Source organism: Castanea sativa, chromosome 1 (assembly GCF_040712315.1).
Source record: "Castanea sativa cultivar Marrone di Chiusa Pesio chromosome 1, ASM4071231v1".
Lineage (NCBI taxonomy): Eukaryota > Viridiplantae > Streptophyta > Magnoliopsida > Fagales > Fagaceae > Castanea > Castanea sativa.
Window position 1 is genome coordinate 30,711,923 of NC_134013.1, and position 72,089 is coordinate 30,784,011.

Consider the following 72,089-nt stretch of genomic DNA (forward strand, 5'->3'; position numbering starts at 1 on the left):
GTTAGGTCAAAAGTTAACGAACCTTATCATTACAAAAGGAGAGAGACATGGAACAAAAAAGAGGAACAATTTCACGTGCATATGGATTACGAAAGTCTAGTCATATATATACATGTAGTCAAAGAAGGAGAGATTGCCTCTCTCCCTTTTTATATAGTAGGGCTCATTAATTGCCTCTCCGGTCCTTTTATTTGGCTTTGAGAAAAAGGCACCACCAAAATTGCAACTTGTGGTTCTTTTAAGAAACTCTATGAATATCGGGAAGATATACAATTGAATTCCATACCTTTTACTTATCTAGACTTTAAAACATTTCATTCTTTCTATAAAGAAGATAAGTGAACTTTAATTGCTAATAAGAGAACATATCACAATTGTTTATCACTTATTTCATGACAAAAAGTAGAAAGCTTGTTTGCATCCTAGAACAGTACAAACTAAGTTGTAGAACTAATTACTAAAACACCATATACATATATGGTGTTTTAGTAGGGGTTTTTAATTATGTGACAATGAAGCAAGTTGATGTTGTCACATGTCTTTATGTGAGACGCAAAAGATCACGATAGATTTGGCATTTTTATGATAACATATATATAAAGACACAGTGTTACACCCACTTGCGTCTTCTTAGTACAAGAATACTTGTTCTTCATACATATAATATAAATTAATTCAAACTAATACTATTATTATAGAAATTAATGAGAGGCTACTCAAGCGATAGAAACTATTATGATCCATATAGACAGAATTGTCAAGCAAGTCTCTCTCTTACCATTCCTTTGTCTTTTTTTTTTATCAACAAAAAGTAACCATTATGAATAAATCTATGTAATAGATTTATCCTAGTTTAAGATATTGTGGGAAAAGCTTAAATGGGTGCAGACGGCAAAGGAACATTTTTTTTTTTTTTGGGTTAAAATTAGTGTCATCTATATATCTAAATTTGGGGTCCCTTTTAAGTCAATCGATCTATGAGTTTTAAAACTTGTAATTTACACCCTCAATTATTCTAATGAGGTCAATGTATCCTTACCACTTTGCTACATTTCAGGCTAGCCTATCTAAAAATAATGTGTTTTTTTTATAATCTTTTCGATTTAATTCAACATTTTTTTTTGGTAGATCTATGGTAAATTTTAATTGACACTAGTGGAATGCTCACGTTAACATTATTATAAAACTCGATTTAGAAACGATTTCACACTTAAGTAGTGTGAGGATCTAGTAAGACACTTTTAGACACACATTTCTCTCTCTCTCTCTCTCTCTCTCTCTCTCTCTCTCTCTCTCTCTCTCTCTCTCTCTCTCTCTCTCTCTCTCTCTCTCTCTCTCTCTCTTAAGCTTTAAAACTCTTTCTATTTTGCCATTTTTTACCCTCTCTTTCTCTATTTCTATTGTTAAGTATGGAACTAACTTAAGTATCAGAGTGCTTTATTTTCTTTATACAAAACCTAGGTTGTATCAACCTTCAATAGAGCTTCATTTCCCTATCAAAGAAAGTTTATTATGCAGATGCTAAACTCAGAGGTAGGTGCCGGACTCAATCCACTAAAATAGCCAGTGCCAGAATTAATATGTACAGTCATGGTACTATCCTGTTACACTCCTATTCTACCATGTCCTCCCCAAATGTTTCCACCATTGTTATTGATTCCGTTCCGTTCCGGCCGGAACGGCCGGAATTTTTCGTTCCGGTATGCAAACCGATACCGAGATACTTAACGTTCCACCTCGGGCCAAATTTCGGGCCATTCCGGTCCATTCCGGCCATTCCGGCCAATTCCGGTCAATTCCATCCGAGATGTGAATTCCGGCCGGTACTTGATTTGGCCTATGGAAAAAAAAAAAAAAAAATTTATTATTTGATGGCTAATATTATGTTATAAATTTTGTTGGCTTATCAGTTATTAATTATTATGAGCTTATGTAATGAGTAATGACTTGTTATAAATTTTCTTATTATTTGATATTGTATTGAAGTTTAAGACATAAGAGTTAAGACTAAATGTTTTGTATTATTTGATATTTAGTTATTGTCTTCTAAATCTTTTTATTGTGTGATATTAAATAGATGTTATATTGATGTTTAAGACTTAAGAGTTAAGACTAAATGATTTGTATTATTTGAAATTTAGTTATTAGAATTGACAATTTTATGTTTTACAAGAATATATATAATTTAATTTTTAGGAACCCGAAACACCTTAAAACGGTACGCCGAAATCGGCCGGTACCGAAATATTCCATTCCACTAGACAAACCGAAACGGGGTCCGAAACGGTATTAATAACAATGGTTTCCACCACCTAAAAATAGTAATTTAGAATTTTTTTTTTTTTTTTTTCTTCCCCCCAAGACCACCAATTTGTGCTTAACTTTTCATTTGGTAGACACAAGCTAGAGCAAGTGCACGTGGGTCTCTCATCCCATGTCCAAGGCATCAAAACACCAGCTGTTTTAGCCCAATGAAGCCTTAAGCCCAATCAAAGTTGCTTTTCTTTTTTAAAGCAATATAAGCACTGAACACTTGTGAGTGTTGGGCAAGCGAAACGTGGAGCAACACTCATCGATTCCCTACTTTATCCATTCCATCACACACACACAAAAGTAGGAAAAAATATCTGAATCCGCCGCTCTACTCATCTCTGCAGCTATAATATAAATCATCAAAAACCCGATATTTAACGTAACGGCCATAGCTATATGCCCGTGGCTTTCGATTTACAAGATCTTTACTTGATTATATCCCTGCCACGTGCCAAATCCTTCTCATGTCAGCTTTTTTTTTTTTGATGATTTGTGTTACCAAAATTTTCTCTTTCCGTTATCTATCTTTTGTTTTTCTTGTTGATTACTATCTATAGCAAATTATCAAATACAAATTAAATTTTGTAATATTCAATTTAAATTGATGGTATACTAGATTGAATTCTAATTCAAAAATATCTACCTTAAAAGATAGCATTAAATACTAACCAATATGATAGTTTAGTTTTGCCTCTTCCACTTAACATATACTAACCTCTAAGCACGCGCTCACGCGCATGCTCAGAGACTCTTCTATTTTTTGGGTAAAGATTAATAATTTGTATTTATTATAATTTGGGATTTCTACTTTTTCCAATGACAAAAAAAAAAAAAATATATATATATATATATATATATATATATATGGGTGTGATGAAGTAAAAAAAAACGTGGGGGTAAGTTTTGTAGATTAGAGGAGTTTTAAAACTAACAAAAGAGTGATCCTATTTTGTAGGGAGTTAGTGAATAGAAGTGAGAATTTAAATCAATGTAAAAGTAGGAATTTATTAGAAGCAGGAAGGCATTTTAACGTAGAAGTAGAAATTTATTATTTTTGTCAATTTACTATTTTAACCCCATTTTTAAGTTTTAGGTAGGGGTATTTTTTACAGTAAAAAAAGCAATAACTAACTTTCTTTTGCCAATTTACTATTTTAACCCTTTTTTTAAGTTGTTGATTAATTAATTTAGGGGTATTTTTGACAGCAAAAAAACCAATAACTAACTTTCTGAATCCTCTTAATATATACAGATAAAAAAAAGATTAGATATTCAAAATACGAGACAAATAAATCTTTAGTAACCTCCACATAAAATTTGAGTGGTGGACTCATTGATCTAGGATTTAAGATAAACTTGAAGATTCTAAGGTGGCGTTTGGTACGAGGTAATGTTTTAGGGTTCTTAAGAATGTTTAAAGATTCTCATATTTGGTTACAAATCACGCTAAGGAATCAGATGCCAGGGAAATCTGGATTCCTCTCTTAAACCCGTCTCAGTAGGAATGTTGATTCTCTTTAAAATAGGTGGGAATCTAGATTCCCAAGCTTAAAGGAAATTGTATTTTTTATAAATTGACAATTTTAACCATTTTTCATTATCATTTAAGCAATCAAGATAAAATATAAAACAAATTATTATGGATTAAACTCTTTTAAAATTATTATTAAGAATAAAAGCATTTGAGAATTTAAATAGTTATTTTTGTTCCTATAAAAAAAAAAAGAAGCTATTTTTGTATTGTTCCTGTCATTTTGAAATGTTAGACTATAATTTTAATGAATTTTTCATAATTAATAATTTATATTTGGTTTTTCATTATTTATTTAGAGGAATATTTTTTTTTTTTTTTTAAGGATTTGGTAGTTCACATTCAAATCTAAGGATATAATAGGAAAATTAAATAATTCATTTAAGATTCTTGAGAATAAACCAAACATTATCATCTCACATTCCTAGAAATCTTAAAATATTTCCAATGAAATCAAACATAAGAATAGCTACATTCTTAAGAATGTGATTCATAGGAATCACATTCCTAGGAATCTGGATGCCAAGAGAAATGTGGATTCTCCGTACCAAACACCACATAAATTTAATCCATTGCAGTATTAATTCATGAAGTTTTCAAAATGTTTAATGGGTGGTAACTGAAAATTTTCAAAGTGTATAATAAATAGTAAGCGCAATAGTTTGACCTAAGGACACCAATTCTTTTTATATATATATATATATATATATATATATATATATATATATATATATATTAAATAGTAGCAACAAAAGCTTGAAAAGCATTGTGTGTTTGGCAATAATTTTTATCTTTTAGTTATTGGTGTATTTGCTTTTATATATTTTATAAAAATCCTTATTTTATTATTTAAGTACAAACATATATTAATCAAATTTTTTTAAAAAAAAATTCAGCAAAATGTTGGGAGACTAAATTTTATCTCATTGTATGGTTTGAAGGTCTGCACAATCATTTTGATGTACATTATCAGCCTAGGTACAACTTATGGAATATTATCATCCATAGATAAGTAAACGTTAAAATTAAATGATTGATTGACCCTTTTGTCTCAAATAAAGGAAAGAAAAGAAACAAAAACCTTTCTTTATATTGCCTTCTCCCTAAAATAATTAGAAACAATAATAGAGAAGTTGGTCAATGCTAAGTGAAAATGGGCGTCGGTTATAGTAATTTTTCTTATAATGGATTCAATAATTTGATAATTCCACTTTCTCTATTACCCATTTTGTACAAGGTCTTTTTCATATTAATTTTTATTTTAAGCTAATTTATTTAACTCTTGGAATAAATTAAAGATTATATGCTTTTTTTTATGTATCATAATAATATGTTTCAAAAGTATCAATACTATTTGATTTCTCAAAAAGCCTAGCTCCCTCGTCATTTGAGAACCTTCTTTCTATGGATCTACTCATTACCTTCACCTTCTAAGCAAAAAATAAAAAATAAATAAAAAATCATTACCTTCACCTAATCGTAAAAAGATAAGAACATGGATTATGAATGAATTTAAAAGTTGTATAGAGCAAAAGCAACAAAATCTAGAGAACCAATCGAATGGATCCAATGGGTCCATTAATGATAATCATGTACTTTTCACCACTTGTATATATATAGTCATGTGCTAGAGAATTTTTTTTTTTCATTCTTTTTTTCTTTTAAGATTAACACTATAGTAATACCATACTGGGATCCAATGGGTCCCTTAACGATAATCATGTAGTTTTCACCACTTGTTCTTTAGTCATGTGTTAGATATCTTAAATGTCATACTCGGAATCTTGATAATTGGCCCAAGTGAATCACTATAAATAGACTACCACGAGGCCAAGTCTCCACAGTTCAAAACACTACTCTTTCTACTCCTTAATCAAGATTGTTACCAATAACATTAAAAATCTCATTAATGTTATTAAAAGCAAAACCAAAAAAAAAAAAAAAAAAAAAACGCACAATTAATTACAAATTTACAAGGTAGGTGCATGGAACCAAACTAGTTATTGTGCAACATCAAAACCCAGCAACCACTTTTGTACGAAATGCACAAAGTTACTATGGGTCATCCTTAATTTCTTGTAGTTGGGCTGTGTCTCAATCTCATTGATTCTTTCATTTGTGGCACTGGCAAAGAAAAAGAGTGTACTGTAGAAATAGAAATAGAAATAGTATCCTCACTCAAGCTTCACCTTCTTTACAACATGTGCACTGCCCCCAAAAAGTACCTAAATCTAAATTCATTTCCAAACATAACTTTTTTTTTGTCACAAACTTGATTATAAATGGTATAGATTAAAACAACAACAAACAAAAAAAATTTACCAATAAATAAATAAATAGCAATCAAACAAGAAAAATTGTGGTACAAAGGTTGTGCACGTACAGAAATTGTTCACGTGCATAGGGCACGTGCCATTGTGAAAAGCAACAAAACGAGAAAAAAAAAAAACACGAAGACAAACTCAGTCCGTCACCGTTGCTGTAACGGACAGTACTTTTTTATAAATAAATAATAATATAATATTATAATAATAATTAACAACTTAAACAAAATTACAAATACAAACAAAATTTAAAAACAACAAAAAAGACCGAAAACAAAAATAACAAAAAAAGTACATCCGATATCTCTCGTTCCCACCGATACAAAATTTGCCGATTTTTGGCAACACAGGAACCGCGGCATTCTAATTATATCGCCGAGACATAGTCTTTTTTCAAAGGGCCACAAGAGGATCTGACCCAAATATATCGCCGATATCTTGGAAGTAGTCATCCGCATGCCACCTCGAGTACCCGAATCCGAAATTCTCACATGAACTCATAAACATATCGCTCTCTCCGAAACCGAAATCCTCTCCAGCAAAAACATTGTCGTTCACACTCGCCTCGTCGAATAATAAATCCGGTACCGAACTCCGGAAGTCAAAAATATCGTCCGGTATCAAAGAATCAAAACACGAATACTCCGAAAAATTCTCCGATACACATGACTCCTCTCGCAAATCACCGATATCTCGGGTCTCCCTCATCAACGAATCAGCCTCTTCATTTGAAGGCGAGGGACACTGTAGTAACACAGTGGTAGGTGAGTTCTTGTTGTTGTTGTTGTGAGACTCGTCGCCGGAGTTGTAGCCGAAGCTGGTTCCGACCACCGGCTTGTGACTTTCAGGGGAGGACTTGACCGGAGGAGAAGTGAAGTTGGTGAGCGCGTCGGGTCCACGCAGCTGAATAGCCGCGTTGTCGTAAACCATAGCTGCCTCTTCCGCCGTGTCGTAGGTGCCTAACCACAGCCGTACACGGCGGAGTGGGTCTCTGATCTCAGCCGCCCATTTTCCCCATGGCCTTTGCCTCACGCCTCTGAACTTCTTCTCCGTCGTCGTCGCCGTTGTTGTTGGCGGTACCTTCGTTGCTCCTCTGACCTTAGAGGCACACTTTTTCCGTGCACTCTTTGTTCTGCTACTACACGACCGTTTCCTCCAAACGGTGTCGTTTTCGGCTTGAGGAGGAGTCGAACACGACGACTCGATAGTGATCTCGTTAACGAACCTCTTGACACGCTGGCGACCATGGTCTTCGTCGTCACTGGAGGAGTCGGTGGCGTTTCCGTCAGTAACGGAAATCCGTACGACTCTGCGTTGTTGCTGCTGTTTCATTAATTCGGTTGAAGAAGAAGTTTCGGAGATTTGAACCGGTTTGAGAAGCTTTGCGATATTGACTCGGTGCTCTGTGTATTTCACTTGAGCACTGTGGTTTTGGTAGTGGTGGTTCATGGTGGCTAAAGATTCGCTCATAAGAGCATTGAAAGCGAAAGCGTGAATGAGTGTGTGAGAGAGAGAGAGAGAGAGAGAGAGTGCGAGTGAAAAAAAGTGAGGGGTTTTGAGAATTGAGATTCTTTAGGAGAATAAAGAGAGAAATGGGTATAAAAGAAGAAAGGTGAGAGAGAGAGAGAGAGAGAGAGAACACGTTAAAGAGAAGCTTGAAACGGAGAGAAATCAAACCATTAATGGGTATTTATAATCATACTGATTCAAGAACCCCAAAAAAGGAAGAAAAAAATTAAAGGGGGTTTTATGAAAGGAAGAGAAATTTCAAGGAAAGTTGGCACAAATAAAGGAGCTTAGAAAAAGAGTGTGAGCGTGACTCTGACTGTCTTCGAGAGAGAGAGAGAGAGAGAGAGAGAGAGAGAAATGGGAAATGATATGTGAGAAAGAAAAAGAGGGGGAAATTTCTGGGAAAGTTTCAAAGCGGAAAAAAGGAAAAGAGAGTGTCACAAAATTTTTGCTTTTGCCGGAAAAGGAAAGAGAATAAATGTCGACCGAATCAAAAACTCAAAAATGAGGCTCATCTAAAGGTAAGCTAAAACCTCAAACCGGTTTTAACCGACAAATTTGCTATTTCCGGCAATCCTCAAATGTTTCTCTGAGAAAAGAAACTGTGTGTGGGAAAAGAAACTGAGAGTTTTGGAAAAGAGAGCTGTGTATATGTTGTATGTGGAAGTACTAGAAGAACAGTGGAAGCTGTTACTGAGCGATTGTTGTGAACTTTGAGAGAAAGAGAGATAAGACACGTAGAGAATTAAGCACAGTTGCGGTGGACACACAACGAAAGGACCTATTTTATAGGATCCAACCCCAACTGCCGTAATCGCTAAATCCGGTTTAATTTCCACTTTTTTTTTTTTCTTTTTTCTTTTTTAACTTTAACAACGTTAATTAAACGACAGGTCGTGTAAGTGAGATTATTTTATTTTATTTTTAGTTTTTAAGCTTATAATGACAAGAAGGCGTGGATTTGTGACACGTGGCGAAAATTGGGCCTGGCCCCGGCGAAAGAGAGAGATCCAATGAGAGCGTGGGAGAGAATGGGACATGGTGCTGAGTCAGCAGAAGATTTGTTCTCGGAGTTAGGGATGGGGATGCAGGTCACGTGACTTTAGAGACCTTTGGTTCAGTTCCTACTTTGACTGGAAAATTTTTTTAAAAAAAAAGTTATTTTAATTAAATTCATATTAATGCCCATTGAATGCCCTCCTAATTGCTCGTTAAAAACTTACGTTATTGAGCTTAATAATGAGGCTATTTTGGTAATTGTGTAGTCAAAGTGTCGTACAACCAAGTCACCCCACTTGAGTTTATAAATTTTTAATTTTACCGTTTAACCTCTCATTATTTTGTCATGTTACAGCTAAGTGTAACGTGGGAGGCAACCTTGAATTTGGCGCCAATTATATAACTGTGTGTCACTCCCTGTTTTTCTCCTTCTTTTTTTCTTTTTTTTTTTTCTTTTTTTGGGTTCTTTTTTCATTTTACTTGATGGGTAATATTTGCTGTATACAAGTTGTTCACACAGTTTTACACGCTCATTTCACAATTTTAATTTAAAATAAGATTTTTATAATAGTTTATGTGTAATTAACTTAACCTGATCTTGTTAACCATGCATCATTGTTTTACTAGTAATGCTAATATGCTAATCATACTTTCACAACAAATAATTCGTAAGTTATTACTGTTTATAATCAGAATCATTACTTACATCATTTTTTTTATTAATTAGTAATATTTTATTATTTATAATTTGTTGTAAAATTGTTGTTCAACAAAACATTATTAATGTTTGGTACACAACAACACCAAGAAGTGTTCCAATGTTCTTTTGGCGGGCTCAAACTCATTGAACTTGACAAATGTCGGAGACATATTGATGGTGTCAAGGAAAAATCCAAATTAGATTGGCAAAAAACACTAAAAACAGTAGTAAACGTTTGGAGCAGACTGAATATAAAGGTTATATGAATAGTAGTAGTAGTAGTACCAGCCACTTGATTCATGCGGAGGAGGCAGCAGCATTAAACTCGTTGACACATAATAAGGGAAGGTGATAGAGTGGGCCTACTTGTTTTTGAATAGGTCAGTCAGAACACTCAGAAAGGATAGCTCACGTGATCCTTAGTTTTAGCTTTGAGTCGGTCTTGTGAGAGGGAGTGAATGAAAAAATTTTTTTTTTTTTTTTTTTTTTAAGGGCATGAATTACTGCAACCAGTTTAATTTACCCTCACATTTCTCACCGACTAATTGGGAATTGCCTTTATAGGTCATGTTTAATGATCTATTTAATGCAGAAAATAAATACCAAATATTTAATAATATTTACAATATGATAGCTAAGAATTAAGATTCTCTACAACTTTTAGGCGGAGAAAATTTAGTTATGATCATTTAGGTCCAATTCAACATAATATTCTCAATTAAACTCGCACGTATGGTTTCATTATACAAACATTCTCGTTTTTTTCAAAAAATATTAAATTTAATGTGTTTGAATTTTATTGAAAATTCTAATACATTGTACCTAAGTACACTTATGATAGTTTGGCAAAATTTGATTCACTCGTTTCAAAATTGATAGACTTGATTTTAGAAATTATGGTAGAGTTGCTAACAAGTAATCTTATTTTTGAGGAAAATTTCTAACAAGTAATCTAAGAGAAAATTTTAAGAAATAATAAATATATAATTATATAATGTAACATTTTCAAAAGAAAAATGTATTTGTTAATAATTTAATTTTAATAAATTTAATAATTACAATAAGAGGTGAGTTTTTTACATTTCCATTAAAAATAGATAATTCATTGGATTGTACATACAAATTCTATGTGGTTGGATATTTTAGGAGTTGTTTGGTAGTGTAACTAAAACAACAGTTTTAAATGTTTAAATAACATTACACGTATTTTCACACATTTTTTCACCCACAAGTATTTTCAAAAAAATACAAACAACATTACCAAACACCTTCTTACTTTTGACTTTTGTGCATAATTTAATTTAATTTTTAAAAATTTTATAAAAAGGAAAATATGATGTACTAGAGTGTTAAATACACTTATACACTAGTAAAAAAAAAAAGTAGATACTTGCATAGCAGTGCTTACAAAAGTCACTCAGGGAAAGGTGGGTGAGACAGAAAAGTTAAGGGCTTGTGTCTAGTGAAAATTATCACTGGACATGTTAGGATTTGGACATGTGTCCAAGAGTGGACACGTGTCCACAATCCAACGTGTCCAGTGATAACTTTCACCCGCACCCGACATAGAAAGCCATCTTGAACTCTACATATTGGGTAAGAACATGCAAGTAATGAGACATACTAGTTACAACATCATATAATTTTCTGGCCTATATTACTTTATAATAAGTAAGTAGTGCAATCCCTAGTCGTTTACATTTAATGACTTGTGTCATGTTCCTTTATATCCCTAATAAAACACAGGCCATTATAGCTCAAAACCATTGAGGGTATAATTATGAAGTCTGTCATACCCGTGACCAAAATGTTTCCTACTATTATTGATGCACCAATACTCCCACTATAAGTTAGTTCAAAAACCAAGAAAAAATAAAGTAAAACAAGAAAAATTTAACTTGAAAGAAAGAAAGTGACTACACCAACATCTCATTCCCTTGAGTCCCTGACCCCATGCACAAATCACAATCAACCAGGTAAGCCATTTGGCTCGTATCATAATATACCCTAATCCTATAATTGAATGATTGTTCTCTATATGAAAACTATTAATTATAGTCATATTTAGAGGTTGATACATTTTGGTTCCTATAGTGATTTTATTGTATAAGTTTAAGTTCAACAATTTTTTTTTTTTGGGGGGGCATATTAAAAAATAATTGGTTCAATAACTAAAGGCATTTGTCATTTGCTATTTGGTTTTCTATGAGCATAGTGCCTTGATTGTGAATTAAGAGAGAGTTGCCAAAAAGGGATCAGCCATATACTTACAAAATAGGCATCCTTGATTCTCATTCTTTTGTACTTAGAAGCCTAATAGACATTAGACAAAGATAAGCAACAAAACGAAGGTCATTATGGTAATTGCAATGACAGATATTATAAGTGGGCCGAGATTTAAATATATAAATCAATTGCATGGGCTGGCCCGTATTCGGATATTTGCTAAATTGACTGGGCTGCAAATGCGATCCAGACATTTCTCGAACAACGCGGCAAGCAATCAAGCCGTATCATTTGTTTCTTTCTTTGGCTGCTTTCGTCCACTTGACCTTTAGACCAAATATTTTAGCCAAACTTTCTTTTTTTAAATAAATTTTTTTGGTATTACCTGAATCTTTATTTCTTTTTCTTTTTTCTTTTTAGAAACAATTGAATCTTTATTTCTTAAATTAAATCACAAATTTCTAGTTACCTTGACAAGTAAAAATTCTTACTACTTGAGCTTTAATACAGTTGGCATCTTAAATTTTCTTTTGAATTCAAGCCTTTTTTGGGTATATATTCCGTCATTTTTAAACGAGAAAAAGTGAATAGTAAATAAGCTCTTTTGTAGTCAACTAATTAGTCTTCAAATTAAAGATGACTTCTTAACTAGATAAGATATCAATTTTTTTTAATGATAAAGAACGTTTCTTGTTGAAAAATACCCTAAATTCAAGCCTTTTTCGGGTATGTATTCCGTCATTTTTAAATGAGTAAAAGTGACAAGTAAATAAGCTCTCTTGTCGTCAACTAATAATCCTTGGATTAAAGATGACTTCTTAACTAGCTAAGATATCAATTTTTTTTTAATGATAAAGAATGTTTCTTATTGAAAAATACCCTAAGTTCAAATCCCTTTTTTTTTATTAAAAAAAATAATCACATGTATGTTAATTATTATCATGGCCGTGATGTTTTGCTTGCCTTTATCTTCTGATTTTTAGACAAATGGCAACAGTTTAAGGCTTCCAGCTCACATGCAGTGGCTTTTGCTGTCAAAGAATTATTGGTTGGTAGTCTCTCATTATCTAAACTAATTGTCATTCTTGTTTGCCGATTTGTTCACTAATCCAAATTTGGATTATTTTTCAACAGTTAGTGCCTAAACACATATTTACTCATTTGATCAGTCAGGATAGACTAGATAGCTAAACGCCTATAAAAGAATGCAAAGATTTTATTATTATGTTATACACGTAACTATCTGTAACATTCTATCTATTCTTTATTAATATTTTTTGGTGGGGGATAAAATTTCTTTTTCAAATCCTACTTTTTGAATGAACAATTATTGATAACGGAACATAAGATAAAACTTATATACAATGCCTTAGGTGTTGTTCCTTATGTTCTCCTTATAAGATTTTGTCATGTAGCTGCTTAATTAAAAAATACACTTTTATCTCATAAAAAAAAAGGCCCATGACAGAATCTTAAGAGAGGAACTTATAGAATAGCACCTAAGTATTGTACCTAAATCTTGCTCTTAAATAAAACTGCATTTTTTTTTTTTATGAAGAGAAACAGGAGTGCTTGTGCATGTAATTAATGAACCTCAACATGTATTGTTTGCTCGGATATAATTATAGCAGGAATTAATAACAATTCAGATGTAGCGAAGCAAGAGAAAAAAAAAATTAAGCCTCAACAGGAGCATAATCGTGCAAACACCAACTCAGCTAATGTAGAAAGAATCTGATAAATTTTAGAACAGCATACATATGTAGATGCTAAGATTGTTATATTCATAAATGTTTTTTTTTTTTTAAATGTTATATTGCTGCATCATGGTATCAAAGATTCAAAATATCTGTCATTAAATTCATGTAGTTAATAGAATAATGACTAATGAGAATGAGTGTTCTATATATAAACATATATTTGTTCCAAAACATTTATACTATCAAAGTTCAATGAGAGTTCTTGAATTGAAAATATGTTCCTCACGTGAAACTTAAGATTAAAAAGTTGCCATTACTATGTTAAAAGGGTATTAATAAATAATAACACCAAGACCAATATACAATCTTGAAATTAGGGATATGTAGAGAAAAACCCAGTTTGAGCAAATAATTAACAAAGAGATCACAGTATTCAAAGGTCATAGCTTGAGAAAAGAAGGGCGTGTGGATTTGCAAAGACAAAATAAAAGCTATTAGTTTTCTCAACTTTTCCCCAATTACAACCCGTATGAAACCACAGATAAAAATACAAACAAAGAAGTACATTGGATTCGACAAATCCTTGTGAGAAGTCTTGGTCCGACCTATACAGCATATATATAAATTGATGTTTGTTTTGGCTTCTTAAACTACGCAATTTAAATCAATTTCTTATTGCAATTGTGTGGTTCTTAAACCATACATTAGAGATATAAGTCAATAATCATCATCCCCTAGATGCATTCTTTGAGCCACAAAATAGAGAGGAACCTCATTATTTTATAAATCATGGTTAGTCTGTTGGCCAAGAAGATTCACCGTATCCCTATGTTTTTATACAAGTCATTGAAGTCAATAAGCACTTGGACCTAGAAGCACTTGGTTTTTGTAATTATAATTAGACAATCATAACGTTTATGAAACATTAGAAAGCTAGAATCCCATCTCTCTTAAAATAAAAATATAATAATAAGAAGAATCGTATGAGGGAGAGAGAGAGTTATTTTGTTTATTAATTAGGCTTGCATGATCAACTTGTTCGTAGTTCAAGGAGTCTCATGCATCCTCCTCTTTTGCCAAACAATAAAAGAACCTGTAACCTTATGACCCCTTTCCGTCTCAATAAGTTAGTCTCAAATCTCCATCATAAAGCTGAAGGAAAAATATACCAAAGATCTACTGCTCAATAACTTTTTTTTTTTTAATTTTTTTTAAAAATACAAGATAGAATTTCTACTCTAGCCTAAGTGTACATGTATGTAAAGCTCCTTCCTGAAAATTTGAACCTCAACCCTTAACCCCCCACACCCTACAAGAATTTATACTTGTGGAGTGACCACTGCATCAAGGGTGCGCGGTGATCACTCAATAACTATTGACTATAATGTGTTAATACTGCCCAAAGACATGAATGTATTAAAGTTTGAATATTACAAAAAGCTTTTTTCCCTTTTTTTGACAAATAAATAGTGGGAGAGGACTACTTGTCTACCACAAAGAATATCATGACAGTTGAACTACTATCTTAAATCCCAAATACTACAAGGGCATTAAAAAGGAAAGACAAGTCAAAAGACCAAATAACAAAATCCTTCGAAAGTTATTTCAACGTACCAAAAGTTTTGTGGCTCTATAGAACCTCATTGATAATAACCCACTTATTATAAGTTGGGGTTGGATGATAATTATCAACTCAATCATCTTTTGATAGATGAGCATATATTAGATTTGAACTCTACCGTTCTCGTTGAAAATACCAAGCAATTTTAGTTGAGTTATAAAACACTTAACTTTAGCATAATCATTCTAAAGAGTATCAACTTTTTATCTACTAACCAAAGCACAAAGTCAATATCGTTTGTGGATTAATCATTAAAAATGTACGACAAAATCCTAATTTATTCTATTACTAAAACTCATGATAAATTGATAACACATTTTTATAATACTACTTCTAATTTGATCATGATTAGTCCTAAATCAAATTGTCCAATAATCATGAGACTTGGAAATTTATTTAATTATATACAAAGTGTTTATTGAGGTGTACACAAAATAATTTGAATCTAAGTAAAATCACAGGATCTCTTATCGGATTTAACATGCAATGCCCTCCAATTATTTTGCTATAAGTGCTGTCTAGCCAAAGTGCTAATGAAATATACTTTTCCGAAATTTCACGTACGATATATATTTTTAAAATATAAATACCATGGTATTCCACTGTTTTCACTCCAATAAAATAACAAATACAGATTATTGTATAACATTCTAGCGTAGTTTTATTTTTTGGAAAAATGTTATGAAAATTTACTTAACCAATTTTGGGAACACCTGGAATTATTTCTAAAGAGTAGGATTGATTTATTTTCCTATGAAATTATATTTATAATTCATTTACAAAAATACAAAACAAAGATTATGGCATATCTTACATTCTTAATCAACAAAGCTAAAAGGAATCTTGGAAAAGCTCACACTTTTATGTTTCTAAACTAATACACCAAGCTATTAAACTAATCCAGTATAATCTTCAAAGTTTTTGAGACATGGAGTTGTTTATATATAAAGATTAATAAAGAAAGGAATTTTTTAATTGTTGAATGTAAGATCATATAATAAATAAATTCTCCTCCCTAAGAAAAAAGAAAAGAGTGAAAAAGAAGTAGAGTTTATTGAAAATGTTACTACATACTGGTAAAATTCTTTAATTAATGAACGGGTGGGTGGGTGGGTGGGTTGGTTTTGTATCGAAAGCTGAAGACAGTAAGTGACCAGCAGGAACAGTTGGGCCCCACAGACACATCAGCTTTTGAACAGTCCCGTAACAATCGCCGTTCACGCTTTTCGAGTCCTATGACCGACACGTGTGCATCGTCATGTGACCGTGACGTGTCTGCCTCATGTGTTCAGTTTGATATTATCACCAAAGAAAGGGATTGTTATTGCCCGTTTGGATAAAGCTTTTTTACGTTTGCGTTTTCAAAGTTTTTTTTTTTTTTTTTCCTCTGCTGCACGCATTTTAGAGGGACAAAATTTACTGTTGAGCACTGTTAAGCGAGTCCAAATCTTCTGTCTCACTTTTCCTGTTCCACTTTATACTCTACTAATAAAAATTTACCACGTGTTCACCTAATTAATTAAATACTACTATTAATTAATCTCCTGTTAAGCACTATTGAGCCGCAACTTTTCACTATTTTCTTATGAACAGTGTACCCGTGTACTATTAATGGGTTTCACAAATTTCACTTTTCAGCAACTTTTTTATTAAAAATAGGTCTCGCAATACTATTCACCTATTTAAAAATTATTTTGCTACAATGTTTTCAGTTTTCAACATTCAACAATAAATTCTATCCAAAATTATTGTAATGGTCAAAACACAACTTCTACCCAAATTGCTCTGGCAACTGGCAACTGATAAGCGGTGAAGCAGCAGATTCACTATTTTTACTCCATTATATATGACTTGTTACGTTAATAAGTTATAGGAAAAGTTGTGGTTTTAATCATTGTTATTGATTCCGTTCCGTTCCGGCCGAAACGACCGGAATTTTTCGTTCCGGTATGCAAACCGGTACCAGGATACCCAACGTTCCACCTCGGGCCAGATTTCGGGCCATTCCGGCCAATTCCGGCCGAGATGTGAATTCCGGCCGGTACATGATTTGGCCTATGGAAAAAAAAAAAAAAAAAAAAAAAATTATTTGATGGCTAATATTATATTATAAATTTTGTTGGCTTATTAGTTATTAATTATTATGGGCTTATGTAATGAGTAATGACTTGTTATAAATCTTCTTATTATTTGATGTTGTATTGAGGTTTAAGACATAAGAGTTAAGACTAAATGTTTTGTATTATTTGATATTTAGTTATTGTCTTCTAAATCTTCTTATTGTGTGATGTTAAATAGATGTTATATTGATATTTAAAACTTAAGAGTTAAGACTAAATGATTTGTATTATTTGAAATTTAGTTATTTATTTATTAGAATTGACAATTTTATGTTTTACAAAAATATATATAATTTAATTTTTAGGAACCCGAAACACCTTAAAACGGTACGCCGAAATCGGCCGGTACCGAAATATTCCATTCCACTGGACAAACCGAAACGGGGTCTGAAACGGTATTAATAACAATGGTTTTAATATTGGGTGATGCTAACGAATACTCTTAGGGCATTGGTTAACAATTCAATTTAGAAAAGTTTTGACATCATTTTTATGGGAAATGAAAAAAACTGTCAAAATATTAAGTGTTTTATTTTCTTTTTCCATAAAAAATTTCTTTAAATGGTTTATTAACCAATACCCTAAGAGCATTCACTAGCATTTCTCTTTAATATTTGTTGTTTGTCAAAAAATTTCTAATTCTCTTGTTAAGTAAAAAAAAGTAATGTTAATAGGTGCGTTTGGAGCATTTGTTAATGAACTATTTTTATAAATTTTATATTCCATTTTATTGAAAAATATTAAAAGTTGTAAAAAAACCTTACTTTTTTCTATAAATAAAATTTAAAAAATATTTCTTAAATTAATGTCCTTAAGAGATCGTCAATTTAAATAATAATTAAAAAAAAACCATCTAAAACTTTTACACTGTGTTCGGCGAAAAGGTGGGGAGTAAAAAAAAAAAAAAAAGGAAAATGAGAGAAGAAAAGAGAGTAAAGGTGGAAAAAAAAAGAAGGAAATATGTTCCTTTACTTTCTCATTTTCTCTCAATTTGGAAGGAAAAAAAAAATGGTGGTTCTCATGAAAATTCTCTCCCTCCATTTTCCTTTTCTTTTCTTGATTTTTTTCCAACCAAAACATATGATTTTTTTTCCTTCTCTCCATATCTTCCTTTCCTTAAAATCATTATGATTCACAATAGTTGAATTAGTAAACAATTTCCTACATCGATAGGAATGATAATTGTGAAATTTTTTTTCTTAAGAGTTTCATTATTATTTTTGAAAGTAAGTTATTTGTTATTATAATAACTACTAAAATCTTATCCATTTATTTCGAAATAAATGGATTCTATTTTATCAAGCCATAAACATTTTGAAAAAAAAAAAAAGGTTGGCATCACTATTTTGATATCTACTATTTAAATAAGTGATAAGGTGGTAAATCAATCAACTTATTTCAAAACAAATAGATAAAATTCTACGAACACCATGACAGAATTAAGCCGCATTTATATTGATAACTATAGAGGATAATAAGCAATACCACCCTTATAATCAATATTAGGCCGCGTTTATTTTGACTTATAATATTTTTGACCATTAAATATATTCAAGCTAGACAAAATTACTTTGAGATGAACTCATCTTTGACATGATCTAAGCACTTTTTGAGTAATTATAAGACTACAGTTTTTCGCATTCTATTTCTCACAACTATCTTATATGGCAAACTATAATTAGATGAATGTCACTTTCACTCGCAACTTTTTTTTACCATCACTTGCAGTCAGCGGCATTGGATCATTGTGAGAAATGATGTGGTCTTAGAATTATTGAGACTTTTAATATGAATTATGAAATAGGACCTAATTTATCCCAGGTCCACCGAATTAGTAAAACTAGTCTTACAGTTCTTTTTTTGTTTCCTCCCTTTCTGTCTGGGGGAGTAGATAGTCTAGTTGCAAAATAAATGCTTGGGTGTTCTGGAAAAGTGATTTCTTAGGCCTCAAATTGAGGGTTTTAGGTGGCCAACATTGGGGGACAAAAGCATGCTGGAATGTATGTTACAACACTTTAGTGGTCTCTTTAATGGTTTAGGTCCGTTGCTCCCAATTATTAATTACTCATACCATTATTTTTCTCCTTCTTTTTGCAGCAGAATTAATAATTTCATAATTCTTGGCTGAATGTTGTCGCTGTATTTTTTAAAGAATACGTTTCCCCCTCAAGCATTAATTAGTAATTACAATAGCATGAAAAATTTGTTGGCGTAAAATGCAAGTTGTGTCTGAATTGTGTTTGGTATTTAATTTTCTCGAGCATGTGTTTTTTTTTTTTTTCCCAAGAATTTTGAAATCAAATTGCATTAATTTTCACCCCATGAACCCAAACAGCATTGTGAGTTACGGATTTTTTTTGGCTTAAAATTAAACCAAATGAGAAGGGGGATTGGAACTTGGGTTTTCCTTAATGGAAGATTAGGCAATGCCATTAAGTTCTAATATGCTTGACCAAATTTGATCTTAATGTTTTGTTTATTGGAAAATACTCCTAAATCCTTAGACCAATTAACACGAGTGCACGAGTTGTACCATTGTACACGACCTTAAGTTCCACAAAAAAGCAACTGATTAAGGGAATCTAATCTTAATCTAAAAAGCAAAGAAGAATGATTGGAATGAATGCATGACAAGATTATAAATTAGGAATGATTGGTGAATCATTTGACCCCTAAAAAAAAATGTGTAAAGAAAAGATAAAACTAATCAAACTTTAGCCGAGTCCACTTAAGCAACAGCTTGGTGTCCATGTGGCGACTCGACAATGGCCACGTCAGTGTCATTAGTGAGATATTTAGATGGGGATCAGATAGTGAGTGTCACATTCTTGTCTTTAAATAGAGACAAAACCTTCAAAGTACATTAATGGCGAGTAATATTAGAAATTAGGGAGACCATGTTTTCAGGAGAAGGTCCTATGTCCAACTCGTCTGCACGACTCCTTTGCCGGGTTTGAGTTCGAATTTTTTATTTATGCATTATGGTTTGCCCGTGCAATTTTTATATATAAGAAAAGTGTGTGTGTGTGTGTGAAAGAGAAAGATAACATGTATATTATTATTATTAAGAAATTTAACCAATCTTTTTTGATTGAATGCTCCAAATGCAATGGTGTTAGACATAAGAAGACATGGGTCACAGTGCCCCATAGGAGAAAAATAGTACTGAACTGAGATATACAACTAAGCTTCAGTTGCCTTTTTCTCTTTTTCATTTTATGGGGAAGAAAACCCTATTAAAAGTGCAGCACTGATACAGGTCACTGTTTTGACTCCTTAGTTTCCGGGTCATTACCGACTCAATTTTTTTTTGATAATATATTACTGACTCGATTAGTATATGTGTTAAAAGAAATTTCATGATCTTGCATGTTGCATCTATATCGCATATGGCAAAAGGAATTGAGATTGCATAAAACACAGTTTCATGTGACAATTCTGATTTTGGAAAGCATAATGGGAAGGAAATGATAATTGTAAAAAATTCTTTGAGAATTGTATGCCATTAATGATTTGTATTTATTCCTTCATTATTTACCCCAACTAGCATGTAAATCCTTACATATGCGTAGGTGTACCTAAAAAGTAAATAAAATTAGGTATATATTTAGGCAAATTTCTTTTTGATTTTTTTTTTCAACTCTTAATAAAACCCTACACTTGTAAGTTGTAAGGATATTATTTAGTATGTAAATCATTTATTCTTAATTGATCCATTTTAGTAAAGAGAAAATAAGATAGTTTTGTTTTTCACTCCTAATGAAATGTTTTAAAATTGTGATACAATGAATTTCTTCATATTATTATTATTATATATATATATATATATATATATATATATTTCAAATAAGCTATGAACCTTTAATCCTTATGAAAATCTATTGAAAAGCCACAACTTGGAACATGTTAAATTTTCCTTTGAAGTTTAAACTTTATTCCTCCTCTTTTTTTCTTCTTCTTTTTTTTTTTTTTAAGTTTTAGTTGAAGTTTATACTTAAATTAATGATAAGTTTTAATAATAGATTAGATCTTGTTATAAATGAGGACAAGTAGTTTCAAATTATCAAGAGTTTTATAACTCAACTGGTTGACATTTTCTAGTGTTTCTAATGAAGACATGCAAGATTTAAATTCTCCCTCCCTTGTTGTATCTATCGAATTATTTAAAAAAAAAATAAGTTTCAATTTAGCTTAAAGTGCATTTGTAATTATAAATGGACAAAAATTTTAATAAAAAATTAAGCGGAAGAAGTACTAAAAGTATTTTTAAATTAGATAATTAGTTTGAAATAGTTTAAATTGGAGAACTTTTGTAACAAAAATAGAGTGTGTGTGAAATCTAATTGAAATGACATTTGACATAAAATTAGAATCTAGTTTATATAGTTTAATAAATTTTGACTCTAATATATTAGTAATGAGAAATGATATGTTCACAACATTTTTTCAATAAATCCTAAGTGGCAGGTTGTTACTGGTTGTTATTGTTGGGGCAAAAAAGTAATTTTCATGTTAAGTTCAAATTTGAACTAATAACAACTAACCACCTATAATTTGTTGTAAAAATATTGTAGACGTAGCATCTCTCATTAGTAATTAGATAGATAGGTCTTGAAAGTTACTAAATAAGTCAAAAATACCGGTTTTTTAATAGTAACTCAGAAGTTTTTAATTGAGCACCATAAATTCTTTTTTCTTTTTTTAATTTGATAGTTGGTAGTATGGGATTTTGAACCCTTTATATTATGATTTCATTATAAACATCAGGATGTGTCAAATAATTAAACTACAAAACTCTTGAAAATCATCGTATATTCAACTGTATCACGTTAGGGTCAACAAGTTATAGTATTGAGCATTACTTACCATGTTCTTCACGATGGACAAGAAGATGAGAGTCCTTATAGGATCTGTAAGAAACTGGCACCGACCCTTGATTGGTTCTAATAGCTAGGCATTCTAGAACATGGCTAATAGGTATTGACTTTAAATAAATTAAGTGAACAAGTGATTGGATTATACTTTTTAGGCGAAAATGCACTTTTCGTCCTTACATTTTGGGTCAATTCCCATTTTGGTCCCAAAATTGATTTCGTTACGAATTTCGTCCCTAAAAAAAGAAAATCGTTTTTAAAATGGTCCCCGCCGTCAACCCATTGACGGAAACCTCCTACGTGGCAGACGGAAGGTCCTGCTTGCTGACGTGGCGATGACATGGCCATTAAAATATTATTAAAAATAATTATTTGGAATTTTTAAATGCCACATCAGCATTTTAATTAATAAAAAATTTTAAAATTTTTTTTAATTCCTCAATTTTAATTTTAATTTAAAAAAAAAAATAAAAAACAAACAAAAATTTTACTTTTTTAGTTTTAAACGATTTTTTTATTTATATAATTAAATTAATTAGAAAATTCAAAAAGCTTGATGTTTCTCATTTCAGAGAACAACAAGCTTCAATTGTTTTACTAAACAATACCAAAAACGTCTTCCTCCTCCCTCTCTCTAATCAACAAGAACGAAGGCCAAAAATCAACTCAAACTTTCCTCCTCTCATCAAGAACACCTGAAGCCAAAAACCAAAAAAAGAAAAGAAAAGAGGAAGATATCGATCTGGGTTGAACAAGACGGACTGGGTGGTGGAGGGAGCGAGCCGAAGGAAGATCTGAACGATGGAGGTGACGAGCCTCGGTGGATCTGGGCTGTCGGATTTTCTCTCCGATCTCTCTGGGTCGGGTCTTTTGGCTTTGCGTGGTGGGTCAGATCGACCTTTCTCTCCTCCGCCGACCCCAGCGAGTCCACCTCCACCACCGAAGCAGCGACGCTCTTCTTCAGGTCCACCGAGTCGAAGGAAGATATGAACGGTGGAGGTGACGAGCCTCGGTGGATCTGGGTTGATCTTGATTTTGATCTGGGTCTCCGATCTCTTTTTTTTTTTTTTTTCTTTTTTTGTTTGTGTTGTTGTGATCTGGATTGGAGTTATTGGTTGTGGGTTTGTGTTCTTGTAATCTGGGTTTGATTGGGAAGAACATTGCTGGGTTTGATTGGGAAGGACATGAAGAACAAGATGAAGAACAAGTGTAATGATCTTGTGAAAATTAATAATGATAAGTAATTTTTTTTAAAATTAAATTAGATTTAAGGTTTTTTTAAAATTTATTTTATTTTTTATATTAATTTTCTGACGTGATTCTGTTTAAAAAAAATTAAAATGTTGATGTGGCATTTAAAAATTTCAAATAATTATTTTTAATAATATTTTAATGGCCACGTCATCGCCACGTCAGCAAGCAGGACCTTCCGTCTGCCACGTAGGAGATTTCCGTCAATGGGTTGACGGCAGGGACCATTTTAAAAACGATTTTCTTTTTTTAGGGACGAAATTCGTAACGAAATCAATTTTGGAACCAAAATGGGAATTGACCCAAAATGTAAGGACGAAAAGTGCATTTTCGCCTACTTTTTAAAGGCATATATGGGAGCGTTACACACCTTTTCCGTGCCTGAAGTGACAAAAAGCCTACAGAAAATTTGAAACAAGTTTTTGTCACAATGTGGCCACCTAGATTCATTTTTATAAATATAGTAGCCATTTCTCATTGGTTTGTAGCCCTACATGTTCCCAGGAAAGTGGTCATTTTTATTCATCAAAAAAAAAAAGTGGTAATTTTTATGAAAAATTCTTAATATTTAAATTTTTATAATAAGTGATTATTTATTATGATACCAACTAGATTTGAACTTTGTCTTAAGAGGATAAAATTGATTTGAGTCCAAAAATTATTATTTTTCATCAGTCTAGGCTTTTTATTGAGAGATCTTTATGCATCCAAAGTCCAAACATTGTTTTGGACTTTATTTCTGACGCAGACCTATCCAGCAATGGATCTTAGGAGCAAGTTCGAACTTTGTTTTAAGCACATTGAATAAACAATTACACAGTACACTGTCACTATTAGCCTCGTGGGATAGATTGAGGCATGAAGCAACCGAAGGAATTCATTACAGAACTATGGGCCACAAAGGAACACCCAGCTAGATTGAAGCCATAATTTATTGTAAAAATCTATGATTGAAGCCCTTATTTATACTGATGCAGCTACCTGTTTTATGGTGTGCTAGAACGCATGCTCTAAGATCTTTAGCTTATAGCCCCCAAAGTACAATTATTTTTCCCCCAATAAATAGAGTTCCTCGAACTGTCATTGCAACTTACAATTAATGGAAGTAGAGAATATTTTGATTTTTGGGGACAAAAAATATCTTTGAGAACATTTCTCCATATCCAAGGGATACTACCAGGACCATCTCCAAGCCTAGCACTCTATCGAATAGCCCACTCTTTTTGGGCAGGAATTATTTATGCATCCGCTTCATTGAGTGGGTTATAAGCAAGGTTGTCAAAATCGGGATCCTACGTAAGATCGTGAGAGATAGGTAGGATCGGAGATCGTAGGATCGGATCGTGGATCATAAGATCCTACCTATTTTCAGATTTTAAGCAAAAAATCTATTGATAGTGACTTTGTATGTTATATAATCACTTAAAATATGAATCCATCCATTAAAAAAAAAATTGCATCATAAAATGTAATTTGCACGCACTACATCGTTCTTATGTCATTCTAACGAAGCAAAATATATTTAACTTTTGACATAATGTATCTAAAAAGTTCAGTATATGTTTAATTAGCAACTAAGTACCAAAATATTATCTACACATATGGAAAATGTTTTCCAAATTCTAAGTTTCAAATCCAAAATAAGTTAGGCTAGTTAGCATATAAAAACTAGCTAACTACAAATTTACAATATGTAATCCAAAAGAGAATTCTCAATCTAAGGTAAACTAGCTAATTAAATAATGAAGATCTTGTTTCATAATTTTTCAAATTTTACTTAATTTAGTTAACAAAATAAAAAAATAATAACATTAAAAGCTTTGTCAAAATCATATGCACAACACAACAATATGGAATCAAGCTATCAAAGTACAAATAAATAGTAAACTACTAAGTACTACCTACCAAAACAAATTACGAGAAAGCTTAAAGACAGCGATGGCTCATGGCAACATCATTGAGAGGGCTGAGAGGTGCTGGGTTTTTGACAATGGAGTGAGGAGGCGTAGGATTGAGGTGTTGGGTTTTTGACTAGGTTTTTTTTTTTTTTTTTTTTAAAACGTTAAACTTAAGTTAAGAAAGCTTAAAGGCAGTAATGGCTCACCATCAACAGGGCTGAGAGGTGTTGGGTTTTTGACAGAGGGCTGAGAAGGCACGGGACAGAGGTGCGTGCTGGAGCTCTGTGTTTCTAAGTAGTTTAGGTTTTGTTTTTGAAAAGGTTAAACTTATACCATAGGTTTTTTTGAGATTTTATGTTGACATAGGGTTAAATTTGGGACTTCAATTCATTATTGGGCCTCTAAAACTCGTTGGGCTTGTGGGTTTAGGTTTACCCAAATGAATCCCACTTAAAAAAAATAAAATTAAATTAAAATTAAAATTAAAAAAAATTCAAGCCAAATGGTAGGATCAGTAGGATCCCATACGATCCTACGATCCTAACATTTTTGCGATCCTGTTACGATTTTAAAATTTTTGGCGAGGTGGGATCGTAAAATCGTGCGATTTTACGATCCGGATCGCGATTTTGACAACCATGGTTATAAGTACGTGGAATCTACAAACTATGAGAGTCTCATTTCATAAAGTGGTCACATGAGATACCACCTCCTTCCAATTGAAAACATCCACAATTAGATTGGATTAAAATTAATGATGATGTTACTATAAGTTCACTTAAAATTGTTTTAGCTGCCATTTGCAAAAATGATATTAGAAATGCTTTTTTTTTTTTTTTTTTTGGGTGCTTATTCTAGTCTCTTGCTCTTTTGAATTCCAGAAGTTGTGAAACATTGGCTTCTCTGTAAGCTATCAACCTTGCTATCAAACATAATTATCTTCTTCTTTTTTTGAGAATTATCAAACATAATTATCAATTCATGATTTTTGAAAATAACTCCATGATTCCTCTAAGGGTCCATTCTGCAAGAATTCTTCTCCAAGATCAAGTATTATCTTTGTTCCTTCCTTTGCTAGGATTTTTTTTTTGGGGGTTAACAAAATATTGCTTGTTGGATGGCTTTTTGAAACTTGGACGGACCTATCCTCGTCTCCTTTCTTTCTGCCATGGTCTTTTATTTGGAAGATGGAGATGGGCTGGACCATCTTTCACTCTCTTAAGATATACTGTATATAATTATAACCATTCATAACCCCCAAAAAAAAAAGACTACAAAACTGTTTGCAATATAAAGTATCCTGCGAGTTTTATTTGTCCTTTTGGAGTGGGCTTGGAGCTTACACCTATGAATCTTTATCTATTCCTCTCCTTCCCCTTATTGAATTTTTAAAAAAAAAACATAAAACAAAATGGTTCGAGGAACAAAAATGCTAGTTAGTAGTAGTACTCACCGGAATCCATGAATTTGAATGTTTAAGCACTTAAAAGAGAACAAAAATTGGTGACACTGACTCGCTTTTGGGCAAAGTTGTTTTCACTTCAATCCACCCATCCTTATGAAAACAACACGAATGGACTCTAGAAGAAGACCAAGTTCTGGCTTTCCTTGAATGGGTCTATTACTGTTTCACCAGCTTTTCTCATTTCTACTGGAACGAAACCAGAGACATTTGTCCTCATTAAATTTGAGAACCAACTTCTGGCGACCCTAGTATTTGTTTTCCACGAATTTTCAGATTTCAGTTTTTTTTTTTTTTTTTGATACGCAGATTTCAGTTTATTAACGATAACTGAAAATCAAGTCTCGTAGTTCTGTTTTGCCTTAGATGGAAAATTAGATAACTTATTAAGAACTTTCGGAATTGGGACCACCAGATCGATATCAGAGGTCTTGGAATTATTTGAAAAATGCGTCTTCTGTTATGCAGCACATTAGCAGGAGTAAAACTCTTTCATTGAGGAAACACTTGGCATAGCATTCTGGAGATATTTGATAGGCTGAAAATTCTTTTGCCCCCATAGCACCAATTTTTTTTTTTTTTTTTGGTAATTATATTAAAATAAAATAATAAAAAGACAATAGCAGAACCACATGGTGAAAATGACTCCAGGAAGATCTAAAATGGTGCTGACCAGCAACTCTACAAAAGCTAGATTCATAAGACGCAAAGTCCTATTTGAAAACGCAAAAATGTCAAATACCTAATATTGGTAGGGATATTTTTCTCACTTCTTCGACCTTGGTCATACCTTTCATATTGAGACTAGATATTACCTCTTCCTTCTTTTTTTATTATAATTATTATTATTTTAATTTCAATATTTTTCTGTTACAAACTTACAATTAGGCAAAGTAAATGAGTTGTGGAATGAGATGATTTCTTTTGGGCATAGGTAGAATAGGACGATGAAAGTTTGATATCAGAGCTCAATTACAAGTTACAACATTTAATAAGAAAGGTACATTATTTTCACTTGGTCATTTGTCAAATGCCCCCCCGCGTGCATGGCACACGAAGGTCTAACTTCTAATAATTTAAAAGACCAAAGCCCATTGAGAAATAAGCCCTCCTATCACTCTCAAACACACTCACATAGCAGCATTACTAACCCATAGCATACTTCTGGGTCCAGCTTCTTGCAGTTGTCTCATACTTGCTCCTGTCAGTCTTGTACATGTGGGCAATTTCCGGCACTAAAGGGTCGTCAGGATTTGGGTCTGTTAGAAGTGAACAGATTGAAAGCAACACCTGAACATAAAAAATCAAGAAACCCCAAGCTTTAACACAGTATTATAGGAGGAAAGCTAAAAGATTATGTAACAAGAAGCTTCATATGGAAAACACCCCAGAGATGAATACAAAAATGTACTCACCCAAGTATTTCAGAAAGGAATATGAGTACAACAGCCTAGGAATGCAAATTTACCACATAATTATCAAATATGAACACCAAAACAAGGACAAGACACACAATACCAATGCATTCATGAAGTTTCCTCAATCAACAATTGGAGTTAGACAATTAGAGATAGATTTACGACTGACTTTACATACTTCAGGTTAACCCTTAATTAATTCCGTTAAGTGTGCCATTGTGATCAGTCATTCAGGTAATAAGGTAGTTTCAGTTTAAAAGGCAAACAAGATTTGACTATAGCAACAATTACATAGCTTGTCTGAACACATGGACATGGCAATCGAGGAATACTCCATCTAGCATGGGGCCTTCATAGAGAAAGCACGACCATTACCAAGAATTGATGGCATGGGATCATTTTTAAAATACTATTTGACTGCCAATTTGCCATATATTACTATCACCTTTCAACAATGGTTCATACTTTTTTCTTATGGCCCCGTACAAAAGGACAGATTCAGATTGGGAGATTATCCATAATATCTTTATATATGTGGAACACAAAGAGGAAAGCTATATTCTATAGAACATTCAAATAAACCTTGAATTTATATATAAAAGGTGGAATGCTTCATTAGATGTAAAACAATATACCTTGGATATGGTAAGGGCAGGGCTCCACTGCTCCTTCAAAATATCAAGACAAATGCTCCCATTGCTATTGATATTGGGGTGAAAGACCTTTGTCCTGAATGCAACCTGTACAAACCATCCAAAGAAGATAAAAAGCTGAAAGTTAGAAAAGTATGGAACAGATATGGCATAGCCAAAGTGTCATTCCAAATTTCCAAGCTAATATAAACCAAATAACCAAATAAATAAACAGCAGAAATACTACACCAATGAATTAAACAGATCTCAAATTTCTGTCTTCTGATTCAATTTGCTGAAAGGGGATGCTGCTTTTAACTTTTAAGAGGCATACTTTACTTTTCACATAAAAGGAGAGCAAAATCCTCAATGATGTCATATTAGTCTATTCCATGATCAACCAAAACTTGATGCTATCTCCATTACCTAGAATTATATAATCATCCTCATCCCACACCGCCACCCCACTTTTTTATTTTCCTTTTTCCTCCACAAATTGAGAAAGGGGGTGAAAGGAAAGGTGACATCATTGTAGGTTTATCCAATAAATGGACAACAAATTTCCAGACAGGAAGCAATAGTCGATAATAGTGAAGCTGTGTGCTTAAGGCACTGACAACATTGAACAAGAAAAAGATGACCACATCCTAAGACTCAGGATGCTGGTTTTATGTAGTAGATGTTAGTTAAGTAAGGCAACTACACATGACACACTGATCCGTCATGTTTTCATGATGAGTCAGCAGTTAATCCCATGTTTTCTTGACCCTAAATCACACACATAATCCTATGTTTTCTTGACCCTAAATCACACATATGATCCCATGTTTTATGTTTTACTCATTAAAATAACAAAGGAGGACCTAAAATACCATTAATAATAGTAGTACAAAAGAACCTGACAATTAAGGCGGTAACAAAGAGTATGACTTTGGATAAAATAGAATGGTAGAAAAGAATACATGTTTTGGGAGTAGAGTATGACTTTGGATAGAACAAAGTAGCTAACCCTGTTAATATGTTGAGGATTTACAGCTGACTTCAAAATTTTGGGAATATAGCTTGGTTGTGATGAAAACAACAAAGAATGAAAAAATTTCACTTGATGTTTGATGTATATTCTTGCGTATATATTAGAAGTGAAAAGATCACCCATCTATAGGATAATAGGATAGCAATTGTTAATATCTCATTGTCAACAATTAGTAACAGCTGACATTCCTCTCCCCTTCCCCCCCCCCCCCCACCTCCTCTCTGATAAGTGCAGCTAACATTTTTTATCCTGGCCCTATTCCAAATTACAGACTTAAATGATAAAAGCTTGGTTGCTGTTGTCATGAAAAACTTGATGACACTTTTCAGATACCCCAAATCGCACAAACTCGATGACATTTTCGGTATTTGAGAATGTATTAGAAGCCTAAGCCCATTATTGTAATTTCACACATGCGTGTATCCCTAGTAATAGTTGAATAGGGCAAATATATATATATGCTATGAACCCTGTAACTTTGGTGTAGCTTTCATAATAAAACTATAGCAACTCCATGGCCACAGCAATAATTTTAGGTGAACCATGCAATTCTAGTGTGTACGCACGATCTATTGCATGCGCATGCATTGATCTTCTCTATTTCTTTATTTTCTGTAGTCCGCTTCTCAAAAATCCAGGGTTTGGATTCATGTTTTCTAACAATATAAACAATGGAAAAAGTGAAATGTCCATTGAATGTTTAAATAAACGTCTTTTTCAATAACTGAAAGATGTTTATGGTAAAGCCCCTTTATGCTATAAAACATACTTGCACAATGATATGTTATTGAATTTTCTGGATAAGTAATCATTTGATATGTTCTTAAATATAATAATAACAATCATTATAAATAAACATGTGGGAAAAATCTAGACCAAAATGTTGTAACCTCTATACACTATTTTTGCTCTCTCTCTCTCTTTTTTATTGGTAAGTTATACACGCACCCAATGGGCCTTGAACACACGATCTAACCCAATGAGCTCTAGCTATACTAGCACCTCCTCCCCTAATAAGTTCTAGGTGGAGATTGCAATTCTAAAATGCCTTGTTTAGTAAAAGAAACTGCAAACTAATTGGTGAGCAAACTGAGGTTCTGAGCTCACAAACTCCTTGATATTCTTATCATTCAATTAGACTACATGAATGGGTTCAAAGATTGAAAAAGATTCGTCAAGGCTCCAGTTTCTCTCTCCAATTTCTGGAAGATAAATTGGAGAAACATGATAGATCCTCCCCAAACTTCATGGTAAAGCATCCACCAGCGCAAGTGGAACCCCAAACAAGAACATTATTTGGGAAAATTCCAAGATAGTTTCACTGCAACAACAGAGCCTTGTTGATAAAAAGGCATATATTGTTTTTAATAAATTTTTGCACTTTTAGTAACACTGACATATAATATATCAAAGCTACCAAAGACGACAAAAGTTATTCTTTTTCCAATTTATCTTCACAGAGATATTAACTATCACTTTTCAGTTATTGCTAGAACTGTACACTACATGACTTCAAAATTTTACCTATATCGTACGGCAGGCATCAACACATCATAGAACATTTGGCATTGAACACCCTAACTGCATGTTATTTTTCTGGTTCATTGTCCACTATATATACACTAGGGAAAACTAAAGTAAGATAAGATTTAATGAAAAGTAATTTGCTAAAAACTAGGCCAATTGGAGCAAAACGATGGCTTTAAGACATGAACAATGAAATGGAGCTTCACTAATCTAAGAAACATGAAATCTCATAAAAAGTAGTAACAAATACAAATGCGATTTATAAATTTGAAATTCTACATCAATACAATGTTTTCTTTGAGTCTGACTTCATGATCGGATAAAAATTTTATGAAGAAAATGCTAGAAAAACACAAATAACACTTTTAGCCAGTACCTAGTGATCAGCCTAGCAAAAGCCATTCATGGCCTATCCATCCATTGAGATGATTTAAAGGCACTAAGATGACAATGTAGTTGCATTGCATGCTTACAGAACTAAATTGCTCCGAAAAATTAAAAAATGGAAGCTCAAAATATAGAGGTCACAATTCTGAGCCCAATTTCCGTAGTTTGGAATCACTGCTTAATTTCATAAAGGCTTTGATTATTAATAATATTGTCTTCGTCAAGATACCAACATAAAAATCACCTAATTTGTATATCAATATGACAGCTGATATCAGAAAGGACATATTGTTTGAGACTTTTCAACAAAAACAACAAAAGATAACGAAAGCAACAAAGAATTCAGTAGCCTTGAAAACTATAATAGTTACATACCTTGGGTGGTTTAAAAGGGTAATCCGGAGGAAAATGAATAGTGACTAAAAAAACTCCACCTGCATAAGGACTGTCAGGAGGACCCATAATTGTTGCTTGCCAATGGAACATGTCTTCGGCAACAGGGCCTAAGGATTTACATATCAACAGAAGAAAAAGTGAATATAATGTTGCTCAAGTAAAACTTGAATTAATGTATCTGAAGATTTAAAATAATCATTAAAGAAAGGCATTAATGGGAAAGAAAAATAAAGGCTTGAAGATACAAGCAGCCAACAAAAAACTAATTGCCAAGAAGAATATAAGGTTGCACATCTAAGCTGCAGTGCATGTAGCAAACGATCTACCGATGCAAGGTAAGAGTGTTCATTTGTTGTCCATTTTCACAAAAGGAATGTGTAAACTTGAAAAACAAAAAATAAAAGTTGAAAAGCATTTGAAGAAATGCCACTTTATCCATCAGTTCCACAACTGTGAAATGACTGAAAGATACTTGGTTTCTCAATTTTCTAAATCTAAACTATTCCAAACATGCAAAGCTAATATAAGCATTATTTATACATTAGAATCTCCATGATCAATTTTTCCCGCCTCTGTTTAAAGTATCACATTACTCCCCAAGTAAAGAATAAACATCAATAATCAAACAATGCCAATATTACATCAACATCATGAATTTCCATAATCAAGGCCAGGTGCTACAAGAAAGCCATTAGGGACTAAGATGCAGAGCAAAACAATTGGGATAAGGCTCTTTTGATTAGAAAATTTGAATTTCTAGTTAGCAAGAGTAGCATCCCGAGGGAAAATTATACGATACTCCAGGAGTACAATAGTGTCATACGTACTCCTTCTCAGGACCCACTAACATGTGAGAAGAAAGGGTACATCATTATTGTACTCCTGGAGAACACGCTTTATTCTTTTCCCAAAGAATATAACAATTGCATTCATGAGTACGCCAATAATTTGCTTCTGAATACTATGAGATTCATAAGACATCAAAGCCTACTCTTTTCCATTGACTATACAAATAAACTCTCATAATTAGCATGATCATCTTATATTTGACATTTCCCTCTCCACTTCTTTCTCAAAATTGCAAATTAATCACTTTACTGTTTAAACAGCCAAAATTACAACTACAAAAATTTATATATAAAAAAAAAAAAACACACACACACAAATTCAAGTTAAAGAGAAATAGCTAAATCAAAGTCCTATGAACCAAATCCAAAGAAACAAACAATTATTAAACATACATACACATAGAATTTTCAAAAAAATCAGCATCTAACTCTCAGATCAAAAACTTTCACAAAAAAAAAAAAAAAAAAAAAAGCTCAAAACTTCACCATCCAATCATAGTACACCACAAAATCCACACACACAAATATTAAAAAAAGCTCACAAACCAAGCAAAAAAGAAAACATAAGCTCAGAAAGAAAATTTCCGGATCGGAGAGAAAGAAAGTAGTACCAGCACTGCAAGATGTAGGAGGATCTTTCTGTAGATCCTTGAGCTCCTTCAAGATCCGCTTCGATGCCATCACCTAAAACAAACAAACAAACAAAAAAATCACCAAAACATAGATCATCATCATCAAGCTCTCAAACTCACTCACACACATACACAGAAAAACAAAGAGAAAGAGAAAAGCTTACCTGAGAGATCCTTGTGGTAGAGAGAGTATTATTGAATGAACTTTGTTCCGAGAGAGAGAGAGAGAGCTTTTACAAAAATAAACACACAGTGACTTTTTATTTTGGAAACTTTTTTGGTTTTTGGAGTTAAATATAAAATGAGATATATAAATAAATATATGGTCTCTCCTTATTGGTTCTAATTTCGTGTGGACCCTACTTTCGTTTTTTGTGAATCTTGGGGCAGGCGCGGAGACGCGGTTTTACCGGTTGACCGGTGGTCAGCAGGTGGTTTTCTCCCACAGATTTCCTTTTTTATCCACTGGTTTTTTTTTTTTTTTACTTACTATAATTTTACTCATTTTAGTTTAGATTCTCTCTTTTCCTAAAAAAAAAATTGATTCTCTCTAACTTTGCCTGATTATCTGTGTTTACACTTTACAGGGCAATTAATTACCCCACATTGCCTATTTTGCAAGCCTTTAACTTTTTTACTTTTAGATCTTGCACTAGATTTTCCCTTTTATTTTTTGAAATTTTATTTATGACCAAGAAAAAAAAAAAGTGTCTACTTGGTAAAAGACTTTACCTATTAGCTTTTTGTTTTTTGTTTAATTTTTTTAATAAAACTAATTTTTTTTTATAACTAACTAGTCTAAGTGCACAATTGCACGCCAAAAAACAGGCGTGAGAAATTTTAAACAATTGAAAATTTGTAGAGTGAGGCTTGAAACCCAGGTTAGAAGTGAGTGAAGATTAAATGACAAACTAAAGATTGCCAGGATTAGGAAACAGAAAGAGTAATGTAAATAGGTCTCCTCGGACGTAAGCTAGCTGTTCTTATAGTATCTCTCTCTCTTTGTCTTTTTTCTTTTTAGGTTACAAACAGTTCCGTCCCTTTTTCTGTTATAGGTCCTCCCTTAAATACTCTTCTTCTTAATACTTTATACACGTGTTGCCCCCAACTCCTCCCTTAGTATAGATATTTCTTTTCTTAGTGCCTTTGAACGATGTAAGTTTCCCTTCCACTGTTCAAGTGTCACCTCCCCATTAATGCGGCCAGTGGTAGGTGCGGGGTCTTTAATGTGGAGGTAGCGGCCTTTGTCTTTGTCATTTCTTCAACACGGTGCTTCTGGGCATTCAAGGGTTCACCCTTTTAACCATTGGTCTTGGCCGTGTCATTCCCTAACCCGTACCATGAAGTCCGGGTTCTCGGTGTCAGATCCAGGATAAGTTCACCCTCGGCTGAGTTCTCGGACCCTCGGCGCATGGGCCGACCCATAGTATTAACAACTTCCAAACCCAGGGTCAGGTCGGCCTTCCTTAACACGGCCCGAAAGGCCCACGTTCCCATCAGGATCTTTTTACCCCCCACAACTAGTTTTACTTTTTTTTTTGTCACAAATTTAATATAAATAAAAGCTATTAAAATTTATACCTTTTGATAAACATTATGTAAATAAATTATCAAAAATTACGAAACATCCAAATGGACACCAATTTTTTAGCCTTTCATATTTGATTTTTGTTTTTATGTCGATCATGTCATTTAGTTCCATTAGTAATCTACTAATCTAGTGTCCTTTATATCTAACTATTTTATAAAATACTAGCTTTAAAATGAAAACACCGTCAAATTTTAACGGAAAAATATATTGTAATTTTTTTTTAATTTCATACACAAAATAAAAAAATCAATGCAATTCTATCCATGATATATATTTTTTTTTGGCTAAGATGAAAAGTGCATTTTTTAAGTTTGATTGAAATTTATTTTAGTTTTCTAACTTTATTTTCGTTTAATTGAGTCATCTAAATTTCAAATTTACTTAATTCAGGCTTTTCATCCAATTACTTTAAAAATTGCCATTAATTATGAAAGCAACTAATAAAAAAGTTTTAAAAACAAAATTCTCACATAAAAAATATATAAAATATTTTTATTAATTTTATAGATTTTTTCATGTGAGAACAAAATTTAATGGCATTTTTTAAAAAACAAAATTAGACAAAAAATCTGAATTTAATAAATTTAAAACCTAGAGAACTCAATTAAAGGAAAGTAAAGTTAAAAAGTGTAATTTGCATTTTAACCTTTTTATTTTTTATCCAATGGGATGCTAATTTCTTGACATATCATTACGTTAATGATATAATAATATATACGGTACTAGACAAGTTCAAATTGAATAAGTTTCTATCATTTTGCCAAAAAAAAAAAAATTTGAATAAGTTGTATCATGTTAGGTGTGGCTATAATTAGTTCGTTGATTTTGTGATTTATGATGTAACTATGATGATCACTTAGGTGTGGCTATAATTAGTTCGTGGATTTTGTGATTTACGATGTAATAATGATGATCACTTAGTTACTTCGAACATTTTGTTTTTGTTCCATTGTCATTGAACTTTTTTTTTTTACCAAAAAGATAAATTAACTGTTGAAGAATTTTGTGTCTCAGTTGAATCTTCTCTTACTTCTTGAGAGAGAGAGAGATAGAGAGAGAGAGAGAGATACCAATATAAACTTTTATCTATACTACTTATAACATGATTTTTTGTTTGGGTTTCATCATTTTGCATTCTAAAATATCCTCACACAAATTCTTAAATTATAAAAAATAACCTTATTTTTTAGTTAAATATTTTTAAATTTAAAAACACAAATCGATTAAAAGAGTAATTTACTATTTTAAAAAAAGTTTCAAAGTTATAGACTTTCAAACTTTTATCGACCCTCAGGGGGGATATTTGCAGCTTAGCACAGTAAGGGGAAACGATATAATTAGTTGACAAACGTTTGAAACAATTATGTAAACTAGCAACTCGATACATAGAAACTTGATTTGAATCTCGAGTTTTAGAAACTCGATTTAAATCTCGAGTTTTGTAAACTCGATTTATGCTGATACTGACCAACAAATCTGAAAGCACATCAGAGGCAAGAAGAATCTGGAAACAGATGAAGAATCTGGTTTGAGATCCACTGAAGAACATTAGGAGCAAAACAGAGGAATATTAGATGGTTTGAGATCCATTGAAAGAACAAGGGTAGAAGAAGAAATCCACCGACGAACATCAGATGGTTTGAGATCCACTGAAAGAACAGGAGAAGAAGAAGACAACTAGGAAGACGAAGAGTTGATCTGAAAAGAAAATTGTGAAACTCGAGTTTCTAGGACTCGAGTTCTTCGTGTAGTGAATTAGATGTTGCATCTCGAGTTTTTAAAACTCGAGATGCTAGTTTTCCAATTTGTTTTCAAACCTGGCAACTAATGATATCTTTAGAAACTAAACGTTAAATAGAAAGAAAGTTCACCCTCAGGTATAGAAATATCTTAAAAATTGAGATACTATCTCTATATCACTTTTAAACATTATTTCATTAAACTTAAAATAAAAATGGTCTCATCTCACATTTAAACACTATTTCACTAAATCCAAAATAAAAAGAGTCTTATTATACACGTTCTACGAGTCTAGTAATTAAATAACAGTGTAATTCGTAAATTCAACTCTATCTTAGCCCTTGGCTAAGCTTTTTAAATATTCCCTTTTGTGTCTTGCAATAATTTTTTTTTTCATTCAATAATAAATAAATAAATGGTTAAACAGAATTGATTGGATCTATATCCTTAATGGAAAAGTTAAATAAAAAACGAATAAGAAATACTTTTTTTAAAATAATTAGTAGCAAAAGGGGTTAAGAAGATTGTTATAGCTTTACATAATTGTAGTTATCCACATGATCGATATGGTCATTTTTGACGTGCTTGACCATAATTTGGTTAGGTCAGAAGTGGCTTTTGACAGATTCCGGTACTGTGTTTCCTAATCAACCTGCTTATACATAGCACCTTGATTTAAAGTTCACCTTATCTTCAACTAAATAAAAAAATAAGTTCACCTTTCTTTCTTTCCTATAGAAAAGGTTCTATGACAATGAGCATGAATTTTGGCAAAAGACTATAAACTAACTTTTTTGTTTGAATTATCCGTTGCTTGCAAATCTCACACTATTTTTTTTTCTTAACTTTATTTAAAATTTTAACATTTTTAAAAATAAACTATTGAAAACATTTTTTTTAATATAAGATAGAAATTCTACCATAACTTAATTTAAATGTATATGTATGTGAAACTCACCGTTACAAACTTAAACCTTGGAGTGTTTGTGAGCATTCTCATCAGCTCTTCTATAAAAAGTATCATTTTAACACACCAAAAACTTACTTTATTATTTTACCACATCATTTTACAATATCTCATTTATCAAATGTTTTATTCTTCAATTCTATACATTAAAATAATATTTACATCAAATTAAAATAATATATTAAATTCCTCCCCATCAGTACGTTAAAACAACGGCACAACCCACTGCTACAACAACCACTACCGCAACACCGGCACAAACCCAAACCACCAACACCACCTTAAAATAAATAATAATAATAATAAAAAAACCACAACCACCAAAATCAACCCACAAACCACAGTCTCTTTGAAGCTCTCTCCTCCTCCCCAATTCAACTTTTTTTCTTATTAAAACCCAATATATCAAACACAAACCAAACATCAAACTCAAATTAGCCAAACCAAATCTAGTATCAAACAAAGTTACCAAACATATCAATAAAAAATCAGCCCAGCAAAGCCAAGCCATAGCCACCACCCACAACCCATTAATCAAACAAACCCACGACCCAGCTTGCGACCACCAAAAATCAACCCAAAATAAAGAAATTTTGGTTTAATCAATGCGAAAATGAATTTACTTGAGGTGTTTGGCTGAAAATTGAAGAGAATGAGAGCTCAAAACAAAAAAACAAAAATGAAGGATTTACGGACTAACCACTGCGATCCACCGCCACAACAGCTAGCACCATCACGATCTGCCACTACCATCTAAATCCTCAGGAATCACAACCACCACCATCGAAGAGAGGGAGGAGAGTGACGAGAGTTGTTTGAGAAGAGAGAAGAGTGCAAAGAGAAAAGAGGAAAAAACAAAAAGGAAAAGAGAGAAGGACAACAGTCAGATGAGAGAGAAAAGGGGACAAGAAAAGAAAATAATATTAAATATTATAGCATATTTGGCCGTACTATTCTAAATATAGAACATTATTGTAGAATGTTTCAAAAATTTGAAACATATAAAATATCTGATGAAGGTAAGATTTTGGTATTTTAGTGTGCCAAATGTGTTATATTTTGACATTTGGCACATTTGACATGCCTAATGAGGGTGCTCTAACTCTAAAATGACAACTACAGTGAGTGCCCGTTTGGTTGGGCTTTTAGGACCCAAAACGCAGCTTTTACATAAAGTTGGCAGTGACTGGGCGTTTGGTGAAGCCTAAACGCAACTTTTAGATAAAAATTGCGTTTTAGGCAAAGGCAAAAACGCTGATTTCTAAAATGGTGGTCTGGAGGTCCATAAGCAAAACGCTCATCAACGTTTTCAGCTATCCGTTGAGCTGAGACCTAAAATTACCGAATCACCCTCTCATCTCATCTCTCTGCTTCGTTGAAATTTCTGTGTAATTCCTCTCATCTCTTCTCTGCTCTGCCTTCTCCGTGCTGCTACCGATCTCCCTGTGGTAAGTCATCCGTGACTTCTTCTTCTTCTTCCTCTTCTGCTTTCTTCTTCCTCTTCTTCTTCGTCCTTTTCTTCTTCTTCCTCTTCTGCTTTCTTCGTTTTCTCTGCTGCTGCTGGGCATGCCCCATCAGCTGCTGCTGCCGGGGCATGCCCCATCAGCAGCAGCAGCAGCTGCATCAGTGTAAATTGAAGTAAGAACAACCCAGCAGCTGCATCACTTGGTTTTTTTTTTCATTAAAACACCATACATCAATGTAAAAGTAAGAAGTAATAACAACTTTTCATGAGTAATTAAATAAACTCAATGTTAATTGAAGTTTATATAGTGCTCTCATTGAAGTTTATATAGTGCTCTCATCAGCTGCTGTTGCTGGGGCATGCCCAGCAGCAGCTGCTGGGCATGATCCATCAGCAGCAGCAGCTGCTCATTTTTATATAGCACAATTTAAACTTGGGTTATTGGTGTATATTTTATCATCTTTTTACATTTTCATTTTGTGCTTCATGATGATGAAAATTATTTAGATTTAATTAATATTAATAAGAAGTCATTAATGGTAATAACAAATAATTATGCCACTAAAAAAGAATAATTGCCCAAACATTATTAAAATAATACCAATAATATAAATTTTTTATTATTATTATTATTTAGTAAGTATATGAAGTAGTTGAATTATAAGTATGAAATAAACTCCCTTATATATACATTGTCCTTTTTGGTAATTTATTCCTCAAACTGCAACTTTTATAGTTTTAGCCAAACACTCAGCTTTTTCAAAAAGCACTTTTTAACAATTTTTACTAAACACTCAGCTTTTTAAAAAATCACTTTTTTAAAACTCAACTTTTTCATTATGTACTTTTTTAAAAAGCCCAACCAAACTCACCCTTAGTGGTTTTAAAAAAATTCTATTGCGACGCTAATCTCAAACGCGTATCTGTTGACTGCCTGCAGTTGAAGTTAGAATCGTTCAAACTTTAAAGCCTTTTTTAACTTCAAAGCAAAGTTGACTTGTATGTAATAGACTTATAGGGTCTACTTTTCTTCTTCTTTTTTTTCCAACGCTTCCAAAAAGGCCACGGAATGGGACATCTTTTTGAGTCTCGAATATTTCCTTCTGCGAAAATGTGGTTGCAATTCAAGTGATGGGAAGGAAAATTCTGAGGATTTTGAGCATTAAAAATGCATCATGACTTTTAAAATTTTCCACCACCCAAAAATCAAAAAGAAAAAGATACTGCAACCCTTCCGCACATCAAGTCATTATCCTTAGTTCCCCATTCAAAATTCAACTATTTGACAACATTATTGGAACATTGACCACAATGAAATTCAACCATGACTTTTTGGTCATTCAATTTTATTTTCCTTTTGCTAATAAAAATTTTCTCCTAATAAGTTGCAAAAAATCTCCCCCAACTTATTATGTGATAGTTCACTTAATCTGTATTTTGACTACATAATCTATTAAATTTGACGTCAAAACACGTTAATAACCTATTAAATATGTCATATAATTAAATCAGAACGTAATAGATGGAATGAATCTTCCTGAGATTATGTCATATTGGTGTAGTGCCATGTTGATTTGGCATCTAAGCAATTTGGAATTTCACGAAAGAATAAAATGAACAAAGAATCTTCCAGTACATTTGTAAAATTTCAAACAAAGAATCTTCCAATATCAATTGTAACTCATGATTTGCCTTGTGTGCATCAGATAAGAAAACCAACTTCCAGAAATAGACGCAAAAGGGAAACGTAAAATTTGACAAATTGTGCTATACGCAGGAAGTTATACATGCATTCAAAGTTGCCTGATTCTGCATTCAATTAAGCAGAGCATTCCATGAGATTGTTGTTTATGCATCAGAGAGAGCAAGGGAGAGAATTAAGTTAAGAGCACATCTTACCACTATCACAGGCATTAACAGCCTACTAATACACCGATATGTAACCTGATCTAACTCTACCTTACTGGGATCAGGTCGATAAAAATTAATCATAATTTTGTTCATTAACAAGAGCAAAACAAAACATCTTGGATGAATTGAACTGAAAATGCAGAATGCACCAACCAGGGAAAATAGATGAACAAATGGTTCACTCACTGTGAAGAAGTGGAGGATTCTGTCCCAACCACCTGTTGTGGTGGGGTCAAACTTTCAGATTTGTTTCCAGGTGATGGATGATTCTCAGTACTATCAAGCCGCCGGACATTTTCTATCATTTTGACTACCTCCAGCATTTTAGGTCTCTGATCTGGCATCCGCACTACACATGACATAGCTATCTGTAACATCTCCACCATCTCTTCCTCAATATTTGGGTACCTCATCAGCTCTAGGTCAAACACTTCTGCTGTCCACTCCTCTCGGACAACTGAATGAACCCACCTGACCAAGTGAACAATCTCATCACCAGCAGTAGTATGAATGGGGGATTTTCCAGTGAGGAGCTCCAATAACACCACCCCAAAGCTGTAGACATCAGAGGGTTGTGCTGCTTTTCGGGTGTCTGTCACTTCTGGGGCTCGGTATCCAGCAGCACGGGAGATAGGTGGGGCCAGTGAGCTCATTATTGTTGTCAAACCAACATCGGAAACACATCCATACTGTTTGGAATTGAGAAAGATGTTCGAGGATTTAATGTTGCCATGAACGAGTTTCCCACCATTCTCTAAATGGATACGAGCAATGCCTCTTGCTGCACCTATAGCTATTCTTAGTCGGGTATCCCAATCCAAAGGGGTCCTATCCTCTCCTCTTTTACCTGCATAGATAAAGATGCATTAGAAGGTATACCAAGTGTACAACCACTTTGATGCTCAAGGCAGAAAATAGAGATTACTCTTACAAAGACTAAGCACTTTCCAAATAATGTCCAACAATATGGACTTCTAGGCAGAAAATTAGGTCTCGTTTTCATTGAAACAATTTTAATTTCTTGATCAAACCAAGAAAAAGCAACACATAAAATACATAGATTTAGGTAGCTGGTTCTACAACAATTTATCAGCATATATTAGCAAAAAATGACCCTTTATGCTTTAACATGAACAGTCAGATATCTCTACCATCCAAGGACCGAATTTCTGAATGGCTTGCAAGATGTATGTGACCACAAGGGTTTGAGAATCTTTGCATGGAAGAAACATCAAATGGTATTCCAAGACAAGTTGAGCCCAATTGGTTTTGAAATTGGGATCAACAGAGTTGAACATCCACTCATAGTCAAAGTATTCAACATGCATAGCCTTCTAACATTCAAAATATTAAGAACTCATGAACTTATGTTCTCTATTGTTCTTTTCTAAAAGCCTCTTATAATTTCTCACTACTTTCACCACAGCCACTTCTTGGAACTGGCTACACAAGTCCTAATTTGACATTACACTCTATCTAGGGGCCATATTAGTGGTCAAATCATATGTTTGCTATATCTTCTCTGGGGATCAACACATGTACATGGATTCTCAATGTATTCAACAGGCATAATACTCCTCTTACATTCAAAATATTAAGAGAAGTCATGAAGTTATGCTTCCCATTGTTATTTTCCAAAAGCCTTCTTTTAATTTCTTAGTACTCTCACCAAAGTCACTTCTTGGTACTGGCTATACAAGTCCTATTTTGACACAACATTAGTCTAGGGGCCATATTAGAAGACAAATCATATGCTTGCTATATATCCTTTTGCACTCAGCCAATTCATTGTACAATAAAATTCTTTTAAGGATGTTATCTCTTACTGAGATTATAGGAAAACCTCCTTAAACATACACCATAGAGGACAGCAGAAATTATAGAAATGAGTTTCATACAACATTTCAAGTTCTATGCTTCAAATTAAAAGCACTCCTTTTTACAGTATGGAACAGGAAGAATGATACACGTAGCTGATCTCTCAAGTACAGATTGCTCTATATACCAAGTTAGTGTGCAGCAAAATTAAGGTATACTAAGCCCTATTTAGATATCTCAAAACTATAAACAGAAGGCAAGATTGAAATTGACAAAATCAGCCACAATAGTCACAATAACACAGCCATATAAAAGAACTCTCAATGAGTACATACCCAATTGTTTACAAGACCAGTTTGTTTAGATTATATAAATCATCCTAATACAATTTCTCACATTCTAGTGCCGCAATTGGTCGGGAATCCGAAATGACGGCAAAGTAATTGCCCAAGCCTTGGAAAAATATACACAAATGAAACTCTAATTATCAGCATGATACTTGCGCATCCACATGTGATACACAAACGAAATTCTAATTATCGGCATGATACTTGCACATCCACATGTGATACACAAACGAAATTATAATTATCAGCATGATAATTGCACATCCACATGTGATTGTTTGCAAATGCTCTTAAATAGTTTCCTTTCTTCCTATGGGTGAAGATGTAGGAGGCACAAGACAAAACTTTATTGCCATGTTCCATTACTACTAGCCTCAAAACCAGCCAGTACAGTTAGATTGCTCAATAGCAAGGGTAGTCCCCAGGTCAAATTTGAGGCATGAAAAGTATAAACAAATCTAAAGCCAAGTAAGTATTAGCTCAATTACACAGGGAAATGATAAAATGGATTATCCTAACATTATGACTAATAATTTTTAGAATTCATAAGTCTGTTTAAGCGTATAATACATCCAGCAAGGAGAAAAGATACAGCTAAAGCCTTCTATGGTATGCATAATTTTAGATAAACCCCAAGACCATTTCAAACAGGGAAAGAAGATTGGCCACATTACCTTCCTCTTAAGCTTTAGAAATGTTCCAACTAACATATTCTGTACATTATATAGTTCCAACAGAATGTGCAAAATGATTGAATATCTAACAGCTAAAGCCTTCTATGATATGCATCAAAAGGACTACAGCTGGCATAAATTGGAGGATTGGCTTCCAATATGAAAATAGAAAATATCATCAGTTTTTCTTCAAGACTTATCGAAAAGATAAAAGTAAAAAACTTAACTGATCAACATAGAAACATCACATGTTTAAGATAGAAACTTACCATGCAACAAGGCAAAAACACTCCCCTGGCTGAAATAATCATATACCATCAGCTTCTCATCTTTGGAATAGTAATATGCCTTCAGCTCCACCACATTCTCATGTTTGATACTCCCCACAACCTGCATTTGCTGCTCGAAATCCCGCTTCCCAGAGCTTACGTCCTTCAACCTCTTTACCACCACAGTGGTTGCATCCTCTAGAATCGCCTTGTAAGCCGTACCAAATGTCCCCTTGCCCAGTACCTCAGCAGAGGCCCTCAGTAAATCCTCCAAATCAAATGCATAGTTACAACCCTCAAAGAAAACCAGTCTATTATTCGCATCTTGACTCCTTGAAATTGCTTTCTCTGGTGACATCTCTCCCTTCTGCAACTTATCCGATAACATATCTTCCCTTTTTCTTCTCAAGCAGCAAACAAGTATCAGAAAAGCAAATGCCACAACCCCTAGAATACCACCAGCAACTATAATTGCTAACAAAGCCGTTTCACCAAGCCCCCCTGAATTCCTAGGCTTGGGAGGAGATTCTGAAGAGGGTGGAAACACTGGCGGCATATTAGGAGTAACACTTTCAAAAGAAATGTTGTTGCCACTAAACACAGACCTCGGAAACCTCTCAAGTGACTTGGGCAATGTACCATTGAGATCATTGTTAGACACATTTAGCACTTGCAATCTTGGCAAATTGAGGTCAGGGAGTTCACCAGAGAGTGAATTGTTTGCAAGATTCAAACCTGCCAACTGGGTCAAATTCGAAAGTGAGTGAGGAATGCTTCCATTGAAACCATTGTTAGACAAATTGATAATAGTTAAGTTCTTCCAAACTGAGAAATCCAATGGCAATGGTCCCGAGAAGTTGTTGAATTGAAGGTACAGTAAAGACAGGTTTTTGAGGTTAGCAAAATCTGAAGGGAAATTCCCAGATATTAAATTGGATCTGAGGCTCAAAATTTGCAAAGCTGAGAGTCGGCTTATAGTGTAAGGCGGAATCGGACCATTAAATCCAATTCCAGGCAATCGGACGGCTATTACTCGAGATTTATCCTCATTGCAAGTCACTCCAGTCCAGTAGCCACACACAGAGTTACTCTGGTTCCAATTTAGAGAGCGAGAGTGAGGCAAATTGGTCACAAACTCAAGCAAAGCTAGCTTATCCTCAGCTGGGTCTGCATTTCCTCGAATAAAAACCAAACCCACCAAGAAAATCCAACTCAAAACAAAACCCAGATTCTCCATTTCCTAACTCTTTATCAAATCAAGCAGATAACGAGCTGTTTCTGCAAAAACCAAAAAATATTTAAAAAATCTTTTCTTTCACATCTATAGCTTTGGTTCAAGAGGAACAAAAGAGAAAACACTATTGATGAAAAAATAGAAAAAAGACTGTATAGAGAGAGAGAGAGAGAGAGCGCAACAAGAAAACAAAAACAAAAACAAAAAAAATCAGATTCCGAGGTAATTGTCCATAAAAGTGGAAGCGAGGGTGAGAAATTTGACATAAAGAAATGAGCTTGCAGGGTTTGAATTTTTGCATTTTAGTCAAAAAGAGTCTTATTTTAATCTGAAAAAGTACTGTGTAATGTGTTTCACACCAGAAACCGTGCTTCTTTCTTTTCTTTTTGTTCTTTGCTCTTTAACTTTTTGTTTGAATTTGTAAAATCGAGAACTTCTTTCATATTTTTACACAAAAAACGTAGCATAAAGTAGAAACAGAAGCTACCAATCCAAGACACGCAGTAAGAGAGGGAGAGAGAGCGAGCTACATACCATTCTTTTTTCAGATCTGAATCAAGGAGTCTCTAAACTTTGCTCGGGAATGCTTGTTAAACACAGTAACAACTCTGCTTCTCAGACATAAAAATGAAAACCCAACAAACAAAAAGAAACATAAATTGCTAATTAGGAACAAAAACTGTGATGTACCACCTAGAATGTGTGATATGCCTTGTCATAAAAAAAATAATAATAATAACAAAAACGTACTAGTTAGTAGTTATGATTTCTCTGAGATGTTGGGTGCTAGCTAATGTGGCATCCAATGCACTAAAAAGCAAACAAAGCTATGATTTTTTGCACTGAGAGATGCTAGTGAGAGAGTCAGTGATGGTCGTTGAGATAAGCTAAACTCTGAGACCGCCATTGACGCTTTTGTTTTGTATAGGGTTTTTTATTTTTTTTTAATTTCTATCTTAAAAAAATAATAATAAAATAAAATAAAATAAAACTACAACGGCTCTCTGTCTATTGTGTTTATGACGTGGCATGTAGCGGTTCCGGGTCCTGAAGAGTAAGCCGGATATAAATAGGGTGCGGAAGAAGTGTGTCTCTAGCATTGCTCATCAACTGTGCACGTTGCACTACTTACATGGGACCCAGCTGAGTGGAGTTAAATCCTTCATAAAAATATTTTATAAAGATAATTTTTTTTTTGTTTCTCTGTATTTAATAACATCATAAAAAATGTGTAAAAATTATTTTTGATCAACTGAAAATTCAATTAAAAATAGTGATTATATTTTACAGATTGTTTTGGCTTAAAATTTTGCAGAAAAAAACTATGTCTCATGTTGTGCCATAATAAAGCATAGAGGAAATTAAGAGACAATATGAAAACTATTGAAAATAATTTTATCTCATTTTTAATGTCACTACTAAATATAAAAAAATGAGAAATATTTTTGAAAAATTACTACTTTCTAGAAAACTTTATAGTCAAAACAATCGGAGCGTATGTCTACAATAATTTCTCAACAAATTCTAACTGGCAAGTTATTACTAGTTTTAATCTAATATCACTACTAAAATTATTTTTTACCCCACCAATATCTTGCTATATGAGATTTGTTGTAAAGATATTGTAGACAGGACATTCTTTGTCTCATGTCTCATGTAATTGAGCTATCCAGTATGTGTTTGTTAGTTTGTTTAAATAAGTACAAAAGGAAGTCTATTTGACAATTTTGGAAATCGGTAAGTGTTGTAGCAATTTCGGCCAATCGAAGCTATTGGATTGATAATGAGTAAATATTTGTCTGATCTTGTTGTCTCGTGCATATAATATGTACTCTTTTTTAGAGAGAAACTCTTCGAATTTTGTTGATATTTTTTTATTGGATGTAAAAATTGAAAATCTAACCTCTGTATTGCATGTTTTTTATGTTCTTAATACACATATCAAATTTCGTTTAAATTAGATATATGTATGTATGTACATATAGATTTTGGAATCTTGAAAATGTTTTTTCACATAGTCGTATGTGGTTAACAACTTACCTATGGGCATGGACAGAGCCATGTTTGGACTTGGGGGGGCAATGGCCCCCCTTTTTAAAAAAAATATTATTATTATTATATATATTAGGTACTAATTTTAGCTATTTTGTTTTAGAAAATTACACTTTTGCTCCCTTAAAAATATCATTGATTCTTTTAAGAGTATTGTTATAGTCACAAATTTTTTTATAACATTTTTACAGACGGTTAAGGTAACAAATTCTTATTGGTTCGCATTTGGGTTTACCACTTACATTATTAGCAATTTGTAAAAAGGTTTGTAGTTCAAACATTTTCCACATTTTAAAGACCATTAAAAAATATTTATATGTCTAAAATCTAAAAAAGAAATATACAAGCCCAAAAAAATTAGTACAACAACAAAAATTATCAATAGTAAAACTAAAAAAAATAAAAAATTAAGCATAATCAGCCAATTTTACTTAAAACAAAAAATCTAACCCTTTAAAAAATTTTAAACAACTAGTAACTAAGCGACTAAGTAGCAACAAATTCAAAGGCCGAAGTTATTGCACACAACCAACAGCAGAGCCGCCCCCCCTAACTCTAAGTTCTGGCTCCGTCCCTGCCTATGGGTAATAATTCTTAACACAACCCACGAACATACCATGGAGATGATGTAAAGTTAGCAAGCTAGGTTCATATTAAATTTGGATCAATATGAATTGACCTATATAATAAACACCTCAATTCGAGTCAAACACACAAAACCTTGTTTAACTTGTTTATTTAAGAGTCATTTTACCAATTTACCCTTCAAAACCCTAGCAATATAAACTTATTTTCTCCTCTAATTTCATTCTCTTTAGGTTGTCTCTAAATTTATATATGATTATAATTATATTTTAATTGTCAGAGATATTTTTTTTTTTGGAAATCTAGTTGTATTGTGTACATGTTATAAAATATGAGCATTGGCATGAACAAGTTATATGTGTCACGTGAAATTGTTAACTTGACAAATTAGTTAAATGGGTTTTATTAATCTATGTTGACCTTAGCATGATATGTTTATTAAATAAGGTATGCATGTTATATGTTTAATAAATGGACCGTGTTTGGATAAAAGGATCTTGACAAGATTGAAAAACATGTCATATTCAAGTCGGCCTATATAGTATAATACTCATAAGTTGACACAACAATAACCCAACTCGTGAACACATATTGTCACCCCAATTTAACTTGAGTTTTATGTTAGTCACACTTTTAAAATTGTAACTTTATTAAAGTGTAATCTAAACTGAATTTTTGGTGTTACGTCTCAAGCTACCATTTCCATATTATTGTTTTGATTAAGTAGTGTTTTCCTTCTTCTTTTTTTAAATAGGAAGAAATTGGCTCAAATTTCTCAAATAGCCACTTAAATTGTCATTAGTCCGGTCCTCACTAAAAATAAAGTTATCTGATATGGTTACAAATTTTATATTATTTTTTATTACGAAATTGAGAATTTATATTATCATAAATAAGAATTTCATATCTTATAAACTTTATTTCATAAGCTGACACAATCCAATATCAAAGTTCATATAAGTATACTTTTTTATATTTTTATACATATAACATATAATATTATATGTACTTAAATCGGGCCACATAGTCACAAACACATTATTGCATTTGAACACATTGGTGTTGAGAGAGATAAATATTGTTTAATATGTCGCCATGTGAGAGATTATATGATTAATGTTGACAATTTACCGTATATAGGATGAGACCTATTTATAACGCAAGTAGGGTTTTTATAATAGGGAACTTAGGTTTAGGTTTAGGGTCAGCTTTGTCTAAAATTAGACTTGAACTTGACTCATTTGCTAAATAAATGAATATAAACTCCTTTTTTTTTTTTACCTAATTGAGTATAAGCTATTCATAAACAACTTGATTAATTTATAATCATACTTGCGGGATATAAACAGAGCAAAGTGGCCCCCTGCATAATAGGGTGGTGTAGGGACAAGGAAAGGTAATGTTGGTATGGGGCTAGGGCAAGACACCCATGATTGAACCTCGCCCCACCACCATTGTCATCTCATTTCTGTTTCTAGCTACCTAAAACCAACTTTTAACTTCCTTTGTCGAGTTTCGTGGCCCTTACCATAATAAAGCCTAAATATTGTGGTCCCCCTTGTCGCTTTAGGTTGGTCGGAATTCTTTATTAATGTAAGAATGTGGAGGTTGCTATGGACATGGGCAAATGCACTATTTAAAAAAATTATGACCAACTGTCCGAAAATAGAGGAAAAGAAAAAGGAAAAAAGATCTTCCAACCCAACTACTAGTTTTGGGAGCATCCAATGATTAGAGTGAATTTAAAGGAATGTTGCAATTGGATTTTCCATATTCCTCGAAACCCTGCATGTGTTCCTTCAAGATATTTGGGATTGGCATTCCTTTCGTTGAAGAAGAAAGATGAATTTGGGTCATTGAGACATGCTTGGTGGGTTGGACAATCTGGATAAAAATCAGATGCATCTGTCTGGGACTTGTTCAGCATTTTGATTTGCCAAATTTGGCCTCATATGGCTTAGATGGAGAATATTGAAGCAAGTCAACTCAACTCTAGCAAGTAATTTAGAGCTCACGAACTATCATTATTGACATGTTTTTGGTACATTATGGTGTACATTTTGGTTCTATTTCGGTCCATTCATAAATTATTGAACCTAATTTTTTCAAATTTTGTGGTAGGGGATCGGTTCATGATTGTGCGTTTGGACTTTGGAGTTTGCCTTATTTAGGCCTTAATCTTTAACATGCATTAAGTTCTTAACAATTTTTAAATAAAATAAAGTTAATATTTAGGTACAATATCTTCGACTTAACCTGTTAAGTTTTTCAATTAAACTCAAATACACATTTATATTAAATTTAATTTTGTTAAGCTATTAACATTTAAAACAACAAATATTGATCATTACTATAGTGGTATTTATTTTTAAATTATTAAGAATGTTGTAAAACTCAATCATCTCATTTAAGAATCTAGAAACCTCCTGATAGTATTAACTTAAAAACTCTAAATAATCTCAATTGGTGGTGGACCCATAATTGTCTAGTATTTGACTATTTGCTCAATTACTAATTTTTAATTTTAAGAATCTCTAGAAATAGGAAGAACTTATCAAATAAGTACCATAATTTTTAGTGTATTCTTCCATGTTGTTTTCTAGCGTTGGTTTGCAGCTTCCACTATGGATCTTGTTATTATTCTTGTCTTCTAGTTACAATGCAAATCTATAAAATACTTTTGTTATATGAATATCCTTCTTCTTTTTTTTAATAAAAAATTTAATAATCACATGAATCTCTTTATGCAAGAAGCGGGAATGGATACACATTTCATTGCTCAAACCATTGCGTAGAAACTTGGTGCAATGATGGTTTTGCAGCTTTATTAAACGTGCACGGACAAAGTACAGACAGTAATATAAATAATAATTTACGTGATACAAACAACAAATCAGAGTGGCGCAGCGGAAGCGTGGTGGGCCCATAACCCACAGGTCCCAGGATCGAAACCTGGCTCTGATATAAAAGAGTAGCTTCGCTTGCCAATATTTTATATATTTCCTAAAACGTCTTGTCGTTTAAGAAAAACTTGTTTTTTGAAATATTTTTCTTAACGTTTAAGGGTTACACGTGTCCGTTGTTAAAATCTTGTAATTTAAAAAACACTTATTTATTTATTTATTTTTTTACAGCGTCACAGACTCACAGCCATTCAAAAAGCTTTTGAGTTTTGACAAAGTTTTTGGAATTTTGTATTTTAAAGTTTAAACTTTAAAAGCCCGCCCCCATCCTCTCTTTTTTCATTGCATCACAAACTAAGTTTGTGATTCAAAAAATTTTGTTTTCAGTGCAAATTTTTTTTTTGATAAAGTTCTTGAAATTTTGTATTTTAAATTTTGAAACACCCCCACCCTCTTTATTTTCAAAACAAGTTTGTCCATGAAAAGCTTGTGAAAGTTGTGATCCTGGTCAAGGTGTATAACTTTGAAAAAATCTAGTTAGTACCCAACAAATTTTTGGTACTTTAATAAATGATGAATCTAATGGTTCATTTGGTTAGAGGGGTGGAAAAGTGGAGTAATAAAAAATGGTAGAAGGATGGAAAAGTAGGAGAATAGAAAATATTTTAATTTCTCTTATTTTTGTTTGGTTAGGAGTTGAAAATTAGAGGGATGAAAAAAATGAGTTTGAATAAATTTACTCGTATACCCTTGTTAAAGAATAATGCCCAATTAAATCAAAAAAGTGACAAATAACAAAAAAAAAAAGAGCAATCACCCAAATTTATTTAAAAAATAAAAGTCATGTCCTAAAAAAAATCATGTCTAGTTAAAAAAACGAAAAGAAAACAAATATCACACTCAAGCCCTAGAAAAAAAAAAAAAAAGCATCGTTATTGCCCAAGGGATAAAAAAGTCAATGTTATTGCCCAAAAAAAAGAAAAAGAAGTAGAAGGCAATTGGACGAAGTCCGTGTACTTGCACATGGACATTTTTGTCAATTAAGAAAAAATGTATCCTCACTCAATTTTCTCCTCATTTTGAGAAGAAAACATTTTGGTGGACTTACAGAGAAAACACTCAAGCCTCATTATTTATTTTTTTTCCTCCTCAGTCAACCAAATAAACTCAAAAAAAGTTGTCATTCTCATTTTCTTTTCAAATTTTTCCATTCACTCTATTTCACCTCCAAACAAACACGCCATAAATAAATAAGAAGTTAAGAACCACTTAATACTTTCTATTTGTTTTGATGAAATACATTTTGTTTTCTTGTGTTTGGTTGCAACTTAAAAAAAAAGATCTAATATTTTGGTTTTTATAAAAGATTATTAATCTTATACTCCTTGTGATTATAATTTCAAAGAATCATATGAACAAAAAATTACATTCATAAAAAAAAATTAGTATTTCTATAAAGGAAGAATATAATTGATGATGCAAAGAAAATCAGTAGGCTGGATGCTTCGGACTTGAAAGGACCACTTGCTCTCTCAACGGCCTGAAAAAATAAAGAAAAGCGATCAAAGGTGACTGGGGCTGCCGGCCAAGAATCCTCCGATGACAAAGTTAGTTTTCTCTCTATATTTTCGGAGTTCCAACTTTTTGGGAGCAATCATAACATACATTTGCTTTGTCTGAATAAGCCTTTATATAGTGTTCTAATAGACGGTTATCGCAATTATAACCTCCCCTGGATTCAAGGAGGCGTAAGTATTTAAAAATAACTTTCATAACCGCTTAGGAGTTATGTACTACAACGGATACCTGGAAGTTACGCGTAAAATGAGGAATTGTTACATTATACTCGGAGTTTTTCTAAGTATGATACCCTCGTCCTAGCATCCCCTTGTCGGGTGTGCTTAGCTTATGAATAGGAGTCGTTCCGTCTACGGACGAATTTATTAAGGACGAGATCGCCGACACCCTGGACGAGCGTCTCATCCCTTGGTCACGACGACCTCGTCCTAGTCTCTTCTTCTCCGGACGAGATGGTTATAGGTAAGGTTTTCTGGGGTGCTTGTAATACTGTCAGGTCACGGACGACCTCTATAGATGGCTTCAAGGTGAAAATCAGTACCCATCAATAATGAAATGGGAAACACTGACGGTCAGTTTTGTTTTCTTGTGTGTGATTGTGATCATTAAATGAGCCAAAATCTTCCTTTTTTTTTTTTTCATTTTGGCTGTGATGCCCCAATTTAATTGATTGTGTGCTGTGTGTGGGTGTGTGATGAGTCCTACATTGGGAATTTACTAGGTAGATTTGGACTTTATTAACAATTACAAGGAATCTCAATTGTGACTAGTCATTTTGAGGTATAGCACAGATGTGACTAGCGTTTTTCCTTAGGTCTTTACATATGATATCAGAACCGACTCGGTAACCTTGGGTGAGCTCAAAGACACTACCCCACGAAATGGGCTCTAACGAGGACGTTAGGGATTTAAGTGGGGGAGATTGTGATGTCCCAATTTGATTGATTGTGTGATATGTGTGAGTGTGTGATGAGTTTCACATTGTGTATTTATTTACTGAGTAGATTTGAGCTTTATTAACAACTATAAGGAGCCTTAATTGTAACTAGTCCTTTTGAGGTATAGCGCAAATGTGGCAAACGCTTTTCATTGAGTTCTTGGGTTGTTACATTGGCTCACATGGAACATCATTGATATTTTTGTAATTCCAAATAATTATTCAAAAAAAAAAGACAAAACATATTCCAAATGGGATAGATTTATCTAATATTTTTTGTGGGGGGGGACATTTCGAAGTTTCAAAGTAAGCCCCAAAATTGGAATGTAGGTGAAAAATTAAGTGGAAAAATGACTAATCTTAGGAAAATGTCATTTGGAAGAATTAATTAGTGTTAGTAAATAGTCAAGAGAGAAGTTACCATTAGAAGTTTTTTTTTTTAATTCTTTATCTATACTACTATTTAAGGAGCTTCCCCTGCTAGAATTCCTCATTTTTATGGTTCTAAAAGACAATTCAGTAAAAATACAACTCTAACTTGTACTAAAACATTATATATTAAAATGTTAATAGGGTCACTTCTCTGTTGATTTTTAAATTGTTTTATTCACTTATATATTAAAATTTTAAAATAAAAATTATAGATATAAAATAAAAACACAAGATTTTGTTTTTTGTTAAAAAAAAAAGCCTCATCACATGCGCTGAGGCTAGTTTTTTGTTTGTGGGTATTAGTTTTGGTAGTTTTCCTGTTGACTATTGTTGGTTTGCAGCTTCAAGTGTGGATCTTGATATTCTTGTCCACAATTTAAAATGCAGATCTCATTATCTTTATTCATGTGATGCATATATGTGTTTATATCATTATTTCATCATTCTTGATCCAGGATTATATTTTGCATAATAGGCTGTTAGAGAGAGAGAGAGAGAGAGAGAGAGAGATCTTCATTGCAACATAGTCAAGCATACATGTCACTCTACTATATACACAAACTTTGTTAATCAATCTTTTTGGGTAAACACAGTTCGTATACATTTCAAGTAATTACTACAGCGGTGAGAAACATAAAAACAAATCTCCACCTTCATTACAGGAACATCTGTTACCAAGGTCTCCAAGTTAGGAGGTGATGCATTGCCCTTATTCACCTTCAAATTGCAAACACTCTTCAAGTAGCAGCCCCTAATGGGTTATTGGTAAATTATTGACATTCAATAATGAAAATAATGTCATGGCTTATGTGGATCAAGATGGTCACTTCTAAGTTGAAGGGACTACAGAGAGTTCCAACCGGCCTGTCCATTCTTCACCTGGTCTTAAGGTTATTGGTTTCTCCACTGCTGCTCCATCAACACAAAGCATCCTCTTGTATTCCTCATCCCCGAAATCCGCTATGGATTTGGACATCTTCTCCCATGGATTCCAGACCCCTATGAACAAGCAAATCAAAAAGTACAAAATTTAGATGGTCATCTGTATGACATAACATATAATTAACCAGGTTACACCATTAACTGGACTGGATTTCAATGAATAATGTCATATAGAAAACTGGCTAATGACCCATCTAGGTGCCAACTAAACAGAATTTGTAAGTTATCCACACATTATAAAGTTTAACAAGGAGAAGGTTCTATGACATGAAGCATTGGACAATATGCCCTCTTATGAAGAAACGCCCTTAGTTCAAACTAATTTGTCCATGCAGGGAAAAGTAAACATACAACTATGCTAGTTAGTCTTTCTTGAGTGAGTTTGGCACGAGGGTTTTGGATGGGGTTTTAAGTGTTTCTTACCATGTTCTTAAAAAATTACCAAGTTTTTCTTTAATAATTTTTTGTCTATGAGAGATGTCTCACCAACATCTGGAAGTCCTTCCCTTCGTATGGTAAATGCGCGTTTTCTTTCATGATCCAAAACAGCAATCACATCTAAAGAACTAAGATAAACTCGATCCACCTGCCAATAAGTGGGAAAACAAAGAACCATGTTTAATAAGTTAATTATCAGTAACCATGTTGAACAGCAAAATAAATCCCCTACCATCTGATCTTTATTGACATAAAACATATCATCCGATTTTCTTCTTAATTTATAAGCACCAAGAGGATTTTATAACAAATGTTCAAAAATAACCCAATGTCTAGCGTCTCAAACTGTTCTGAAGACCACCTGTAAACATGAAGTGTTACCTCAGATTCAAATGTTAAGGCATCTCCTTGTTCTGTGAAGCGCTCTTTGTCACATAGGTTGTCAAGGTAGTCAAAAGTCTCCAAACCCTCTACCCTCACTTCACTGTGACAACAGTTCATATATATTAGTGTCCATAAGTTAGAAACATATAATGGCACTTTTGGGACTGCTTATGAGTATGCAACTGAAAGCAAGTGAAAAATTAGTAATCTGATTCCAGGTTCAACACAAATTATTCCTTTCCTGTTTGAAGGTGCTTATGAACATGTTAATGATTTACTTTTAGCACAAAGGTCACTGACAGTATTTCCCAGAGCCCTTTTTTTAAAAATTTAAATAAAAAATTCTTACTCCTACAATTAGAATTACAATAAGAAAATTGTGACATTAGACAAAACAGCATATCAAAATGTCAGTGAAAAGTTGTATATATAATCGAATGTGTGAATTTCAACAACTTGACTCTCCTTGACTCCCTGAGGGAACTCACTAATCTGGAAAAAAAAAAAAGGGAAAGAAAGGAACAAAAATTTAAAACCATCATACATTATAAAGCCAAAATTAATATTCTCCTAAAAGGAACAGGAAAGGGAGAAAAAATTTAGAAAAGACACAGCAAGTGCAAGAAGTATTTCTGGCTTTCATAGAAGATGCTAGTAAGAGACACAACTTTTGTCAACTATGAATATTCTGTACCTGATATCAGAGATGGAAACATATGTACGATATGCAAATGAGAAACTGAAAGGCTTGCAATTGATGTTCCTGATGCGCGATATCATTGTTAGATACCCATCTTCTGCCAAAGAGACTCTGAGACGAAACTCGAAACTGAAAAAATAAACCAAATAATTATCCTCCAAGGAAAAAAGTACATTTTCTAAGTTCATTAAAGAATGATATGTAGAACCTTGGAAATTTCAAACATCGATCTATGAATCTATTTTCATTAAGATTGTTGGTCTACAAATTTGCTAATATATGGATCAAAAACTTTGAGAGGTGGATAATCTCTTTTAATACATTGGTTAATATGTTTTGCCCCATAAACTAAAAAGCCAAAATTTGATGCTATCATCATTGATTTTACTTGAAAATTGAATAGATAATAAGCTGCTCAAGCTCATACCTATGTGGCCAGACCTTCATATCTTCTTCAGATGGTTTGAGTAGTAAGTCAATATAGGCTTTGCCATTGGAATCATTGGGATGCAGTGGTGGAGGATTTTCGTCAATGACCCAAATCTTATTCCTTGCAAATCCATGTTGTTCCAGCAATCCACGGCTCCCAAACTTGAATAAGTCATGTAGAAAACCTAGTCAGTCAGATGTAACCAAGATTGAAACATGATCTAATATATCAAAGCAAATATGCACCTGTGGGAAACAAATTGGAATTCCTCCTCTCACTGCTTTTGGTGGCTTAAAGATTGCCTACAATACATAAAACAAAAAACAGGCAGGGGAGGGGGATTTAGTTTTTGGAAATGGCATAACATCATGAGGTTCTCAGCAGCCAATATTTAGACCAGAAATAGTAAGGAATGCAAACAAAAATGCCAGCCAAATTTCATAACAAAGTTGTGAGGACGGAGAGCAATTTAAGAAAAGGAAATGATCGCATTGAAGTTTTTCAATTATTTTGCAGAAAATTATTGGATAGTTATCCATGATAATTGGGATTTAGAGAATATTTTGAGACTATTGAACTGCACAAAATTGATATTTATTTGGTTATAATTGATCAAGCAGCCAGGACTGGATCTATGGCCTATACAGTACTCCAAAAAAACTTGTTATAATGACTCTGACATGAAATACAACAAGGGAAGAGAAGAAATTATACGGTGACAAGTTTACCTTACTACTTGTGAACAATAATTCTTCATCATGTTCAGTCCTCCATGAAAGAACTTGCCCTCCATGTAAGCTAACCTGAATGGATGTGACACAATAACTTCAATATGTAGACAACAAGGTGTGCTTCCAAGCAAATATTAAACTTGGCATCATTTCATAGTTAATGCATTAGCACCAAAGTCATTGCATCTACTAATTCATTGAGGTAAAAAAATAAAAGACTAATTGTTCAATCAATTACTTGATGATGACTTAAAGAAAACAAAATACATGGTAAAGTAGAGGTAAAGTGATCTAACCCGTGCTGAAGCTCCACGAGGATTCCGAAGCACGACCTGGCCAATTCCATTCTTGTCCTTTGTAACTTCAACTGCTGTTCTCTTATCACTCTCTGCCCCAGAATGATTCATTTCAAAAACACAATAAGGACATCAATGGAAGAAACAATTAGATAGTAACTCTCTCTCTACCCAATACAAAACCCGAGGTTGGAGTTCAAAGCACTAGAAAAGAAAAGAAAAGAAAAACTACTTGTGAGTTGTGGCAGTAGAAAAAAGGCTCACAGAAGCAGTTGAGCTTTCCCTTTACACATTTCATGTGACAAACCAATATATTCTTGTGAATTGAAACCAAATACCCAACTACCAATTTAACTACCTCAATCTTTCTTCAACACTCAAACCCACCGACAAAAGTAATACCTACAGACCAAAAGAAAATCTCTGACCCCTTTGAATCACCTAACACAAAGTACTTTCAATTTTCAAACAAAACCAAATTCTTGTTAGGACACGGCAGGCCAAAATCCAATCCCAAAAAACAGTAACCCAGATGGCCAAAATATCTGGATGTCAGAAAGGGGACAAAACAATAACGAATTTTCCTCAAATGACAGTTTCAAAAACTCAACACGTTTCTAATAGTCATAGAAAACAGTTATTTCTAACAAAGAGAGAAAAAAAAAGAAAAAAGAAATCCAACACAAAACAATAAATGGAAGCACTTGTAGTCAAGAAATTCTATCTACATTTTAGTCTTTGACTTTGTTTTGAGCAGAATACAAAGGAAAGAAATAGAAGGGTAAGATGCGGAAAAAATCTATAACAAAAGATCGTGGTCCACAGATATGTTTAAGATAGTGACTGAGATAATAAAATAGTGTCAAATTGTGCATATTTTAAGTCCAAAACATATTATATTTTATAAGACTTATAGCAGCCGTGAGTTTTTCTGTGGTGCCATGGTGGGCTTCCACATCTGGTACAGGATAATGCATAATAGTCTGACATGTTACTGGGATTACCAGAATTAACGACCCATTTGATAAACCACGGGAAAAAACAGATATCTCAAAATTTCTGAGAGTATGGAATTTATTCCCCTAAAAAATCTAATGACTCATTGTATAATAAAAATATTTTACTTTAGATTAATTGCAATGATAATGATGATACGTAAATAAAAACGAACACATATCATCGTCGTTTCAATATACAATAAATATGTGTCGTTACTAAACAAAAAGGCCAGTGATCTGACCTCTTGCCAAACTCCTGAGAATGTACCAACTGACCCAAATGATGTGGTGGTCAATAATAAGCCTACTTGTCAATTTCTCATCAGAGAAATTTGTGAAACGCTGTCATATTTGATATTCCCATTAAAAAAAAAAAAAAACTGTGATGTTGGTCTTCCTAATCTGCCCTAAATATCATGTCAATTTCATTGGATTTTTGTGAATCACACAGCTGTCACCAATCAAAGAAATCTATCTTTTTATACCCCACGATGGCCCCCAGATTTTCTGAGCTTTAAAAAAAAGAAAAAGGTTATCTAGGCCCACAAGTTTTGACTAGTAAGAAGTCCATAAATTAACTAAGCCGATGCCATTGGGCCTCTTTTTGGGTTAGAGTTCAAATTCTCCTAAACTAAAAAAAAGAGTTTCAATTTTCCACATTAGTTATCGTGCCCAAATCAAATTGAATTAAATATAACTACTTTCATCACACACTCAAAGCAGTAATTTGAAAATTAAGAAGAGATGAAACTTAATTTAGAGGTCTTATTTTGTAGAAAAAAATTGAATTTATTTATTTATTTATTTTATATATATAATTTTTATCTTGAAAATCTAATTTATAAGTGGATAAAGTAATTTGAAAATTTACAGGAAAATGATCCTATTTTTATGTCAATGTTTTAGTGAGAGTTAGAGTTATATTTTTACCAAATTGTCCTGTAATTTTATCTTTACTCCATAAGAGTATAGGGACAGTTTTGAACTAAAATATAAGGAATCTAAATAGGAGAAATTCCTAAAATAATAGCATAGATAATAGTATAGATAAAAATGAAGTTTTGAAATATTTATTTTTAAAAAACAGAAAAAAAGAAAAGAAAGAAAGAAGGGTGCAATGAAACACTTCTTAGTCTGAGGTCATAGTGGTTGGAAGATAAAAAAGCATGACTGTTTGTAATGGAGAATAAAAGAGTTGTTATTATTATTATTATTATTTTAAGGATAATACCGCTAGGCTCAGTCAAATCGAATGTGAACGAAAGCAAGAGGCTATGGTTTTTCCATATAGGGAATTTGAAGTGTACTCTTTGAGTGTAAGAGTAAAAGACATGATTCATGTATCTAATTTTAATGGTAGAAAATTCTATCCGGAAACTCAACTTGGATCACGACAAAGAAAGTAAGCCCACCCATTGGTTATACCTAAAAACATCGAATGCCTTTCAGAAGTGGACATGGTCCACAACTATGTCGTGTATTTTCTTCCTCACTTTTTGACCCACTATTGGCATGACAAAATGAAGTTAGAAGCCACCCATTAGAAAATATTGATTTAATGTCATGAAGGTTTTGTTTTGTTTTGTTTTTTGTTTTTTGTTTTTTTTTAAAATTTTTTAAGACATTATATAATTTCAATTTTTTGGTATCTATTATGTGATAATTGCTCAGGAAACAATTTCAGTTTGAACTTTATTATCTTATTCGATAAAAAGATATTTTACTAGTTAAGTTAACTGAAACCCATAATTTATAAAACTCGGTTAACAATGTAAGTAGGACTGTAAACGAGCCAAGTTTTGTTGAGTAGTGCATGTTCAAGATTGGCCTGTTAGGAAAATCAAAAACTTGAGCTTGGCTTGAGCTTATAACAAGCCTAAAAATAGTGTTTGAATTTGAGTTTGTGGGAAAGCCAAAAAGCTTGAGCTTGGCTTAGCTTAGCTTGATTAATTAGTTAAGCCAAACTCAAGTTTAATATCAAGCTCAAATTTGAGCTCAGGTCAAGTTTTTGAGCTCGAGATCTAAAAAAATTACATTATTAAATACTTAAATCTCTAAAATTAAGAAAAAAGAAAAAGAAAATAGTGTACTCATTTTATCATGCATCTAGTCTTACTTATGATTAGCCACTATTCAAATTAATAATTTATATAATTAAATTCATTCATTCATCATTCCTTGTCTATAGTTTCAGTAATTGTTCAAAATACAATTTTTACATTCACATTAGATGGTAAAGGACTAGAAAAATACCTGATTGTAACTATTATGAATGAGAAAATACTAACATGTCTCATAACTTTACTTTAGATGATTGATAGGGAAGGATCATATGTGGCCTACTTAATTAATTAATTATTTTTAAATGTAACTATAGTCTAAAGTGGTTCTTGATCAGTTTAAAGAGAAGGAAAAAATTAAGGTAATATAGGTAGTGATCTCATGTTGGCCATGTCATTATTAAAATTTGTGTAATGAGTATATTTAGCTAACACATATAATCTTATAAATGAGTCTATACTTGAATTGTTGTGTATCAAGCCTAATAGCTCATAGCTTGTTCGCGAACAAATTTTTTTACTTAGGCTCGGCTTGTTTATTAAATGAGCATAAAACTAAGACTCAATTTTGGCTTATTTATAAACAAATAAACATAAATAAGCTTTTTATTAAGCTGAACTCCAGTTGTTCATGATCAACTTCGTTCATTTATGAAACGTACCACTAGACGTAGTTAGGTGAAATAAGACTTCCTCTGTGCTCAACGTGCTCTTTTCACCTACCACGAAGATTTAGATGGTTATTCTAGAGTAAAATATTAAAATGACAGGGAGCTAAGTAAACTTATTAGTTTAGTTTTTTTTAAGAAGATATTTTTTTTTGATGATATTAGTTTAGTTAAAAATGCTTATAAACTTACATAAGTATTGGAAAAAAAAACTTGTCATAAGTATATAATAACTAATACAATGGTTGCGCCAAGTGGTTTCACAAAATTGTAGAAATTTTTATAAATTTTTAATCCTCTTATTATTAATATAATTAACTACACAACAACGTTTTTACACTATTAGTATTTTACTAACTGCAAGTTTCTCGACTTCCAAAGGCTCTTCATCTTTTTGAATCGAGGCCTGGCCTGGCTCGTGTTCTCTATTTCCATATCTTCTCTTTATTTCATTATTTTTTAATTAATTAGAAATCTTAATCTCATTATAATTAAAAATTCTACATTAGTTAGACCTCATTCAAGTTGATATATCATCTATTTTTGGAAGATGAGAAACTCACGCCAATATATAAATCCCCTAGACATAGTCGGTATGCATTTCTCTTCTTCTTTAGAATTTTTTTTTTTTAGGGATTTTACATATTTTCTTCTATTTCTCAAGCTTCTTGTAGTTTTTAATTATAAAATTCAAAACATTTGAAAACATAGTTGATTGAATTTTGATTTTTTTGGCTTACCATTATGTTTTAATTTGGACAATTTGCACAATTACATCCTATCATTGTGGTTTGTTTAAAAGCTTTTTGTTGCTTGCTTTTGTAAATATTGTATTATGATAAAAGTTTGTGCTAAATATGCAGTTGTAGGTACCATTGTCTATACCTATTAATGCTACAAGTATGTTTTATCAATAGAAATAAATTAATTTATTAGAGTATTAATTCCTAACAATGAATTTCTTGATTATTACTGCATACTTTGTTAAATGATTGTTGTAACATCACATGATTATTTTGATACTTTGTTAATTTGCACAATTACATACTATCGTTGTGGTTTGTTTAAAAGCTTTTTGTTGCTTGCTTTTGTAAATATTGTATTTTGATCAAAGTTTGTAATAAATATGCAATTGCAGGTTGGATGAACCATTTTCTATACCTATTAATGCTACAGGTATGTCTTATCAATATAAATAGATTAATTTATTAGAGTATTCCTAACAATGAATTTCTTGATTATTCTTAAATACTTTGTTAAATGATTGTTGTTGTTGACCTCACATGAATAACTAAAGAATTGTTTGGATTAAGCTCTTCACGATTTACATATTTATTGCTAACATATCCATATATCTCACGTTTAATTTTTTTTTGATACAAGATAAAGTTTCTACTCTAGCCTAATCGAAATTTATATGTGTGTGAAACTTCTTTCTGGAGACTTGAACCTCAGCCCTTGACCCCCCACACCCATAAGCATTTATATTTATGAACCAAGGGTGCACGGTGGTTCTCACGTTTAATTAAAAATTATATGTTCTAGGCTTCTACTTCTATTATATGAGAAAATTTTACTTTTTTTATTTTTTATTTTTAGACATCTTCTTTTATATTAGTTACATAATTATTTACCATCTTTCATTCAATTAATTTTGGACTTATATATGAATTTTTAATAGAAAAACTTTACTTTACTTTTATTATCTATTTTTTATATTTGCTTTTAATTAAATGAATAAAATATTTTATTTAGTTTACACATGATTCTTGATTAAGCCGTTCATTGCACGGCATAATGCTAGTATAATATAAAAATTAGATCCTCAACTGAAGAATGCATCATTATGCATGCAATTGTGACACGTGTCTCATTCATAATAGAGAAAACAATGACACATCTCAAACATCACATGATAGACAACTATTGGTACATGTCACTTATCAAACGCCATGTGGCAGACAACTATTGGCATGTGACAATCTTTTTGGTACGTATCACCAATAAATAAAGAAATTTAAATCTCCACTATCAATTCCATCATTTAAATAATTACCCACTATAAACTCCTTCAATTGATCCATAATGAATTAAATCATTAATCCCATACAAGTCATTTGGTATTACATGTCAAATGAGGAAAACAAAAAGAGTAACGCTAGACCCTAGAGATACAAATTTTTTTACAATATTTTTTTTAAACTGCTAATGTGGTGAATGGTTATTGGTAAATGAAAAAGTTATATTAATAGTGGGCCTAAGTGAAAACCAATAAAATGTTGGTCATATCAACAATTTGTAAAAATGTTATAAAATAGTTTTTGGCTATAACATTATTTATATTTTTGGCATTTTTTACCATAATTGTAACTTTGAATACTAAAGAAAAAAATTGCTAGAATTAAATACAAGTACAATACACTTGGCTTCTTCTGTTACATTTCAAGTTAAGGGAAAAATAACGGATAGATAAAATTGAGTAGTATGGGAAAAAAAGAAGAGGAAGAACTTGACACATTTACATGGAAAACAAAGTGATAGTTGAACTAATGAGTTACAAACATGTGAAATAGTTACAGACATTAAAAAAAAACTATAGTTTCTTTTTTGTTGGTGCAAGATAGAAATTCTACAATAACCTAATCTAAGTGTAAATGTGGGTGAACCTCACTCCTAGAGACTTGAACCCCAACCTTTACCCCTTACATCCCACAAGCATTTATACTTGTGGTGTGACCATCACACTAAGGGTATGCGGTGGTAAAAAAAATATAGTTATAGTAATTCTGTTTGCTATAACTCATAGCCCTAATTAATGGTTTTTATTTTTGTTGATGCTCATTTTGGAAAAGCCCAACAACAGGAAGATGCCCAATAGTATGGGCAAGAAAAGTGTTGGTGGATTGAGAGAAAAACCCATTAAGCCTGAATGACAAGAATAATGGGTCATAGGCCCATAAAGTAAACAAAGGGGTATTGGGAAAAGCAAATGGGTCTAAAGGAACATAAAGGAAGAGACAGTAAACCCATGGGTATTATGTGATGTAGAAAAGTGAGAATAAGTCACAGCAAGTCCGAAGTAATGAAGTAAGAAAGTAAGGGGTTGATGGAGAGCCCATGAACCTTAAGGATGAAGGATATGGTAAGTGGACCGGGGAAGTCTAAAAGAGTTAGTAAAAACCTATGGGAATGTAGAATTAGAAATGAGCCGAGGATGTCCAAGGAAAGAAAATGGGCCAAGGACGCCCAAGGAGGAAGAAATGGGCTAAAGGAGTCCAAGAGTAATGTAATGGGTTAAGAAAACCCAAAGAAGCATGAATTGAGAGAAGAGCACACAACAGGCCTGAAATAGGCCCAGCAAGCATGGATCAAATAGCACCGCAGCAGGAATAACAAAAGGGCACGGTAGGATTACTGGAAAGCTAACGGAAGAAACAAATAGTGGACAAAAAGAGAGAAAAACCTACAATCAAGCAAGGCCCAGCCCTTGGGGGAAGCAAGTCATAAAGAATGAAGAATTAGAAAATATTTTACGCCATAAAAGGTTAAGAATAAGCGGCAGAATGCACAGGTAAGCCTCCAGTCCACGACAAACGCATGAGCGGTAGACAAGTTTTGGACATCCACGAAAATGGAGCACGCACAAGGCCTAAGCACCACCAACATGTGCCCAACCAATACAAGAGTGGTGGGTCATGGGTCAGAGGTAAGAGAGGGTATGGTCTGGCTGTGGGGAGAATGGAAGGCCTATTCTGGGGTTCCCGCTCAAAATCTTTTGGAGGAAATGTCTTGCTGGAATGACATATCACCTAAAGGAGGGAATGATGAGTTGGAATCACTAGGTGCATGCCATGAGGGATAGTAATAGAGAATACCCACACTGTGGTGGATAAAAATGTCACGGTGGAACAAAAATTTTTTCTTTGTCTGGTAATGGGGAGTGGCACGGCCAGTATAGGTAAGTGGTGGTGGTTGGGCAGCTAACAAACTAGTGGGTGGTTAGGAAGGACACCATCCAGAAAAAAGTAGTTAAAGAGTAAAATGGTAAAAACCAATCACAACAAGAAGTATATAAAGGGCTTTCGTCATGCATAGTAGAAAAAAAATAGCAACAATAGCAATCACTAGGAGAGAATCACAACATCTCCACCACCATAACACTACATGAGTAAGCACTAAGAAAGAAAGAAAAGAGTGGGGAAAGAATCAAATTAACAAAATTAGGAAGAGAAATAGAGAATGTAAAATGACAGGCATGCACCAATAGGCAAATCTCTTCTCTCCCTTTAAAAGCCTACCATCTGTTGAGGATAAAGGATTCGTTTGGGCATAAGCCATTCAGACCTTTTCCCTCAAAGTGGATAATTTCTACGGCGAGATCCTCCTGCAAGATCTTTTGGAGGAAATGTCTTGCTGGAATGACATACCACCTAAAAGAGGGAATGATGAGTTGGAATCACTAGGTGCATGCCATGAGGGATAGTAATAGAGAATACCCACACTGTGGTGGATAAAAATGCCACAGTGGAACAAAACAATTTTCTTTGTCTGATAATGGGGAGTGGCACAGCTAGTACAGGTAAGTGGTGGTGGTTGGGCAGCTGACAAACCAGTGGGTGGGGTCGGGAAGGACACCATCCAGACAAAAGTAGTTAAAGAGTAAAATGGTAAAAACTAGTCACGACAGGCAATATATAAAGGGCTCTTGCCATGCACAGTAGAAAAAAAATAGCAACAATAGCAATCACTAGGAGAGAATCACAACATCTCCACCACCATAACACTACATGAGTAAGCACTAAGAAAGAAAGAAAAGAGTGGGGAAAGAATCAAAGTAACAAAATTAGGAAGAGAAATAGAGAGTGTCAAATGACAGGCATGCACCAATAGACAAATCTCTTCTCTCCCTTTAAAAGCCTACCTTCTGTTGAGAATAAATGATTCGTTTGGGCATAAGCCATTCAGACTTTCTCCCTCAAAGTGGATAATTTCTACAGCGAGTTCCTCCAGCAAGGTTACCCACGTTGAGGAAGTGGTTCTCTTCTTGGTCTTAGTCCTGTAACACGACTGAACACGACGGGCTAACCTTTTCCTTTTGATTTTATTTTTTATCGTAATTGTTTCTTTTCTTGCCTTCGCAATTTCACTTATAGCGTGTTTCTTATTGCTACATCGTTCTTTTTTCTTAAGGATTCCTTGTTTATTTCATCTAACGAGAAGCATATTGCCTTTATTATTGTCATACTGTATTTGTCTGCCATAACTCTTCTGTAACAGCTTTGCCTGCCATGGGCATGTGACCAAAATTTTAGCAAAAGGGGCATAGTTTGTGCACAAGCCGGCCCAAGGTGGGTTGCAATTAGACTGGTCCCAACTTTCCTATCCAGAACACTTGGGTCTCAGTACAGTAGGAGGCAATCCAGCCCAAAATCACAAAAGGCCCACCACAACTTTTTCTATTATCTTTTGTAATCCTAATTCTTCATTTCTCTATAATAACAATAATAAATAAGAACGTTATTTGATTTGATAGACCAAAAACGTATTGACCCCTTGTGATGGATTAAATTGATTAATTAGCCAAGTTGTTAATTAATCAAATTAACATGCAAATGCGTGGTAGCACAAACAAATCACCAATAAACTAAAGTATGCAGCGGAAAATAAATAACACGGTGATTTATTTACGAATAGGGAAAACCTACACGGCAAAAACCTCACCGGGTGAATTTAAGGTCATCACTCCTGAAACTCCACTATTATCAAAACAAGCGGTTACAAATAAAGGAATCCCAAGTACCTTACCAACCTACAGTTGAACCCTTACCCCAATACCTAATTGGACTTGTTCTGTAGTGTCAGTTTCTCCTTTTGATGCACGGCACCCAAGTACGTGACTAACCAATTGTGCGGATTCCAGTACGCGACTTCAATCACCAATTAGAGAAGATTGTTGGCTGCAAAGTTCTTCAATTCATCCACACGATAAAGATCAAGAAGATGCTTAGTTACAAAACCCTACGGTGCAAAGACACAACAACTTCTTCACAAGAGAGATGAACTAGGGCAAGAACTTCGTCTCAAGTCACAATTTGCATGAATAAGGATTTCTCAATGCTTGTGCAACTTGCTACACTTTGACGGCCCTTAAAATAATCCTTTTATATGTCTAGAGTTAGGAGAAAAAAAGACCCAAAGACACATCCACGGATTAGAATCAAAATAGAACTAGGAATTTGTTTTTCTTAAATCTCAACAGCTACAGGTGTCGAGGTGCTGTCGAGCAGCTGTCGAGCCTCGGGGCTGGAACAGCTTCTTAAAGTTCGATAGATGCAGCTGTCAAGCTTTAATGAAGAGAACTTCTAAACTTGTTTCTTGGACAGATTTGCATGGCTTTAACACTTGATCTTGAAACCTTGTTTCTTGAAGTATTAACCTCATCCTAAATCTACCAAATTACAAGTAAAGTGCGTTTTGACAAAGGATTAACCAATTACATAAATAATGAATGACATATGTTCTAAACAAATGAAACACATATGTCCTAACATGATTAGCAGCTAATACTTGCACATTAATATTGGTAACATATATTGTGACAATATATTAATACCAACTACATGTTGGATTCCATTTGTAGCAGAAAATAATCTGAGAGAGTGTTGACAAAGTTCTATTAGCTTTCTCATGAATAACATCTTGTGAAGGACTAAGTATTGATAGAGCCAACAGATGGAGAATCGCAGGGGTACACAAAAAACATAAGTTTACAAAAAGTTCATTACAATCTTTCTAATAAAGGTAAATTTCTTTTAGTTATAATATATTTTTTTTCATTCTTAATTGTGTTAATACCCATTTTTATATATAAAAAAAAGAGCCCAGTAGCAATAACAAGCAAAAAGGAATGAAAGAAAAGATTAGAAAGTAATGGCAAAAACAAAGGCTGTAAAAGTCCAAAAGAAAGAAAGGAATGAAAGAACGCCAAACGGGCTAGTCTGGCAAAAACAGTAGTAGGTAGGCCCACAGGCCCAAGAAGAGGCAAAAGTAGAGCAAGTCCAATAAGCCCATACCTTTCTCCATAAAAACGAGCATGGGTAAAGAGGATTTAGGAGCAGAACAAGGCAAAGCCAAATATCAGCGGTAGAAACAACGTGAGAAAGAAAGGAAACAAAAGCAGGAAGTAATAAGACAACCACGCTATGGTCGAAGCACCACCAACCTGTACCCAACCAATGTAAGGAAGGTGGGCCCATGGTTAAGGGATTCACAGAGGGCGTGGTTTGGTAAAAGGGAGAAAATGACCTATTTCCGGTATCCAGCCGAGGCCTCTTTTGGGAGGTGCTTTGTTGGGAATGCATCTTTATTCAAAATAGGTAGTAAATGGTTGGGAGCACTTGATGCATGCCAGAGAGATAGTTAGAGAAATACCCAAAGTTTTACTTGTCCGAATAAGAGAGAAAGGCTCACTACAGAACCAAACGAATAAGGATTTGTCATGGAATGAGTAGTGGAAGAGAGAGAAAGTACTGAGCATGCTCAGGTGTAGTGGAGGCTGAACAGCTAGTAGGTTAGTGGGTAGCCTTGAAGAGGTGTTCATAGTAGACAAAAATAGTTGGTGAGCAATAAGTGTAAAAGAGAGAAATCCCACATGATTAACCCAGTATAAATAGGAATAGTAGCCATAAATGGAGGCAAAAGAACGACTAAGGCAAGAAACAAAAAGAACTCAAAGAGAAATAAAAGAGAGAAAATAAAGAGTGAAGTAAAAGTAAAAAAGAGAACATGGTAGAAAAGGCATGCATCAATATGCAATATTTTCCCTCCCTTTTTACAGCAAACTCACTCTTTGTAGTCCCAACAGAACAGAAAGTAGCTATCCAGACCCATCCTCCAAAATCCATAATTTTGATGGCTTAGCCCAATAGCAAGATTGTCCATGTTGGAGTTTGGGCTCTCTTTAGTTCACTTCCTACGGGAGACCATCATTTTATATTTTGCTACACTAATTATATTAATTGCTTTTTTTGACTAAACTTTTTGCCATAAGACATTCACTTTTAAATTTATAAATGCATACTAATATTTGCGGATTAATACCCATGTATTTATGATTGTTTGTTGCCTATCTTTTGGAGTGCTGGTCTTGTGCATAGACTGACCCTTTAGCAAGCTTTTGCTAGAATAGTGAGTTAGACCCAACTCTTCGACCCACAACAGAATGAGCCTTAGCTCAAAAGCACAAAAGGCACCTACAAACTACATTTTCCATTAACAAAATATTTTTTAACAATCTTTCTACGGTAATCGATTATATTAGTTTCTTTAACTAAACTCATTTACCTATTACCTATCTTCAAATTTTACAACTCCGAATTGGGCAGGGCATGTCTATCATCTCAAGATAAGTTTAGAAAACTATGGCAAGGGTACACAAAAAACACAATTTACAAAGAAGTTTATAGCAATCTTCTTAAGGTAAACTTCTTTCAATTATAATATTTTCCATTCATTCTTAAATAAATTGCATTTTCTATTAACAAAATGAATTTACCAATCTTCCTAATGTTATCAATTATATTAGTTTTGAATAATTCTTAACGGCGCTCAATTACTCATTAACGTATCTTCAAATTTGTACAAATCCAAGACAAGTTCAAAAAACTATGGTTTTGTGCCAAAAGAAACACGTACGTTTTTTTTTTTTTAATAAATTTTTTATATTTCTAATTTTCCAAGTTACATGGTGTTATTTTGTTTTTATTATAATAGCTTCACAAGTTGAATTCAGATAATTTTACATTCAGGTTACTATTCTTTTACCTGCATAAATACACAATGAAAAAGAACACGGTTTTTATAATATTTATAAGTTTATAAATTTTAAATAAATAAATAAACAAGTGTGTGAATCATGAGCCAAAAACTAGTATCAATAATTTAATATAATATATACATACATACATACAAACACACACACACACACACACACACACACACACATATATATATATATATATATATATATATTCTGTCATGTGCCTAAAAGTTGAGACATTAAATTATAAGACATATCGTATGTGGTAAGATTAATATATGTTGCTTTAAAATCTATGGCATGCAAAATTTTATTTAGATATACTCAATATTCAAGGTCTTACGACCACCACATACCCTTAGTGCGATGGTCACTTCACAAGTACAAGTGCTTGTGGAATGTGAGGGGGGGGGGCAAGGGCAGGGGTTCAAGTTTTCAGGAGGGAGCTTCACACACATATACACTTAGATAATTCTAAAGTAGAATTCTATCTTGTATTAAAAATAAAAAAAAAAAAGGTCTTGCGTTAAGTTATTATTAGGTATTCTTGGTGTACGGTGGCATGGTGCCCCCTTATTTCACATTCATGATGGACACTACTAAATAAATTTATGCAAAAACTGCTCTAGGTTTAGCGGGGTTATATGAACCCTCTGACTTGGCAAAAAAAAAAAAGAAGCTAAAAGGCAAATTGCACCCTCTATGTTTGACTGAAATTCATTTTAGTCCTTTAATTTTAGTTTAATTTTCAAATTTATTCAATTTAGTCATTCTTTCCAATTTTGTTAAAAGTTTTCTATTTTAAAAAATATTACTTTCACATGAAAAAATCTATAAAATTAATAAAAATATGAAATAGTAACATGAGATAAGAAGGAGATTGAAATGAGGAGAACTTAGGGTTTGTGTTTTATTTAGTAAGAGGGCAAAAAAGTAAATAACAAAATTGTATATATATATATATAGGTCGGGTTAGGTTAGGTGGATTTATGAATCTTATGTCCCAAACCCAGCTTGACTCACTGTTACCCAACCCAATTTACCAACTCCTAAAAACCGACCTACTTGGCGGGTTGGGTTGGATCGGATCTATTTTGGTGGGTTGGCTACATACCCATATATCAAAATCGACCTGATCCAACTCAACCCGCCGAGTTAGGTCGGGTTGAGTTGGATCGGGTTGATTTTTGCAGATTGGCTGCACACCCATATACATATATATACACACCATTTTGAGGAAAAAATAATTTAACCTAAAAGAAGGGTGTCCCTAAATTTTATGTTTTGAAAATGATTTGTATTGTTTATATGTTTATTTACATTTTGTTATTTTTATTTTATAAATTAAGATGTAAAAACTCACATAATTTTTTTTTTTAAAATCTGTTATATATATTGGGCTTTCCATCTTTATGAAAACACATCAGTAATAGTTTACATGATGAAGATCATCCAGCATCAGCTATAGAGTTTGTTTCTAATGGGTGACGTTTGGTTTTAGAGTTACACTTTTCACGGAAAACGAGTGTGCAAATTCAGAATTGTAACTGAGTTTAATTTCAAAACAAACAAATACAAGAGAATTAAAATCAACCGAAATAAATTTTGAGCCCAGAGGTTGAGATAATTCTGTACCATAATCAAACCTTCAAAAGCCAATTCTACACCAACCAAAGAAACAACAGACACACAACTAGGTTTAGTGATGCAAATAACTTTT

The 72,089-nt window shown here is 33.0% G+C and overlaps 4 protein-coding genes and 1 non-coding gene across 7 annotated transcripts; 1 reads left to right on the forward strand and 4 right to left on the reverse strand.

Annotated features, from left to right (window-relative positions):
• Positions 1–6,167: 6,167 nt before the first annotated feature.
• On the reverse strand, positions 6,168–8,418 carry LOC142605898 (ethylene-responsive transcription factor CRF2-like). The gene has a single exon (XM_075777327.1). The coding sequence runs from the start codon at positions 7,636–7,638 to the stop codon at positions 6,562–6,564; it is 1,077 nt and encodes a 358-aa protein (XP_075633442.1). The 5' UTR covers positions 7,639–8,418; the 3' UTR covers positions 6,168–6,561.
• Positions 8,419–27,459: 19,041 nt separating this feature from the next.
• Positions 27,460–33,704, reverse strand: LOC142638223 (ubiquitin-conjugating enzyme E2-17 kDa-like). Its single transcript, XM_075812242.1, has 5 exons — positions 33,566–33,704; positions 33,381–33,453; positions 31,901–32,028; positions 28,582–28,686; positions 27,460–27,818 (listed from the first exon to the last, which is right to left on the reverse strand). Exons 2-5 carry the CDS (start codon positions 33,448–33,450, stop codon positions 27,675–27,677), a joined length of 447 nt encoding a protein of 148 aa, XP_075668357.1. The 5' UTR covers positions 33,451–33,453; positions 33,566–33,704; the 3' UTR covers positions 27,460–27,674.
• A 7,241-nt stretch (positions 33,705–40,945) lies between these two features.
• LOC142622927 (putative inactive receptor kinase At4g23740) lies at positions 40,946–46,380 on the reverse strand. Of its 3 annotated transcripts, none has more exons than XM_075796491.1 (4): positions 46,168–46,380; positions 45,952–46,025; positions 44,184–45,461; positions 40,946–41,922 (listed from the first exon to the last, which is right to left on the reverse strand). In XM_075796491.1, exons 3-4 carry the CDS (start codon positions 45,418–45,420, stop codon positions 41,258–41,260), a joined length of 1,902 nt encoding a protein of 633 aa, XP_075652606.1. In that variant the 5' UTR covers positions 45,421–45,461; positions 45,952–46,025; positions 46,168–46,380; the 3' UTR covers positions 40,946–41,257. The 3 variants fall into 3 exon arrangements, with proteins under 3 accessions (XP_075652606.1, XP_075652608.1, XP_075652605.1); XM_075796493.1 differs by having other exon boundaries at positions 45,952–46,028; XM_075796490.1 differs by having other exon boundaries at positions 45,952–46,379.
• A 4,566-nt stretch (positions 46,381–50,946) lies between these two features.
• On the forward strand, positions 50,947–51,018 carry TRNAM-CAU (transfer RNA methionine (anticodon CAU)). The gene has a single exon. It is a non-coding gene; the product is annotated as a tRNA-Met (tRNA).
• A 3,377-nt stretch (positions 51,019–54,395) lies between these two features.
• Positions 54,396–58,628, reverse strand: LOC142622820 (putative glucose-6-phosphate 1-epimerase). Its single transcript, XM_075796369.1, has 8 exons — positions 57,826–58,628; positions 57,527–57,601; positions 57,044–57,100; positions 56,796–56,959; positions 56,363–56,497; positions 55,666–55,768; positions 55,333–55,432; positions 54,396–54,903 (listed from the first exon to the last, which is right to left on the reverse strand). Exons 1-8 carry the CDS (start codon positions 57,934–57,936, stop codon positions 54,734–54,736), a joined length of 915 nt encoding a protein of 304 aa, XP_075652484.1. The 5' UTR covers positions 57,937–58,628; the 3' UTR covers positions 54,396–54,733.
• Positions 58,629–72,089: the final 13,461 nt, after the last annotated feature.

What these genes read in the sequence shown, in the direction of transcription:
- LOC142605898 (XM_075777327.1), bottom strand. Translation starts at nt 7,638, where the DNA reads ATGAGCGAATCTTTAGCCACCATGAACCACCACTACCAAAACCACAGT.
- LOC142638223 (XM_075812242.1), bottom strand. Translation starts at nt 33,450, where the DNA reads ATGGCATCGAAGCGGATCTTGAAGGAGCTCAAGGATCTACAGAAAGAT. An exon ending in ACCCTTTTAAACCACCCAAG is followed by an intron (nt 28,687 to 31,900) that starts GTATGTAACTAT and finishes TGGTTTGTACAG; the next exon opens with GTTGCATTCAGGACAAAGGT. An exon ending in CTGCCCTTACCATATCCAAG is followed by an intron (nt 27,819 to 28,581) that starts GTATATTGTTTT and finishes TTTTATGTTCAG; the next exon opens with GTGTTGCTTTCAATCTGTTC.
- LOC142622927 (XM_075796491.1), bottom strand. Translation starts at nt 45,420, where the DNA reads ATGGAGAATCTGGGTTTTGTTTTGAGTTGGATTTTCTTGGTGGGTTTG. An exon ending in TGTTTTTGCCTTGTTGCATG is followed by an intron (nt 41,923 to 44,183) that starts GTAAGTTTCTAT and finishes TTATCTATGCAG; the next exon opens with GTAAAAGAGGAGAGGATAGG.
- LOC142622820 (XM_075796369.1), bottom strand. Translation starts at nt 57,936, where the DNA reads ATGAATCATTCTGGGGCAGAGAGTGATAAGAGAACAGCAGTTGAAGTT. An exon ending in TATTGTTCACAAGTAGTAAG is followed by an intron (nt 57,101 to 57,526) that starts GTAAACTTGTCA and finishes TATGTATTGTAG; the next exon opens with GCAATCTTTAAGCCACCAAA. An exon ending in ATGAAGGTCTGGCCACATAG is followed by an intron (nt 56,498 to 56,795) that starts GTATGAGCTTGA and finishes TTATTTTTTCAG; the next exon opens with TTTCGAGTTTCGTCTCAGAG.